This window comes from Monodon monoceros, unplaced genomic scaffold (assembly GCF_005190385.1).
Source record: "Monodon monoceros isolate NGI ecotype Baffin Bay Population unplaced genomic scaffold, NGI_Narwhal_1 Super_Scaffold_21, whole genome shotgun sequence".
Lineage (NCBI taxonomy): Eukaryota > Metazoa > Chordata > Mammalia > Artiodactyla > Monodontidae > Monodon > Monodon monoceros.
The window spans coordinates 173,300,815-173,362,504 of record NW_021703778.1 but is presented as its reverse complement, the minus strand read 5'-3'; the positions used below and the strand labels follow the sequence as shown (position 1 = coordinate 173,362,504).

At 61.3% G+C, this 61,690-nt stretch overlaps 2 protein-coding genes across 6 annotated transcripts; one reads left to right on the top strand and one right to left on the bottom strand.

Annotated features, from left to right (window-relative positions):
* Positions 1-5,109: 5,109 nt before the first annotated feature.
* Positions 5,110-16,421, top strand: TMEM179 (transmembrane protein 179). Its single transcript, XM_029239786.1, has 4 exons — positions 5,110-5,422; positions 12,899-13,036; positions 14,752-14,830; positions 16,242-16,421. Exons 1-4 carry the CDS (start codon positions 5,118-5,120, stop codon positions 16,419-16,421), a joined length of 702 nt encoding a protein of 233 aa, XP_029095619.1. The 5' UTR covers positions 5,110-5,117.
* A 2,768-nt stretch (positions 16,422-19,189) lies between these two features.
* CUNH14orf180 (chromosome unknown C14orf180 homolog) lies at positions 19,190-29,668 on the bottom strand. 5 transcript variants are annotated; one of them, XM_029239791.1, is made up of 5 exons: positions 29,520-29,668; positions 24,181-24,307; positions 22,491-22,620; positions 20,851-20,886; positions 19,190-20,400 (listed from the first exon to the last, which is right to left on the bottom strand). In XM_029239791.1, exons 2-5 carry the CDS (start codon positions 24,289-24,291, stop codon positions 20,195-20,197), a joined length of 483 nt encoding a protein of 160 aa, XP_029095624.1. In that variant the 5' UTR covers positions 24,292-24,307; positions 29,520-29,668; the 3' UTR covers positions 19,190-20,194. The 5 variants fall into 5 exon arrangements, with proteins under 5 accessions (XP_029095624.1, XP_029095620.1, XP_029095621.1 ...); XM_029239787.1 differs by lacking the exon at positions 29,520-29,668 and adding an exon at positions 27,964-28,367; XM_029239788.1 differs by lacking the exon at positions 29,520-29,668 and adding an exon at positions 28,007-28,367.
* Positions 29,669-61,690: the final 32,022 nt, after the last annotated feature.

Genomic DNA, 61,690 nt, shown 5'->3' with positions numbered 1-61,690 from the left:
GAGACTACTACAAACAACTATATGCCAATAAAATGGACCACCTCGAAGAAATGGACAAATTCTTGGAAAGCTACAATTTTCCAAGACTGAACGAGGAAGAATTAGAAAATATAAACAGACGTATCACAAGTGATGAAATTGAAACCGTAATTAAAAATCTTCCAACAAACAAAAGTCAAGGACCAGATGGCTTCAAAGGTGAATTCCATCAAACATTTGGAGAAGGGCTAACACTGATCTTTCTCAAACTCTTCCAAAAAATTGTAGAGGGAGAAACACTCCCGAATTCATTCTACGAAGCCACCATCACCCTGATACCAAAACCAGAAAAAGATATCACAAAAAAAGAAAACTATAGACCAATATCACTGATTAACATAGATGCAAAAATCTTGAACAAAATACTAGCAAACAGAATCCAATAGCACTTAAAAGGATCATACACCATGATCAAGTGGGATTTATCCCAGGGATGCAAGGATCCTTCAGTATACGCAAATCAATCAATGTGATACACCATATTAAGAAACTGAAGAATAAAAACCATATGATCATCTCAATCGATGCGGAAAAAGCTTTTGACAAAATTCAACACCCATTTATGATAAAAACTCTCCAGAAAGTGGGCATAGAGGGAACTTTCCTCAACATAATAAAGGCCATATATGACAAACCCACAGCAAACATCATTCTCAACGGTGAAAAACTGAAAGCATTTCCTCTAAGATCAGGAACAAGACAAGGATGTCCAGTCTCACCACTATTATTCAACATAGTTTTGGAAGTCCTAGCCACGGCAATCAGAGAAGAAAAAGAAATACAAATTGGAAAAGAAGAAGTAAAACTGTCACTATTTGCAGATGACATGATACTATACATAGAAAATGCCACCAGAAAACTACTAGAGCTAATCAATGAATTTGGTAAGGTTGCAGGATACAAAATTAATGCACAGAAATCTCTGGCATTCCTATACACCAACAATTAAAAATCAGAAAGAGAAATTAAGGAAATACTCCCATTTACCATCGCAACAAAAAGAATAAAATACCTAGGAATAAAGCTGCCTAAGGAGGCAAAAACCTGTACTCAGAAAACTATAAGCACTGATGAAAGAAATCAAAGATAACATAAACAGATGGAGAAATATACCATGATCTTGGATTGGAAGAATCAATATTGTGAAAATGATCATACTACCCAAAGCAATCTACAGATTCAATGCAATCCTTATCAAACTGCCAATGGCATTCTTCACAGAATTAGAACAAAAAAGCTTACAATTCGTATGGAAACATGGAAGACCCCAAATAGCCAAAGCAATCTTGAGAAAGAAAAACAGAGTTGGAGGAATCAGGTCCCCCAACTTCAAACTATACCACAAAGCTACAGTAATCAAGACAGTATGGTACTGGCACAGAAACAGAAATATAGGTAAATGGTACAGGATAGAAAGCCCAGAGATAAACCCATGCACATTTGGGCACCTAATTTACGACAAAGGAGACAAGAACATACAATGGAGAAAAGACAGCCTCTTCAATAAGTGGTGCTGGAAAAACTGGACAGCTACACGTAAAAGAATGAAATTAGAACACTGCCTAACACCATACAGAAAAATAAACTCCAAATGGATTAAAGATTTAAATGTAAGACCAGACAGTATAAAACTTTTAGAGGAAAACACAGGAAAAACACTCTTTGACATAAACCACAGCAAGATCTTTTTTGACCTACCTTCTAGAGTAACAGAAATAAAAACAAAAATAAACAAATGGGACTTAAATAAACTTAAAAGTTTTTGCACAGCAAAGGAGACCATAAACAAGACAAAAAGGCAACTCTAAGAATGGGAGAAAGTATTTGCAAATGAGACAACAGACAGATTAATCTCCAAAATATACAAACCATATATCTTACATGGAGCTCAATATCAGGAAAACAAACAATCCAATTAAAAAATGGGTGGAAGACCTAAATAGACATTTCACCAAGGAAGACATACAGATGGCCAAGAGGCACATGAAAAGATGCTCAACATCACTAATTATTAGAGAACTACAATGAGGTATCACCTCACGCCAGTCAGAATGGCCATTATCAAAAAAGCTAGAAACAATAAATGCTGGAAATGGTGTAGTGAAAAGGGAACCCTGCTGCACTGTTGGTGGGAATGTAAATTGGTACAACCACTATGGAAAATAGTATGGATGTTCCTTAAAAAACTAAAAATAGAATTACCATACGACCCAGCAATCCCACTACTGGGCATATACTCTGAGAAAATCATAATTCAAAAAGAGACGTGCACCACAATGTTCATTGCAGCACTATTTACAATAGCCAGGACATGGACCCAGCCTAAATGTCCATCGACAGATGAATGGATAAAGAAGATGTGGCTGCCACGGAGCGGCTGCGCCCGTGAGCCATGGCCGCTGAGCCTGCGCGTCCGGAGCCTGTGCTCCGCAACGGGAGAGGCCACGGCAGTGAGAGGCCCGCGTACCGCAAAGAAAAAAAAAAAAAGAAGATGTGGCACATGTATACAATGGAATATTAGTCATAATAAGAAACAAAATTGAGTTATTTGTAGTGAGGTGGATGGACATAGAGTCCGTCATACAGAGTGAAGTAAGTCAGAAAGAGAAAAACAAATACCATATGCTAACACATATATATGGAATCTAAAAAAAAAAAGGTACTGATGAACCTAGCTGCAGGGCAGGACTAAAGATGTAGACATAGAGAATGGACTTGAGGACATGGGGTGGGAGGGCGAAGCTGGGGCGAAGTGAGAATAGCATTGACATATATACGCTACCGAATGTAAAATAGTTGGCTGGTGGGAAGCAGCCGCAGAGCACAGGGAGATCGGCTCGGTGCTCTGCGATGACCTAGAGGGGTGGGATAGGGAGGGCGGGAGGGAGGCTCAAGAGGGAGGGGATATGGGGACGTGTGTACGCACATGGCTGATTCACTCTGGTGTACAACAGAAACTAACACAGTGTTGTGAAGCAGTTATAGTCCAATAAAGATCTCTTAAAAATGGTAGATATTAATAATCTTTCCAGTTTATTCCGTAGTTCTCCCTTTGGGCCACTTGCCTCTCAATTGTCATGGTCTCTTTTGTTTTGGCCTAACCCTTAAAGTGTAAGACCCCCAGATGTGTTCAAATTAGTCCACTGGATAATGATTGGATGGGATTTCAACTCTTGTCCAAGTTGTGGGGGGGGGCACTGAATTTCCTGAGCAGGCTCCCTTTGGTCGAATCGGGGAACTCAACGGTAGCAGAAACCCCATGTGTATTCTCCAAGGGAAGGGTTGCTGTCCCAGACCCACGACTGGTCTTCGATGTGTGCTTTAAAGTGACTGCAAAGTGAATGTGCAATGCACAGAAGACAAATTACACATAGTACCAGCATAGGAAAAGATGCTCAACCTCACGATGGTAAGGGAAACCCAAGGTTACACATCAATGAAGACTGATAGAATTTAAATGCAACTGATTTTCTCAGTTTTGGAGAGGGTGTCTGCAGCATGGATGAGAAGGTAAGTTGGTGCAACATTTTAAGAGACCAGTTTGGTAATTTCTGTCAACTCTTAAAGGTGCACACCCCATGACCCAGCAGTTCCTCTCCTAAGAACTTCTCTTTCAGGAAGTACCTGTACAAGTGCACAAGCATGTGTGTACAAGGAAGCTCACTCAACAGTATTTGAACTAGCAAAAATGGAAGACATTAACCAGCGACCCAAAGAGGGATAGTTACGCAAATTGTGGAATCTTCATGATTATGGACTTTTACACAGTTATTAAGAAGAACGAAGTAGATCTCTATGTGTGGGCAGGGAATAAGGTCCATGGCATACTGCCGAATGAAGGAATCAACCTGCAGAATGGTGTGTACAGTATGAAGCACTCGCGTAAATTGTGTGTGTTTATGTGCTTAGCAAAATGTCTAGAAAAGTAGAAGTCAGACTGTGAGGAGTGGTCACCCCAGTCATGTGGCCGGATCGGGGTGGGGAGGGCAAGAAGGAGACGTTGTCTTTTTATTTTATACATAACATCTATGTGGCTTGACTCTTAAAATGGGCATATGTTACTTTGGCAATAAAACAAAAAGGTTTTTTCAGCGCTTGCAACAAAAAAGTCGACGTAATTTTAAACCGGTTGGCAGTGTCTCTTGGAAGGAGGCTTCCTCACTCTGGGAGTTGGACTAAATGTGCCTTAGTCTCAGGGGAGCTAGAAAAGGCATTACTTCCATTAATTAATGCAGCAGCAGATTCCATCTCGGGAAAGGCTGTCTGAGTGAGGTGCCCGGGGCATCCATTATTTATCTACAAATACCAACTCAGGGCTCTGCTTGTGCCAGGCAGTGAGAGATATCTCTTCTGAGGGTGCTGTGCCGGAGAATCACAGACAGCTAACAGAGCCACTCTGTCCTCTCGGCACCCATCTCTCCGTGGACGACCCCTGTGCCACTTCCTCGACCCCAGATCCTCCCCTCTCCGGCCCATTTCCCGTGTACTTGGTGCACTCCAGGACCCCCGAAAAAGTCATTCCAGTCCGGACTGAAAAACTCACTCCCACCCCTCATTATGGGCATCTTGAATCAGTCCCTGTGAATCTCTCTCTCCTAGCCTCCTTTCCTTAACGCCAGTGGGGCAACTGGGGACCTGGGAACCATCGTATGTGAGGCCCGCACAGATATAGCTCCTGGTACCAGAGTCGGGTCTCGGTAAGCCGACATAGCAACCTTCCCATTCCCTCTCCTGGTTTCCATTCCGCTTCTGCATCGGTACACCCGTTCTCCAGCGTGGCCCACACCCACCCATTGTCCCCTTTGCCCCCTTTCCGCGCCGCGAGCCCGCCGGTAGCGGTCCGTGGTGCTGACCGCAGGCGCGGCCCGCGCTCGGCCGCTGCGCACGCGTCCAGGGCGGGGCGCGCAGGACCCCGCCGGCGCCGCCACTGCGCAGCCTCCCGCGCCGATCCGGCCTGGCCTGCGCGCGGCGCCGGGAGACTCCCGCGGCCTCGTCTCCCGGCCTGCGCCCCTCGTCCCGCGTCGCCAGCCAGCCCCGCGGCCTCCTCCGGCCGCTTCCTCGGCCCGCCTGGCCCCGCCATGGCGCTCAACAATTTCCTCTTCGCGCAGTGCGTCTGCTACTTCCTGGCCTTTCTGTTCAGCTTCGTGGTGGTGGTGCCGCTGTCCGAGAATGGCCACGACTTCCGCGGCCGCTGCCTGCTCTTCACCGAGGGCATGTGGCTGAGCGCCAACCTGACGGCGCAGGAGGGCGAGCGCTTCACCGTGCAGGAGTGGGGCCCGCCGGCCGCCTGCCGCTTCAGCCTGCTGGCCAGCCTCCTCTCGCTGTTGCTCGCCGCGGCGCACGCCTGGCGCACGCTCTTCTTCCTCTGCAAGGGACACGAGGGGTAAGTGGGGGCCTCGCAGCTGCCCTGCACCGACAGACGCAGCCCTTACCCCTGGCACGGCCCCCCTTCCGTGCCCACAGCGTCCCAGGCTCTCCCTGACAAGCAGGAGGGTGAGTCCCTGCGTCTCCCCATGGTCTCAGAGGCCCGAAAATATCAACCATCGGCCCTCACCACTTCCACGGAAACTGCCCTTTGTCTACACGCAGAACCGAGGGGCCATGGCGTTCTCCGTACCAGGACAGTGCTTCCCTCTCCAAGCGCGCATCACCACCCACACCCCGGGGTGCAAGTGTTGCCTCGTCATCTCGGAGCCGATTTGGGCCTCCCTCTCTGGCCCAGCGGGGCCCACGCCCGTCAGCACCGCGGACAGCTCCCAGCCGGGTTTGGCCTGCTCCCAGCTCCGGGTGGAGGGGGAGGGACCAGGCAGGCAGGGGGCCGACCCGGCTAACGGGGGATACTCCCCCGTTCCCAGCCTCCTGGGAAGGAAAGCCGGAGGGAAGCCCTCGAGGCCCACCGCTATGGCACACACCTTGGCTGGGGGATGGGGGAGAGGGAGCAGCAGGTGTGTGGGGCCCCGCTAGCCTCCGCCCCCCTCCCCCCCACCCCGCCTCCATTGTTCTCTTCACCTTGTCCTGTCCTGGCTCTGTTTTGTGAGAGAGTGGGATGTGGGTCCCTGGGCTGGGGTTCTCAGCCAGTAACACTCCCTGGGCCTCTACCCCTGTGGGACCCTGTGTGGCCCGCCCCACCCACGCCCAGGCTGTGGATCCCTGCGCCCTGGAGCGGCCAGGTCTCCCGCAGAGGTCCCGGGAGGCCGCTCCTGCCTGCTGCCTGCCCTCGCATCTACGTGGGGGAAGTCCACGCCTTCTCCCAAACTCTGCCCCCACCCTCACCCCCATGCACCATATGCTGGTAGCTTTTAGCGGTTTTTCACTTCTTCCGGGGGGCGGGGCTCTGAGGCTGTGAGTGGGCAGGGACTCCTGAGAGCTCTTAGCTTGGCTTTGGCATGGAGAGAGGGGCTGGAGAGAGGAAGGGGGGCTGCAGGTTGAGGAGGAAAGGGACAGCTGAGGCGGGGGGAGAGGGGTGAAATCCAAGCAACCCATGTGTATGAGTTTCCAGGGGCTGCTGTAACAGAGCACCACAAACTGGGGCTTAAGACAATTTATTCTCTTACAGTTCTGGAGGCCAGAAGCCCCAAATTAAGGTGTTGTCAGGGTTGGTTCCCTCTGGGGGGTTAATATTTTCCAGGCCTCTTCCTAGCTCCTGGCGGCCGCTGCAACCCGTGATGTCCCTTGGCTTAGGCCTTTGTCGCTCCAATCTCTGTCTCCCTCTCCACATGGCCTCTTCTCTCTTTCCTTCTTCTCATAAGGATGCTAGTCATTGGATTTGGGGCCCACCCTAAATCCAGGATGACCTCATCCTGAGATCTTTAGCTTGATGACACCCACAAAGACCCTATTTCCAAATAAGGTCACATTCACAGGTACTGGGGGTGCAGATGTGGGCATACGTTTTCAGGGGATGCAATTCAAGCCAGTGCACGAAAGTTCTGCATTCGGGGTCTGCAGAAGCCATGTGTCAGCCCGGGGCGTCCTCCGGGTGCTGTGTGTGGGGTGGGAGCTCTTCCCAAGGTGAGCCTGGGCCAGTCCCGGGGGGCGCCTGCCCTGCTTCTCCTTCCCTGCACCCGCACGATGGCTGGTGTCCCGAGGAGGCTTTGAGACACATCTGCACCTGCGGTGCCAAGCCCACGTGGTGCCCGGTCGGAGTCTCCAGTGCAGGTTGGGGCTGGAGAAGCATCTCTGATTACGAGACAGGGTCTGAGGCAGAGGAGGGGCGGTCAGCAGGCGGGGTAGGTTGAGGTCCCTTCAGGCTGGGAAGCTGAGGGCAGTGGGCACAGGCCGGGCGGGGGCCACGGCTTGGTCATCAGCTGACGTCCATGGTTGCAGCTTGTCCCTACAAGACAGGTGGCCTCAAGGCATTCAGGGTCTACCTGGTGAGGATGTGTAAGCAGCTCTCTAGGTGGGGCCCAGCCCCCCGTGGCTCCGAGTGGTGGGAGACTTCAGAGGCACCACCAGAGGCTGGGAGCTAAGAGCCCAGAACCTGCAAGGAAGGAATCCTGGTCACGCAGGACCGCCTGTTTCACACAAGTTGGGCAGCAAACCTAGGAACCTAGGGACAGCTTCTGTCCTTTGTCATCTCATAGAAGGTGTCCATCAGCTCTGTGAAACCATCCCCATCCCCATCTTAAAGACAGAAAACGGAGGCTTGGGAGTGTACATGCCTCCCTGTGCTCTTTCACTGTGCCCGTCCTCTGAGGACAGAGGGAACCTGTGCTCCCATGGAGGTGGCCTGGTTGGAGGAACACTTAGGGTCCTCTGTCCCTTTGCGTCAGTCCTAGGGACTCATCTGTCCTGCCACCAACGGCCTCGACCATGGCAGCCAAGGCTGGGCCACGCTTCTCTTCTCCAGGGACATCTGTTGCAGAATGTCCTTCTCAGCCATCAGGAATTCCGGCCCAAGGCCACAGGGTTGTCCCGCTGCCTGTTCCCACCCTGTCCACCACGCAAGCCAGTTGGCAGTTGGTCAGCTGTGATGACATCTGTCACAAGTGTCATCCTTTCTTCTTAGTTTGGGTTGTAGGAGCAGGTCAAAGCTCTTGTGGATGTCCAGTCCACGGCTATGCACCTGAGGGGACCCTGGGCTGGCTGAACCCAAAGTGCACACATACCTTGTTCACCTCTGTGTGCTCAGGGCTGAGCACGGGGCATGGTGCCCAGGAGTCACCAAATTAGTGATTGTTGAGTGAATGACAGCAAGATTCCTGCCCCTTGAGGTTTGCTGCTTCACAGCCACTCACGGGCCCTGATGCCTTTGCAGACAGTCTGACCAAGGGTTCAGCCCTCTGGGCTCGCTGTGTCAGCCAGGTCTGGACCTGTGGGAAGGCTGGGTCTGCCTCATCCAGCCACGGGCAGGACGGTCAGCTGAGGGCAGCCAATTCCGGCACAGTTGTTGGTCAAGCTGCATAGGCCAGGCGAGCAGGTGCTGGGCGGGTACAGGGACTCGGGAGGGCCAGGAGGCCGGGAAGGGCAGGTAGAGAGAGCAGTGTGATGGACGATGGCTCTCAGGGGTGTTGATGGCCACCGGACATCCGGCCCATGAGGGACACCACTGCCCTCCTTAGACTTGGGTTCTTTTGTTTGTTTGTTTTTTTGCGGTACGCGGGCCTCACTGCTGTGGCCTCTCCCGTTGCGGAGCACAAGCTCCGGACGCGCAGGCTCAGCGGCCATGGCTCACGGGCCCAGCCGCTCCGCGGCACGTGGGATCTTCCCGGACCGGGGCACGAACCCGCGTCCCCTGCATCGGCAGGCGGACTCCCAACCACTGCGCCACCAGGGAAGCCCTAGACTTGGGTTTTTAGAGGGCCCTCCCTGTTTAGGGTTTAGTGTGCACCCTAATTCTCCTAAGAGTCCAACCTCAGACCGAGACCCAGGGTGGAACCCTACACTTTGATCTGTGTGAGGGGCTCACGGCTGGGTCTCGAGCTCGTGGTCAGACGCAGTGTCCGTGGTGCCAGTTCCCTCCTCGTGCAGTGTGTCTCTGTGCAAATTGGGGACCCCTGATGGCTTGTGCCCGGGGGTGTGGAGGGTAAGGTGTCGGGGCAGCTTTTTGTACAGGGGGTGTCATCCCGGTTGCTGGCTGGGGGAAGGAGTGAGTGGATCAGTGGCACCTGTGGCTTCCGGGGTCATTGCTGTTTCGGGCCCCTGGCTGAGCTGAGGGTGAGTCTTGGGTCTGGGGGCCGGCAGCTTTGCCGGTCCAGGTTGCAGTGGTTTGTGACTGACGGCTGGGGAGTGCTGGGTTAAAACAGCCCATCTGCCTGCCCACACGTGTCCCTCAGCCTGCAGATCGCTCCCAGGGCTTCCCAGGATAGCTGTCGCCATGGAGACGGCACATCCAGGCGGGGCACCCTGAGAGGCAGCGGGAGAAAGATGAAGTTAACCCTGTGAGTGCTGGGCTCCCGTTCCTGACCGCTGCCCTGGCCTGTCGTTGGGAGGAGGGGGTGGGAGTCGTGTTGTGAACGCTGGGGGGCCGGGGCCAAGGGAGGCTCTCACACACCCGATTCTTCAGAAATCTGTAAAGCCAGAGCACATGCCAAGGAAATGACCAGAAGCCGACGGGAAGGGCAAGAGGAGGCTGCTGGCTGGCAGGACCCCAGCACGGGCCCTTCCCTGTCTCGTGGGATGGAGACCCCAAAACTGTGCCCATTTAATAGGGATGCGGCCGGAGTGTCGGTGGTTTCTGGCTCTCAGAGACTGTGCTGTAAATCGCCCTCAGAGGTGGGAAGGGGCAGCTCTCCGACGGGTCGGCTGTGTCTCAGGCCCGCTGTGCCAGGGGTCCCACGAGGGCACTGCTGTGCACGCGGGGTGAGGGGCCCTCCTGGGCCTCTAGAATTCGGTGCAGGATGGGCTTGGGGCCCCCCCAGCGAGAAGGAGCAGGGTTTGACGCCGGCTGGTCCCCCGCTGGCCTGCCCTCTGCACCCTGGCCGTCCCTCCTCCCACAAGCCCCTCTGCGGACAGGCTTCCTGGGGGGACGGCAGAGGGCTGTCAGCGGACGGAGGGCACCTAGGGAACCGGCCGTCCCAGGGGGCTGGACTTCTGTGCCGAGAGCGGCCTGCTCCTTTGCTCTGCCTGTGGAAGCTCGTCCCTGGCCTCCCTGGGACTGCCATGTTCTCCTTGGCTGGAGCCGAGTGTCCATCCAAGATGGAGATGCCAGGGGCGTAGGCTCTGCGTAACCTCTGCTTTCCTTGGAGCACCAGCTCCTGGGAAGGGGGGCTCCAGTGGGCTGGGCCTTCCCCAACCCCCCAGCCGCACCCAGCCCCACGCTGCCCCACGGGGGGCACAGCTGACCGTGAACCCGTCTCCAAATCTGGTTCCCAAGGGTCACTCAGCAGCTTCTCCATCCCTGCTTCCCGCACCCCATCTTCTGTGGCAACACAGGCCCCAGCCCGAGGGCTCCAGGTGTGCCCCTGGCTTGGGGGTCAGAGGGCAGTGAGCCCGACCCGGCCTGGATGATGGGCTGAGGTCTGTCCTGGGGGGATGAGAGCTCATGAGTCGCCCCGCAGCTACGTGCCCTTTACCCACATAAGCTCCCTCAGTTCCCACCGTAATCTGATGTTACAGAGCAGAAATTGAGGCCCCCAGAGTGCCTTGCAGAGTGAAGGTCGCACAGCTGGCAAAGGGCAGACCGGGCTTGACACTGCCTCTGCTCGGTGACAGCTTTGGTGGGGGATGGGCCATAACGTACCTCTCTTCATAACTATAGGCCCCTGGCCCCTAATTCGAGCTCTCAGGGCCAGATGGATTTTGCAGTTCAGAATTGTGTCCATCAGGGTCCCAGGTGGAGATTGATGACCGCCCAAGTGAGGAAAACCTGAGGACTAAGGTGTGGGCCAGGTGTGGGACCCTGTCACCATGCCCGGCCGAGGGGCTGGGCAGGGTTACGTGGATGAGGCCGCCCAGAGGGACAACCTTTGGTGGAGGGACACCGCCAGCCTGAGGCTGACCCCAGGAGGGACCTGGTGATGAACACCCCCCATCCCCACTGTCACGTCCCCCCGGGACCCCATTAGTGGATGCAACCAGGAGCCAGGGAGAGGGCGGCCCCCTCCGTTCGGCCCCCCAGGCGGAGAATGGACGGGACGTGATCTGAAGAGCAGCTGCCCACGATGGTCCAGTTCGGGCAGGAATTATGGTGCCACCCTCACAGGGTGAGACACAGCAGGGCGTGGGCAGCTTGAGACTCAAGCACAGTAAACACACAACCGTGACACTGAGCTGGGCAAGGACCACGGATGCCCGGTGGGTGCAGGGCCAGCCTTTGGAGAATTGCGGATGGGGGGCTGTGGCAGGCGTGGAGCTTCCTGCGCATGGCTCTCACCTTCGTCCCCTTGGCCTGGATCCTGGGTGTGGAGGCCCCACGTGTATGCGGGAGTGCGAGTGCAAACATGGGGCCAGACCCGCTGTCCCGGCCCTTTCAGGTGTGATTGTTGGGGTTTTAGGAACATGCTCGCCCCTCCTCTGACGCTCTTGTCGGGGTGGCTCAAGCCCTCCCAGCCTTGGTACTCAGCAGGGCGGCCCTGGATTGGGCCTGTCGATAGCAGCCCTGAGGGATCTTTCCCTGGGGATGCGGACGGTCCCGGCTGTGACAAAGCAGCCCGGTCATTTGTGCTGTGAGTCGGGCACTGGTGACCTCGGTTTACCATCTGCCCGTTTTTCTGAGGCAGCTCCTGGGCCGGGACTGCGGCATCCATGCTGCACTGTCCTTGGGGCCCAGCACAGGGTGGGTGGAGGCCCAGAAAGCGTCGGACGGGTGGATAAATGAAAGAAACAACAGACGCAGGAGTGGTGCGTCCATCGCTGCTCGGCCTCGGCTGAGTCACCGCGTCCGGTGACGACAGCTTTGATGTTTTCTTGGCTGAAACCCCAGCTGACACCTCGTTTAGTGAATGTTCCCCGTGAAGCCAGATTTGGTCAGTCATTTCCCTCAGATTCAATGTACTGCAAGCACTGATGTCCACATCAGACCTGCAGCAGGTTAGATGTAGGTCTAGGCTGCTGTCCCACGTGGGGGCGTTCCCTCTGCCCACCCCACCCCTGCCGTGGGGCAGCCCTGCGCCCCCTGCCCCCTGTGGCATCAGCTCGGCCGACTGCTCTCCTGCAGGACTCTGGATCTCCAGGGGGTGTTTTGGAGATGGTGGGACGGTGGATGCTTGTGGGCCGGCAGGAGAGTCTAGTGGGCGGGTGTTCCCACCACGTCCCTCCTCCCACCGGCCGTGCCATCGGAGGGCAAACGTCGGCGCCCTCTGAAAGCACCCCAGTGGGAGCCGTGCTCCCATGGACCCTGGACAGGCCCTGACCCCATGGGGCATTGCAGCCTGGCCCTGAGCGAGCTCTGCCCTCTCGGCCCTGCCTCCTGGGTCCCCCAGGTGCCCGCTCTGGTCACCCCTTGGCCTTTCAGGTTTCAGTGGAGAAATCAGAGCAGGGTCACAGACCCCCAGGCAGGTGCAGGCCAGCCGCATTGATGACTGTGTGGGTAAATGGCCTTGGTGGGTGCCCGCGAGGGTGATCCACCTTGAAATGCTGTCTGATCTTTTCAGCATGGGTGCTGGTTCTGATGCTTCGGAACCAGGCGGCCTTGGGTTTGAATGGTGGCCGTGACTCTGCTATAAGACGGTCCCCAGTCCCGGGCTTTGGGAGGATGGGCTGGGCAGTTCTGGCTGGCACGTGGGCCTGTGGGGTGAGGAACGCTGCCGGAGGGGAAGCGACCTCTGGTGGCCCCGCTTGGCCCTACCCCGTCATCTGGGGCCCAGACCCCAGCTGGGAACCCGCGGGTCGGGGGCTGCCTTCCTGCTGCCGCCTGGCCCGCAGGGGTGCTGTGGAGACGGGGGTGGCGCGGTGACCGCCCCTCCCACCCTCGCTGCAGCTCCTTCCTCCACGCCTTTCTGAACCTGCTGGTCAGCGCCTTCGTGGTCTGCCTGGTCTTCATCGCCAGCACCATCGTGAGCGTGGGCTTCAGCATGTGGTGTGATGCCGTCACTGAGAAGGGCACCGTGCCCCACAGGTGCGCCCTGGGCCCCGCCCGCCTTTCCTAGGATGATGGCTTCCTGCACGAACCCCACCCTGAGCCCGCAGCTTTGCTCATCCCGCCTGATCCCCGTCCTGTGCACACCTGGCCACCCCTGCCCTGGGGCCCATACCTCCTCCCCAGTTCAGGGAGCCCACAGCAGCTTCACACAATAGCAGGGCCCCACAAACCCTGGGGGTGGATCGGGGTATGGGGGGGTTGGAGGCCCAGGAAGTCGGAGGTTCCGGCTTCCCCGTCATTGCTGGCACGCGGTTGGGTGACGGGACCCCCTAGGGTGGGCTCCAAGTCCCGGAAGGCCCTGGAGAGCCGGCCCTGTGCTGCTGTTGGGGGCAGAGGCCTGGGCCCAGGTGTGGTAATGAGGAGGGTGTGGAATGTAAGCATGGAGGGGGTGGGGACGGTGAGGGGCGGGAGTGGAAGTTTCTGGTCGGAGGGTGTCGGGGACAGAGGCCTTCGGGGCTGGGACGGATGCTCTGGGCCCTGAGCCAGGGGCCATCTCTGGCTTGGGGGCGGCCCACGGTGGAGCATGGTGACTGCCTGACCCCCAGCAAAGGGCTGCCCACTGCCCAGCCCTAAGGGGCATCATCTGGTGCCCCAGGCCGTTCCCCTGGAAAGGCAGGGACCCTGGGGTTACCTCTTCCAGAGACTCCAGATTCTTTCTTTAAGAAAAATCAGATCTGGAACCTTAAAGTATAGAATGGACAGAAGATCCGAAGTGGGTGGGGGTGGGGCGCATCCACCTGCTTATCCTGCACCTTCACCTTGGGGGTCCCCGGGGTGCCTCTGTAGCAGCTTGGGGCACACAACAGAGGAAAGTTCAAGCACCCTGTGTGGGTGACTCTTTTGCGGTCCACACCAGGGCAGCCCCTCTGTGGGCTGGGGTCTTGCCCATGCTGAGCTGTGCCCTGCCTGATGGGCCCCCGGCCACCTGCGTTCTCACCCCACTCCCCCTCGACCCCCCAGAGCCCTCAGAGCATGGGCAGGCCCCTGGGTATGGCCTTGGGCTTCTCTAGAAAGAGTTTCTTTACCCTCACAAACTCCATTTCCAGCCCTTAAACCCCCTTCCAGGGCCTGCCTGGACCTCTGGGCCTCCCTCTTCCAGGCCTCACGCTCCCGTTAACGTGTCCTGCCATCTCGGGATGCTACGGGCCCCTGAGCCCAGGCCTCATTCACTCCAGGCTTCTGAGGCTGGCCTGGCCCAGCCTGTCTACAGACAAGGAGCTTGTACAGGTCACCAGCACATTGCAGTTTGCCCTGCTATTCCCCGCTGGTTACATTGGCCTGTGCCGCCAGCCCCAGGAGGTGAAGAGTGAGCGGGTCAGGTGGGTGGGGCTGCCCCCATGGATGCCCATGGCGCTTCAGCCGGGCTACTGTGTAGCTCAGTCCGGGGACCAAGGGGCTAGAAGCAGCAGCTCTGCGCCCCTGCTTCTGAGGCCCCTGGCTCTGCAGTGCTGTGGAGCTGTGGGGGCCAAGGCTGGAGTCTCCAGGAGAGTGACAGGCAGCGCTGGTGGCCCCCACTGTCCAGCGCCAGATGGGGGCCGGGCCTGCAGGTTCCCTGCCCCACAGGTGGGGCCCCACCCCACCTGTCTGCCCCACCTTGGGGGCAGCCCCTCGCCGTTCGGGGGTGATGCTCTGCTCCCCCCCATGCTTGGTCCCCCAGCAGTCCCCATCCACCCTGCGTCTTGCCATTTTAGCTGCGAAGAGCTCCAGGACATCGATTTGGAACTGAACGTGGACAACTCTGCCTTCTATGATCAGTTCGCGATGGCCCAGGTGGGTGGAGCTGCCCAGGCAGAAGGGAGGCGTGCATTGTCGGGCAGGGGGTCATTCACTGCTGAACATTCACGAGTACACAGCCCACCCCCTCACCCCAGCCGGGGCAGGAAACACACTCGTAGCTAAGGACGGTACCAGGCAGAGGAGATAGAGCTGGGTGAGCACTGGGCTGGGGGAGCAGTCGGGAAGGCTTCCTGGCGGACGGCTGGATCTTGGAGACTGAGAGGATGTTTGCAGGGGGTGGGGAGGGGTGGGCTGTGGGGCATCCTAGGAGGAGGGAACAGCTAGCTTCTGAGCTAACTGCAGAAGCAGGGAGGCCTGGGGAGTGAGGGGGTGGCCCTGTGCTGGGTGGTGCTGGGAAGGAAGCCGGGCGTCATCCTGGGTCTGCAGTGCCGGGCCCGGGAGTCTGGATTCTGGTCCTGGCACCAAGTGGGCCCTCAGATAGACGCTTGAGGGCTCACAGTGGGTCCCCAGAGAGGGATGCCGAGGCAGTGTCTGAGGAAGGGTGTCCCGGGAGGGGGTCCACCCCTGCATTTGGAGGAGCCCCCCAGCCACTGTCGGGGAGACCCTTCTCCTCCAGTCCTGCCCTTGTATCAGCTTCGTCCCCTACCCTCCAGGAGACCACAGGGCAACTCTGGGGACCCTGTCTGCTGGAACACAGGCATGTCGGGACATGTGGTCAGAGAGGGCCTGTCCCTCAAAATCTGCTTCTGACCCTGACGATGACCCTGATGGCAGGGATGACGGGGCCCCCCGGGCAGGGGGTGGGTCCTTTCAGCACGGGGCAGGGCTCACCAGCCTGCAGGTCCACCTCTGGACCCGCATTGGCCAGTGGCTGGTCTGAGGACTCTTTCTATGGTGAGGAGCCCTGTGGAGGGTGCTGGATGTCGTGTGGGCCCAGCTGAGATGAGCTGAGCCTGCCAGAGACACCTTCACACAAATTTAGTGGGAAATGTTCCAGACTGAATTTATGGAATTTATGCCGATCAGCTCAAGGAAGGTACAGGCTAAGTCTGAGGACAAACACCCTCAACTGTGTCAGTTTAGTTGCAGCTCGAGGCTGGTTCTGATTAAACTGTTTCCCCTTCAACTGTTTGGAAACAGCAGATAAAGGTCAATTTCTTCCGGCGACTGGAAGAGGCTCCATTACGGATGAAACGAGCTCCCTTGGAGCCGAGCGGCCCCAGCTCCTCGCGTGTCCTGTCGGGGTGCGAGCGTGGGCAGTTCCCAAAGCGTTTGCACAGCTTGGGGGCCGGGAGGGCCGCCAGATGCTGGGGCTGACGTCCCCGTCCTGTCCTGTCCCCGCAGCACCTCGTTCCTTCCCCACCGGGTCTGTCCTTTTCCCGGGGGGTGGGTGGTGGCCACTGGGTCTGGCTGGCCCCCTCACCCCACCCTCTGCCCCCCACAGTTCGGCCTCTGGGCCTCGTGGCTGGCCTGGTTGGCCATCACCATCCTGGCCTTCCTGAAAGTCTACCACAACTACCGCCAGGAGGACCTGCTGGACAAGCTGGTCCACGAGAAGGAGCTGCTGCTGGCCAGGCCGGCCCCCCACGCCTCCTTCCAGGGCGAGAAGAGCGCCATCATCTAGGCCTGGCCCCGGACACCCCGTCCAGGGCACATGGCCTGCCCTGGGGCCGCGGCCGGGGCTCTGCCCGGCCCCCCGCGACTTGCATGCCTCCCCTCGGCACTGCGTGTACTGAGTGACCCCCTCACCAGGCGCCCCGTTCCCAGCCTGAGCCGCGTGTGGACAAGAATCCCACCACCTGCGAGACAGAGGCGAGTGTGGGATGGAGCCGCCCTCTGGCCCCGGGTGGTCCCCACCCAGGGCTGAGTCCACTCTGCTGCGGCTCCTGAGCCCCGGGGTCCAGACTCGTCTCAGCTCAAGAAGCACAGGGACGGGGGGCTGGGCCTGGGGTCAGGTGGTGGCTTCGCGGGTGTCCTGGGGACTTGCCTGGGGAGGCCTGGGGGGCCCCCGTGTGGGCTGGGCCTGGGCTTGGGGTCGGAGACATGGATTCCAGATGTGGAGGTGCCATTTCGCAGGGGAGCGGGGGCCAGGTGCCACTGTGGTGTGTGTGTGCATGTGAGGCAGGTGAGGGTGTGCGTGTGTGTGTGTGCACATGGGCCTGCATGGCGAGGTCTGAGCGCGCAGGTGGGCGCCCATACACAGGTGTGTGGGAGTGTGCAGGTATGGGTGGAGACCAGAGTGGGCAGCTGTCTGCAACCCCGTCCCCGGGTGCCCCCAGGGCCCCTTGCACCCCAGAGGAGGGGGCTGCCTTCCCAACTCAGGAGGCCTCGAGGGCACGGTCCTGCCCCCTCGGCAGCAGGTGGAGGAGCTGGGAGGGGAACTGGGACCCTGGGGCTCGGTGACAAGCCACCAGGGGGCTGCTTGGCTGTGGCCCCCCCTCCTCTCGGGGCTCCCCGGCTTCCGCATCCTGTCGTCCGTGTCCTGTCCGGGATTGGGGTGCCCGAAGTGTAAGCACGCCCCGCCCCTCCCCTGAGCTTAGTAAATAGTTTCCTGGTGTGGCCCGCGTGCTAGTTTGCCCCCCACCCACCAGGGGAAGGTGAGCCCCCAGCTCCCCATGTCCATGGCTCTCACCACCAGTGGATGGTTCAGTCTCCCAAAAAGCGGGGCAACGGGGCGTCCAGAGGCCACGGATCTGGGCCTGGGTCAAGGTGCCAGGTGTGGCGGGCAGCCTGGGCCCGGGAGGTGAGGCTGCAGGTGACTTGTCATGACGCTGCTCGGCTGGCACCTTTTGGGAGTGGGGGCTTGGGACCAGGGCGACTGAGGTTCCTGGCATCTCAGATGCTCTGGCCCCGGGCCTGGCTGAGAGTTTTGGGAAGAGCAGCAGGGTCCTTGGGGAGGTGTTTTGACAGAACCTGAGGCCCCCGAGGGGATGCGCCCGCCCTAGTCCACTGGCCGTGGGGACCCTGTCTGGCCCTGGACAGTTTCTGGTCTCCAGCAGAAGGTGGGGTGGCTCTGCCTTGTCCCCCATCAGGTAGCAGCTGTCTGGGCCCTGGAGGGAGGAGCAGGGCCAGGATGTGGGCTTCTGGAGCCTGAGGGTCTGCTGCGGATTTGACACTTGTGGGTGGCCTGGAGCTGGCCTGAGCAGCACCTTGGTCAGGCTAGCAGACACCTGCGTGCACTTACAGAGCGGGCCTGTCGCTGACACACTGGTTGGCTGCACCGGCACCCCCAGACCTCCCCACCCTGGGGGCTTCTGGGAAAGGTACAGCTGGCCCCGGGGAGGGGGTACTGGGACAGGAGCCGCGCGCCCTTGCAGTGGGCAGGGGACGGACCCTCCGGGGCTGGACAGGAGGGGTGGCCGTGCCTCTGAGGCTCCTGAGGTGGGTCCACCCGATCGCTTCCATGATGCCTTGCTTCTCCCCGCTGCTGTTTGATAATGGACATCGTGTTTTACTTCCACTTCTGGCTTAATTGAAAGTAAAGATTCTTAAACTTAAATGTATCCATCCATTTCTCAAGTCAAAATAGAAACAAAAATACCTGAGCCTCTAAAGTGGACAAGCAGGAATCTCTTTGCCCGTCTTTTCTCCGCCTCCAGTTTGCCTTTTCTCCATTGTTCTATCTGCTTTCGATTTAAGACTTAAAGCACTGCACTCCGTGTTTGCTCCTGGAGTTCCCGAAACTTACTAGGAACTGGGAGTTGGTCCCCCTCCCCCACAGTGGCTGTACCCTCACATCCGCACATTTTCTCATGGGTTCCGTTCTCACTGCTTCCCGTCGAGACTTCACGGGTGTGAGGATGGATTTCAAATTTTGGAATTCTTGGGGTTGTCGGGTACGCCTTGAGCAATATTTTTCCGAAAACAATGGGGGTCATGGTCTCTGGGACCCTCCAGGGCTGAGCATGTCTTTGCAATGAACGAACAGCCCTTAGCTGAGTGCAGCGGCCATGAGGAGGGGAGTGCCGCAGCCCAGCCCCTTCTGGGCGGCTCCCCGCCCCACCCCGCCCCCCAGTACCTGCCCCAGGGCTGTGGCACTTGGCTTAACCTGCTTATCCTCTTCAGGGGGCAGGGTGAGATGAGGCTTGGGGTGGGGAGGGCTGGGGGGTGTGTGATGCTGGAGGGTCCCAGAGGGCCAGGGCCCGGAGCCCCGCCGTGGTCCCCCTAGGCCACCGCTCCTGGAGGTGGACCCCTCTCGGCTGGGCTCCCCACTTGGGGCTCCCCAAGTCCTGAAGCCCGAAGGGACCCCGGAGCTACCGCCCCGGTCCCTGAGGCCAGAGGGGACGGCTTGCCCACCTCTGCTTCAGCCACTGGAGTGACTCCCACCGCAAATCAGTCCCCATTTCCCTCCTTTGGGTAAAAGTCCCCAGACTGAAGGAGGTGGCAGTGTGTTTTAATGGAGAATCAGCATCTCCCCACGCAAGCCGTGGGAACAGATACTTAGAGAAGGCCCGCGGGAGGCGCAGCACGGCACCCACGGCTGCGTAGACGCTCGTCTGAAAGTTACGGGGGTGCAGCTTCTCCCCTAGCGGTGCCTCCTGGTGTCTGACCCTGAGCCTCCCTGCTTTGTTCAGGGCCCCGCTCCATGCAGCGTCTGAGGGGACCCTGGGGTCTGTCATCACGTGGCCTCCTTGGCCTGGCAACGGGGTTGAAGGCTCGGCGTCTACACAGTCATGGGACTCCCAGGCCGCGCGGCGCCGGCTGGGACACTGGCGCAGACGGCTGTGTCCTGAGGGTGGTGGGGTCCTCTCGGCCCCCCGATGTCCTCTCTGCGCCGGCCACACCCCCAGGCCGACGGCTAGGCAAGAGGGGATCCCCAGGCGTTGGGCCCGGTGCAGGTGTCAGACAAGCTGGGGGCTCCGGGGCCATGCCCTGCACGTGGCTGCAGGAGGGAGTACCCCCCACCCCGCAGCCAGCGCCTCTCCCACAGGGGTTTCGGGGTCTGGGCTGCAGGCCCCAAGCAGCAAAAGCCCGGTTTTACCTCCTCCCAGGACTCCCACAGACACAGGGAGGGTGTCCCCGTCCTCGAGGGGCTACACACGGCCACATCCGGGCCGGGCCCAAAGTCACCAAGAGTTCCCGCTGGGGCGAGGGAGGGGCCCGAGGGGTAGCCTGGGGGCTGGAACCTGTGGGTCCCTGAGTTTCAGTGGTGGAATTCTTGTTCTCCTAAAACCTCACAGGGCACCCTAACGTGAAATAGGAGGGGCTGCCTGCCGTATCCAAGGCCGCAGCACCCCACGTCTGATCTCAAGCCGTGGGGCCCGCTTTCCCAGTCACCCTGCCTGCAGCAGCCCCGCTGAGTCCAGGGCTCAGGGCTGTCTGCAAGCCCCCAGCCCCAACCTGGGGCTCTCCCTCTGCAGTGCTGCCCCTGGGCCCGGGGGAGGTGAGCGCCGGCCATCAGAGCTGCAGGAGGTGGCGCCAGCAGGCCAGGGCCACGAGCTGCAGACGCACGCGGAGGGCCAGGAGCCGGGCCCGGAGGTCCTCCAGGGCCAGTGCCACGGGCTCGGCCCGGCTGCAGCACAGCCCCAGCGCCAGCACCAGCAGGATGCACGCCGTCAGCCGCAGGATCAGGGCACCGTCGCGGGGCCTGCGCCGGCTGGGCGCTGGGGCCGAGGGGGACTGGTGAGCCCGGCCCGCGGGCCTGAGCCCCGGCCCCAGTGAGGACCCTTGGGCGCCCGCCTCCCTGCAGAGCTGGTGGGGAGGCTGCGGTGGGCGGGCACGGCTCACCCGGAGGCTGGCACCTCGGTGCTGCCCGTCGGGTGGGCCCCTGTGGCGAGGGTCTCCCCGTCCCTATCTGGGCCTGCGATCTCCTTGCAACAGGGCCTCCCGTAGGCTCTGCCCTCGCACCCTCCTTGGGGAAGGAGTGAGGGGGGCAGACGGTACCCCAGGGGTGCTGCCGCCGACCCGTGACTGTCAGGGACCCATGGCCCTGCCGGGGTGGGGAGCCCGGCTGGAGCAGTGGAGGATCTGGCCGTGGCCTGGAGCTGGGGCTATGCTGGGCAAGCGTGTGGGCTGGGGCTTTGAGGGATGAGGGCCGAGGGCTCAGAACTTACCCCTGGCCATGGCGGAGGGCTCCCTGCAGGCGATGTCTGGGGAGGAGAATGAGGGTGGGTTCGGGCGGAGCGGGGGGTCACCCCGCTCGGAAGGCTCGCTGCCTCCGCCAGCCAGAGCCCCCGGGGCCCCTCATCTCACCCGCCTACCCTAAGGACCCCAAGACGGGCTGGGTCAGCTAGAGCTTCCCCGCTTTACAGATGGAGACTCAGGTCGCCGTAGGTCCTGACCCGGCCGGCTGTCCATATCCCCCGGCCGGCCAGGCTGCCCGGCACCACCCAGGGTTCTGCCCCAGCCTCACTGATTCAGATTCTAGCTTCCAGGTGCTGGCGCTGCTCTCAGAGCCTTCCGGGGGCCCTGCGGGAGTGTGGGGTGTCCCCTGCAGCAGCCTGGGAGGAGGAGGCTGCAGGGGTCCTGGGGGGCAGCAGGGCCTGGCACTTTGGAGAGGCAGGCAGGATCCCCCACCTCCTGTCCATTCCACTTAGCTCACTGGGGGACCCCAGACCAGCCCCGGACTGTCTGGGCCCTGACTCCCCACCTGAGAGTCTGCTTCTGGGGCTGCTGGGAAGCTCTGGAGGCGGGTGCTGAGCTGTGCTCTGGGGGTTGGGGGCTGGACCGGGGAGGGCAGGGTGGGTGAGGACCCCTGCGGGAGGCCCGGACCCGACGTTTAATTACGATGGGCCTTCAAGGGAGACACTGACACACGTCGGGGGAGTGAGTTTTATCCGCAACTTGGTGGGACTCAGGGAGCACCTCCCTTGGGGGGCTGTGGAAGCAGAATCTAAGATGCTCCCACGATCCCCCCAGGTCCTCACCTTTGTGTGGTCCCCTCTGCTTAGTGTGGGGGGCTTGTGACTTGCTTCTACCAACAGAACATGGCAAAGGGGCAGGGGTTCTGCAGCTGTGATGGAAATCCCCACAGCGGACTGAGTCAATCAAAGGGAGATTGTCTTGGGTGGGCCTGACCTAATCAGGCGAGCTCTTTATAAAAGAGGGTCATATAAAACAGCTGCAAGGACGCGAATTCTGCAAATAACCCTGTGAGTTTGGAATAGGGTCCCGAGCCTCAGGCGAGGCCCAGCCTTGGCTGACACCCTGATGATGCCTGCCTTGTTCTTTGCTGCGCCCAGAACCCTGACCCACGGGACCACTGAGATAATCAGCGTGGGTTGCTTGAAGCTGCTATGTTTGTGCTGATTTGTTACGAGGCATAGCTAGCTGATACAAGGGCACTGTCCCACGGGAAGGGCTGGAGAAGGAGTGAGGTAGACTGGGGTGGAGAGGGGGCTCTGGGAGCAGCACCAGGACCCTAGGGACAGGGGGCGGGGAGAATTTGGGAGGTGGGCAGTGAAGGCTGAGGGGGTGGGAGGAGCTGAGGGAAGGAAGAGTGGGTGGGCTCTGGGAACGCCTACCCACTGGCCTTTCTTCAGGAAGACAGTAATGACTTGGGAAGCTCTGGTTCTATTTTTCCTGCCAGTTGCTGTTTCTTTGACCAGCACTCTGTTCAGACCGACCCCGTGGGCCTGGGTTTTATTGGGGTTACACCTGTGAGGGCAGGGCAGTGACTGTGGTCCCTGCGGACAGCCCTCGGTGAGATCCTGGGTGATGTCCCCCCACCCCGCCTGGCCCGCTCGCCTCTTACAGTGGACGGCCACCTCCAGGGGCTCGCGGAACCGCACGTGCCTCGTGGTCCTCCGTGGCTCGGCCCCATGGCTGTGGCGCTCCTGCGGGCTTCGTCTCAGGATAGAGGGGGGGCCCTTCCTGTCGTCCTCCTGGGGGGTGGGAAGCAGAGGGAGGCAGGCAGGAGTGAGCCCCTCCCGCCCAGCCCCCCCGAGGCTGGAAACAGGCAGCCCCTGCGGCGTCCCTGCCGTCTCCTCTGGCTTTATGCAGCAGGGACCAGACAGGGGCGTGGAGACCCTCTGCGGACCTGCCCCAGCCCCAGCCTGGCCGCCTGACCCCCTAGGGCTGCTGCCAAGTGGTCAGGGCTGGGATAAAGCCACCGGGACTGGTCACGACTGGATGGCCGTGTTAGCGGGGACGGGTGCGGTCCGTGATCACGCAGGCCTGTGTCTCCCGCCCTGGCTCTGCCCCCACCCATCCCGACAGGGTCCGGCATCACTTCTCCATGTCAGTAACAGTGACAGCGGTTGTGGCTGGCATCCCCCGAGGACTGACTGCCTTCACGTCTGAGCTGTACACACGGAACCTCCCTGCGCCCCGGGGGGCTCTGCCTGGTGGCCTCCTCTGTCCAGGGGAGGCCCTGCCCGAGCTCAGCGCCCTGTGACTGCCCAGCAGCACCACCCGGAGCCCGCCGTGGGACAGCTCTCGCCGCACACTGGGCCGCGGTCGCTCACCTGTGAACGAGGGGAGGTGTCTGAACAGGGGACCACTGGCCCAGGGCGGGGGGAAGAGCCTGGACACAGCCCGCCCAGGGGCCGCCCTCCCACCCACTGTGTGTTTGGAAGGTGGAGCCAGGCGTCAGCAGCCCGCTCCGACCTCAGTGTTCCCATCTATCAAATGGTGACAGCAGGCTGTTCTGCACGGACACCCTGTGAGTCGGGGCCGTCTGTGAGATGGCCTCCTGCTGGGGGGGCCACCGGCTGAGTGAGCCTGCTACTGGCCTTCGGGGCTGAGGCCGTCCTGCAGGGGCGGGAGACCCACCCGGGCCCGGGGTTTGGCCCAGCTCATGGCTGTCCTGTTCCCGCGGCTGGGACACCTATGTTTGTGGCCTGCCCTGGCCAGCAACGAGCTCAGAGGCTAGATCAGGACTCAGGGCGTGAAGTCGGGGCCCCACTTGCTCCTTGGGGAGACCCCCTTACACTCCCTCCCTCTCCTGCTGCTGCCAACTCTCCCTCGTCCTGGACCCGGTCCTGACAGGCTGCGTCCTGTCACCTCGCTGTCCTGCTGTCTCCACCCACCCCCACTCCAACACCCACCTCCCTGCGCCACCAGAAGAAGCACCAGACTTGCTGCTGCCCTGCTCCTGAGCCCTCCATGGCTCCCACCTCCTCTGCCTCTGCCGCCCTTCCCAGCCCCCGGGACTCTCTGCTCTGACCCATCCTCCAGGCCCCTTGTATGCTCTACCCCCACCTTCAGCCCTGGCCAGATGCTGTGCACTCCTGGTCATTCTGTGCCCCAGGCTGGGGGCCTCTAACCCTCTCTGCCAGCCCCCCTCCAGCCCCCCAACTCAGCCATTTCCCTCCCGGGGGTCCTGGGGCTGCAGACAGCTCGGGGAAAGGGCAGGGACCACATTTCCCTCTTCTGCTCTCCCTCCCTGCCTCCAGCTGAGGCCCCCTCCGCCAGCCCAGCGCCCACCCAGGGCCCTGCCGCACCCTCCCCGCCCCGAGCACGGGTGAGCCTGGAGCCGCCTCCTCATTCTTTCTGGTCCGATGCCGCGTCTCTGGCAGGGAGTCGGGGCTCAGGGCGTGTGCCGCCGTCTTCATTTACTGGAACATGGTCCTAAGATAAGCAAAGACATTATTTATTGCACACGGAACACTCCTCATAGGACTGAAATAAAAGGAGGAGAGGTTCTTCCCAGGAAGCTGGGCTGGCTTCCCTCTTCCCATCAGCCTGGCCCACAAGCAGACACTGCTTTGCTGGGAGGTGCTCCAGGGGCAGAGGAATCCTGCCTGCCCCAAACCGAGATGGTCAGCAGCTTTGCCTGCTGCCAGTCTTCCTAATTATCAGCTTTAATGGCTGCGTAATATTCCACAGGGCTGATCCCATAATTTACACCCACCCTCCTCTGGAGGTTTGCATTTTATTATTGTCACTTGCAGTTTCTTTAGGTCACTTGCAATTTTCTGAGGCCATAGATAAGATTGCAATAAACATCATTGCTGCCCTGCTTCTCGGGATGCTCCAGGCGTGAATGATGGGGTCCAGGGCTGGGCTGTGTCAGGGCTTCATGGGGGCTAGGAAAGCCTTCTCCAGGGGTTCGTGGGGGCTGCATCTGGTGGGCCCGCCCCTCAGTCCTGCCCAGACTCTCTCTGTCTCTCCCTCCCCCTCTCTCCCGGATTTCGGATTGCTCAGGTACTAGGTGTAAGGTGGTACCTGCCCTCTCTCATCAGCGAGCCTCTGATTGCAGCATTTCCCATCTCTCCTCACTAACTGAAGCCCTTCTGGTATGAATTTTCTTTCACATCCTTTGAAGGTCCTTGACTTTTGAGACGTCCCGCTGTCCTGCTCCCACCGGGCCTGAGCAGGGGAAGCCCGGCAGGCATTTGGCCTCAGTCCTTTGAGAGCCCTGTGGGGTGATGGCCCCCCACCACCGCCTCCTTGTACATGCGGGGCAACGTGGACACCAGGGCCTGGTGCCAGGTCCTCTCTGCCCCCCTCCCCCTGGACCATGAGACGGGGTGGGGTGGCACGGGAGCCATCTCCCCTCCTATCCCCAGCCCCAGGCTCTGCCAGGGGTCTCTGGTCTGGGTCCTTGGCGGCCATCACTGCTCCCTTCCTGTGCGGTCAGATGTTTGCACTTTATGAGGAGTGTTCTGGCTTCCATCCACCCTCCAAGGACCCTGCGCCCAGGGGCTGAGATGGAGCTGAGTACGGGGCACCTCAGATGAGCTCCTTCGGGGCCTCCCAAAGGGGAGCTGCCAGGTGGGGGAGGGCTGCAAGGGGGACCGGTTTGGGGGAGGGCTTTCTCCGCCTGGGAGATGACAGGCCGGCCATTCAGTTATTTAAAAAAGGAGCAATTTTCTCCTATCTGAGCATCAGGCTTTTTATTGCAAATAGGGTCGTGGGGGAGCCGGCCAGCCTGGGGAGGAGGGACGGGGAGGGAGGCCTTATCTGAAGGACCAGGTCTCACAAAGGGTGGCCTGGGGGCCCAGCTTCAGCCCCGGGGGCAGGGGGGCGGGGGGGGGGCGGGGAGGTGACAGCGTCACTGCCAGTGGGCCCAGCTGTCAGAGCCCCTACTGTGCCCCGGGCCCTACCCCCGGGCCGGGGGTGGTGGGACAGTGTGTGTGTGTGCACAGCTGTGTGAGCACTTGTGTGTTTGTGAGTGTGCGCGTGTACGAGTGTGTATGTGTGTGTGGATGTGCCTGTATGCATGTGTGTGTACATGCGTGTGTGCAAGTGCAGTGTGGTGTGTGTCCCTGGCAGCGGCTCCATCCTGTGCCTCCTGTGACCTTGTGTGACCTTGGCAAGCCGCTTAACCTCCCGGTGCCTGTCTGCTTGGCTGAAAATGGAAACAGCCGTAGCAGCTCCCCCGTGGCTCAGGTGGGGGTGAGTGAGGCAGCTCACGTCAGGGCTCAGAGGCGACCAGGGGACCTGCCTGTGCTCATGGCCATCAGCCGTGGTCATCACTCAGGGAGAGGGCGTGACCACCTGGCACGGAGCCTGCATACACGGTGAGAGCCTCCTGTGGGACGTCCCCTCTCCCGCGCCTCTCAGGAGCCCTGGGCCCTCTCTGGCCTGGGCCTTCGCCTGGGCCTTGCTCTGCTCCCAGGTGCTCCCCGAGCCCCCTGAGGCCCCCGTCCTCACCCCGCCCGGCAGCCCTGCTCAGGCTCCAGCTTCCCCCCTGCCTAGAGGAAGTGGGGCCTCTGCAGACCCCCAGGACTGGCCTGAGTCCTGGGTTCTGCCCTTTTGTCTCAGGAGCCTCGGTCAAGCGGAGGGCCTGCCCCAGGCCTCAGTTTCCCCACCAGGAAAACGGAGGAGGGGTGTGCAGCTCTGGTTGGCTCAGGAGGTAAAGGCTGCTCCGGGTACCACCTCTCACCTGCCTCCCAGGCCTCCTCCGGCGCCAGCAGGGCCCCCTCCACCCCGGCTGGATGGCGAGGACAGGGCCCCATGCGGGAGCGAGAGGCCTTGGGCTCTGGCGGGGACAGCGTGTCAGACGTGTAATACGAGCGCCCTGGCTCTCAGGCTGCCTCGTGACAGATGGGTGATAAAGGGTGGAAAATAGCTCTGGGCCTGGGCCTGCGGAGTGTCACCCCCCCCCCCCCCCCCCCCCCCCACCGCTCTGCCGCGCCTCTGCCTGGGGAGGGCACGCCCCCTGAGGGTGGGGCTTCTCAGAACAAGGCCTGGAGAGGGGGGGGGCCCTGCCCTCCCTGGGGTGGGGACCTGCCCTGGGCTCCCCCAGAGCTTCTGTGACAGTGCTGCAGGCCCTGCAGGGTGCCGAGCGGGGGTCCTCAGGCTTCCGCCCGCGTTCCAGGAGAAGGGGGTCTGGCCAGGACTACACGCCCACAAGACCCCCACCCCTGACGGTCCGCGCGGTTTGGGCGAGCACCCTCCCTCCCGCCCTACCTTGATGCTACGCCTTTGGGAGACAGCGATCACACCCACAGGGGTCCCTGCAGCCCAGCTCTCCACCCCTGTCCCCCCACCCCGCCCACTCCCCCGGCCTCCAGGGGGTTGCTGGCTGGGCCGGGCCCACTCCACCTGGTTCACCGCCTCAAGCAATGCTGAGTCCTGGGTCCCGGCCACCTGTCCTGCTGCCTGCACCTGCCCCACCACTTGTGACGCCGCTCACTGGCCCGCCTCCTGTGGGCCAGGCTGTCGGGGCCCCGGGTCCGTCCCCCGCTCCCTCCTCCGTCCCCCGCTCCCTCCCCCGCGGCCTGCTGGCACATCTCTGTCCTCACTGAGGGACCTCTGAGACCCCCGGCGCGGTGCCGGCCCTGCACAGGGAGGGCCCTTCCTTGGCTCTGACCCCACGCCTGGCACCCGGCTCAGCACCCACACCTGCTCCATCACCCCTCGAACCCTCCCTGTGCCTGTGCGCCCGTGGGGACCCCAGGGCTCAGGGGACAGACAAGCTTGCCGAGTCCTGCAGCCCCCAGGAGCCCCGGGCTTGGGTCAGCAGCGCCACGGCCGGGCCCCTCCCGCTGTCCTGTTGCCGCAGATACCTGCTCCGGGGCTGGCGGAGAGCCCACCAGGACCTTGCCGGGGAGGCTGAGCTCCTGCGCTGTAACTCACACACCACATACACATGCACACAACACATGCCACACGTGCACACATACACACCCCCACACAGCCACACACGCTCACACACACAGCCCACATGTACACATATCACATACAAACACACACACTCATACACATATGCACATCCCACATCCCACACACACGTTTCTCACACACCCACACACACACACGCACATGCACCGGCCCACCTGGGTTCCTGCAGCTGTCGCAACCCTGCGTGAGCTCGCGCACCTGATGGCCTATAATCCGCTGGTGATTAGAGCCTCCAGCACAGTGGGAACCGGAGCTGCGGCGGCTCGCAGGCCAGCCGCAGGCCAGCCGAGAAGTTTCCATTACAGCCACGGGGCAGTGGCCTCAGCGGTCCTCTGGGCTGTCCTGCCCTGAGGCGTTCTGGTGGCAGTTTGACCCCCTGCCCAGAGCAGCTTGGCTGAATTAAGGGGCCTGAGACCACGAGCTGCACGTTTCCTCAGCTGGGGAACGGGACGGAGGCTGTGGACACCCCCATGCTGGCCTTCCCTCTGGAGGGCGGGGAGCAGAGTGAGGGCGGCTGGCTCCCAGCTGCTCCCAGTCCAGAGCTCACGGCCTGGCAGCTTCCCAGATCACACCATGTCTGAATTAAGCCAGGGGAGGCCCCGGGGGGCTGGCCTTGCTCCCTAGGCCTGCCCGGCACGGGGATCCAGAGGGTGGGAACTGGCCTGGTGGCCCCGAGGCCCCTTCCACGCTGAGATGCGAGGCCCACACCTTTCTAGGGCACATTCAGGACGTGGGGTGGCAGCAGGACCGGGTGATGGCTGTGTGCCTGCTGGGTGCGTGGGGACAGCCAACCTCGGCCTCGGGAGCCCCAGGTGATAGGGCAGGTGGACCCCCACCCAGACACTGGCCACATCAGCCCAAGTTCCAGCCCCCAGGTTCTGCCCACTGTCCAGAGTGCCGTCGAGATGGAGAGCTAAGCCTCCCAGGGTACCTGCACACAGCAAGTCCCAAATAAACGCTGCGCCCTGAGCCCCACGTGCACGGTGGGCCAGGATACGGATCCCCCCTGATTGAGTCAGCTCGGAAAAGAGCCGTGTCTCTGGGGCTGCCCAAAAGCCATGGCCTGGGCTCAAGTGACCCCAGTAACGCATCTGTTCCCTCTGGGCTTGGCCCACAGCAGGGCCCCCGAGGACCTCTGGGAAGGCTTGCTGGTGTCAGTGCCCGACCCTGCAGCCTGTGCCGTGGCCCGTGCAAGGTACCCAGATCCCAAGAACCCTGGCTCCCGTGCCTCGGAAGGCTTGGGTCCTCGCGTGGTGGAGCGTGGAGGGACCCGCAGTCCAGCTTCGCCTGCACATGGCCTCAGGCAGGAACGTGGATGAAGGGCCGGTGGGGCCCTCATGCCAGGCCTGGCCGCGGGGGAGGGGCTCAGAGCACCAGTGGCCTGGGACATGGCTGAGTGCGCCGATCACCCACCCTGTACACACCAAACACGAGGTTCAGAGGGGCCGGGGCTTCCGACGTCACCCACTGCCTGGTTTGCCTGGGACTGTACTCGAATGAGCGCTGAAAGCGCACAGCCCGGGTGGGTGGGATGGGCGGCCCCCCAGCCCCCGTCCAGGGCCACAGTGCGCGCTGCCCGGCCTCAGTCCACTGCCCGCGCCCACCAGCAGTGGGGTCTCCGCCCGCGTCCATTTTGGGGAATCTCTCTGCTCCGGCAGCCTCATTCCCAGATGGGGAGTGAGCGTCACCTGTGCCCCTGAGTGGCTCTTACCTGGCTCCCTCCTGGGTCTGTGAGGGGTGGTGCCAGCTGGGCTCTGTGGCGCCCCCCAGTGGGCACCGTGCAGCATAGCCTGGCCTGGTTTCGCTGGCGGTGCCCTTCCTGTGCCCTGGAGGGGCGGGTGCTGGGCTGCTCAGGTGAACGGGGCCGCGACTGCCCAGCCTCCTGCTGCCCTGGTGGGAGCTGCTGCCTGCCTGCCTGTGGAGCCAATCTGTGGCCAGCCTGTGTCCCCGCCCCAGGCCCCTCTGCCAGGTTGCAGAGCCCGGCCAGCTGGCAGAGGCTGAGCTATAATTACCTCTCCTCTTTGGCAGAAATAGCAGTGACCCCAAGGACAAGCCACTGGCCCCAGAGCGGGAGAGGAGGTGGCCGTTTCCCAGGCCCTGAGAACACAGGCCAGGCCTGCAGAAAAGACGAGGGGGCAGTGCCCCCTCCCTGCCCTCCAGACCCACATGTGTCTTCCCAGGCCGGTTCTGGAGATGTGCAGCTCTTGGAAAACCCAAGGGCCGGCATCAGAGGCAGAGTGTTGGGTGGGGGAGAGGCAGAGGGTGGGGTGATGTGGGGGCCTGGCGGGGTGCAGGCTGTCGGAGGGTGGGGTGATAACAGAGTCCAGCCCCCGACTGACCCTGCCCCAGGGTGGAGCCCCGAAAAAGAGAGGGGCCGGCCCTGACCCCCACTCCTGCACCCTCATGCGTCCTGCCTTGGGGTCCCAGGAGGAAAAGGCAAAGCACAGATCCCAGGCTGCCGATTAAGGGCACAACGGCTGAGTCCCGACGTTGCCTCAGAGCTAGTAAATTACCCGAGCAAACTGCTACGCGGGCAGCGGGACAGGGCATCCTCAGCGCCAGCCGGCGCCAGCCGTTCCCTCCCCTCAGGTCAGCAAGAGGAGACGTAAACGTCTGCCCTGGAGCCCCAGCCTGAGCAGTGCAGCACCTCCTGCGGTGGGACAGGCCCCAGCCCCCTGTGGAAAGGAAGCCGACAGAGGTTGCCTTGTGGCAAGGGCTCAGTGGGAGGGGGTCTCGTGTGACTCTAGGACCCCCTCCGCCCAGCCCGCCTCCAGAAAACAGCTCAGAAACTCCATCCCTCGGCCGCCCTGCCCACCCCCAGTTTTTGTAAATAAAAGTGAGTAGGGCTTTGCTGGAACACAGCCATGCAACCTTGGTTTCTGTCCACGGCTGCCTTCGCCCTACGAGGGCAAAGTTGAGCACGGCCACGGAGCCTAGAGCATCTGCCATCTGGCCCGTTACTAGGAGAGTTTGCGGCCCGGCCCTAGCGTGGACACGGCAGCGGGGGGAGCGCCAGCCCCCGAGCCCCTCGCCAGCTTCTGCACAGAACATGCACAACCGGTGGGGTCCAGGCCACTGAGGCCACGTGCAGCCCTCAGGGGACCCTGGGACACTGAGAGGCAGCCACCCTCTGTCACACTGCCCCTCTCAGCCCCGGTCCACCCCAGGCACACGGCGGGGGGGTTCCTACGGCTGTACCTCCTCCACACCCAGCAGAGAGGCACAGGGGTCAGGGCTCTCTGCACGTCCCTCGGGCAGCCCCCTTGATTGGTGGAAACCGTACAAACCCATCAGGGATCTGCCCGCACCCCCCGGGCCCGCAGCCACCAGCAGCAGCCTCTCTCAGACCTGGTTCCATCAGGGCTGCCACATGTGTCAGGACATCAGGAGCTGGAGGACAAAGGGGGCACCGAGACTGGGCCAGGCCCACCTCTCACGGCTGTGTGACTTCGGGCAAGTTACCTCCCCTCTCTGAGCTGCACTTGCTCATCTACAAGTCTGGGCATCTCGGCACCTGCCAGGCGATAGGACTCAGCAGAGAGCTGAATGCCCCCAGCACCCAGTGCAGGACAGACCCTGGGAAATGCTGGCTCCTCGCCCCTGCTGCCCCCTCTGCCCCGCCTGCTGGGGCAATGTCGGGACTCAGCCATCGTGCCCTTAATCGGCAGCCTGGGATCTGTGCTTGCCTGAATGCAGAAAGCCCTGCAGGGTCAGGCGGGAACAGGGGTGGGAGAGCCCAGATGGCGTCCCTCCTGCACCTGCAACAGAACTTCAGGGACGGTGTGAGCTGCTGGGACCAGGTGCCCGGACCACGTCCTTGCCCATCAGGGCCAGCCCTGGGCCCCTGTGGCTGGATGGGGCCGCACCTTCCCGACAGCCCTTAGTGGCGGACGGTCAGCTGCTCCACGCCTTCTGGAAGACGTCGGGGGGTGCTTGGTGGAGGGTCCGCAGGCAGGTGAGGAGTAGCAGGCAGTCAGGCGGGGAGGCTTCTGCAGAGCCCTGTAGCCACCGCAGGGCCTGGGCACCCACGGGATGGGGCAGAGGGTGGGTGTGACCCGAGGGGTTTAACTGGGCCCTTGGTTGCCTTGCCCTGGGGAAGGACTGGGGGGAGGGGGGGGGGGGGGGGTGTGGGACTCACTGAGGGCTCAGGAGTGGGTGTATGAGGGTCAAGGGTGCTACAAGGCCGCTGGCCTGGGGAAGACGGTGTAGGTGTCGCCAGTGGCCGCTGTCACAAATGACTGCAAACAGTGACTTTACACAATCCAAACGTACTCTCGGCAGTGCTGGAGGCCAGAAGTGGGAAATGCGCTGAGCTCAGGGTGTGGGCAGGACTGGCCCCTCTGGAGGCTCCAGGGACCATCGTTTCCTTGGCTTTTCCTGCCTCTGGAGGCCCCACATTCCCCAGCCCGTGGTCCCTGCCTCGGGCTTCAGAGCCAGCGCTGTCTCGTCCAGTCACCTCACCTCACATCACTCCAACCTCCCCCCCCCCCGACCTTCAACCAATAAGGACCCTGTGACTACATTGTCCCGCCCCCTCAATCCAGGATCATCTCCCCATTTTAAAGTCATGCAACTTTAATTCTATCTTCAACCTAATTCCCCTTGGCCATGTGACCTAACATAGTCACAGATTCAGGGGGTATGTATGTGGACATCTGTTGGGGGCATTATTCTGCCCACCACAGATGGCGGGGTGCAGGTTTTGGGGGCACCATGGGGATTAAGTATGAGAGCCAGTTAATTTGAGATGCGTGGGGGGCTTCCGAGTTGGGGCGGGAGGAGTTGGATGTACGTGTCTGGTTCCAGGTGGCTCCAGATGGGAGATGTGAATTTGGGGTCACCCTCTTGCTAGCTTGAAAAATGGTTCCCCAAGACATGTCCACATCACATTTCTAGAACCTGTGGATGTTAACTTACTTGGTACCATCACACGTGTTCCCGTAAGGGGGAGATTTGACACAGAAGAGGAAGCAGTGATGTGACCACAGATGCAGAGCTTGGAAGGATGGGGCCACAAGGCACAGAGCACAGGCAGCCATCAGAGGCTGGAGGGAGGCTGGACGGACACTCCCCTTGAGCCCCTGGAGGCAGCGCCATCCTGCCAACGCCCTGATTTAGGATCCCTCAGAACGCCGAGAGAATAAGTTTCTGTTGTTTTCTGTTGCTTAAGTCACAGGGTTTATGGCTCTTTGTTATGGCAGCTGTGGGAAATGAACCAGCCATCTTAGAGATGACATAGAAAGCCTTGGGCCTGAAGGAGTGACCCAGGGGTGCCCAGGGACAGAGGCGCATCGTGAGGTCCGAGCACGAGCCCTGGACCCTGCAGTGTGATGAGGTCAGGCTGGCGTGGTGGGGAGAAGCCAGGCAGCGAGGTAGAGCAGGGGGCCTGTGGGGTCGTACAGCCCAGGGTGGCGGGGGGCAGGGAGGAAGGGGGTGCTCTCAGGGCCACCGCCAGGCAAGGAGGGACGAGGAGAGGAAATTCACCGCTGGGCCTGGCTGTGAGGAGGTACAGGTGGACTTGGTGGGCTTGAGGGTGGGGGACTCAGGAGAGAGGGAGGGAGGGGAAGGGGGGAAAGGAGAGTGCAGACTTTGGGTCGGAGGGGCTGATGTACCATCTGGGTGGATCCAGGACAGGACACGGGTGGGGTCCACAGATGCAGGCCGCCCTTCTTGGGGAAGGAAGAGCTGGGGAGAATTTCCACCAGTAGTCAGGTAGTGAGCCCTCCATCCCCGGAGGCAAGAAAAGATGATTCCTGCTGTCAGGGCCTCTCAAGGGCTCCACACAGCCCCAGGATCACGTATGCTGTGGGGACGTGCAGAGGGAAGGAGGGCTGTTGAGCGGGCTGGGGTCCGGCCCCGCGAGCGCCAGGAGAGGCGCCTCTCTTCTGCTCGGGATGCAGGTTGAGGGTCCCGCCTGAGGCCGCAGCCCCGGGCGCGCAGCATCAATGCCCTTAACTGGGGAGCCCACAGCTTGTCATTCTCAGCCTGAAGCACGGACCCTCTGGCAGTTAGGGCCGTGTCTGCTCACCCTGCCACCCAGCCAAGGCCCCAGTTCACAAGACGGGGACGCCTGGGCAGCGTCCCCGCAGAGCCTGGTGGGGCCCTGGGTCACCGTGTGGCTGGGCCGCTCCTGTCAGAAGCACCGGACGTGGGCCCCCTGGTCTTCAGCAGTCGCGGTAACGCAACCGCTGGGCCCCATTGTGCACTAACAGAAGTGGCCCCCTTTCCCTTCTCCTAAATTATTCATGACCTCCAGGAAGCCGTAAAAGTCGTCAGCTCTCTGCAGGAGCCATAATTACAATGATAAATTTTATTTGTAAAGTCGGTCCCTCCCGAGAGCCAGCTGCCTGGGGGGCCGTACATAAGCCATAACTGAGACAGGGGCCGCGGGAAGCTGCCCGTCACAGCTGTTTTTCCAGCAGGGCCTGGGTGGCTGGAGCAGCAGTGAGGGTTGCGGGAATGGGGGTAGCTCAGTCTGCTGGCGTGACCTGCTGAGGGGGTCTGCTTGGACTTTAATGGGGCGATCAGGTGACCCCGGCTTGGGCTCCTGGTTAGAGCCGTCCGTGGTGGCCAATCTCCCGTTTTGCGGGTGTCACTCCCATTCTTGGTCTCGGGGACCTGCCTCTGGCCGGCCCCAGAGCTGAGTGTTCATACCCATCACACACACCCCAGGTTCACACTCTGGGATTGTGCATCCATGTGCACGCGTGCGTGCGCGCACACACACACACACACACGTGTGGGCAAATGCTCTGTCCACAAAAGTGAGGTGTGTTTGTTGGGCCAAGATGTGTGCCAGACCCTTGCATGGCTCAGAGCCTCTCAGACCCCCCGCATGTATAGAGCCCCATGGATGGGCCCTCCTGTTGGCCCAACCAGAACACAGATTTTGGGGGGAAGTGCCCACACGAGGCCCCGAGGGGGCAGCTCCCAGAGTCGGCGTTTGAACCAGGGCCACTGGGGCTGTCCTGGCACCTGTGTCACGTGGCCACCTAGACCTGTAGGCACAGAACGTTAGAAAGAGCTTGGCACTGGAGGCAGAAGGCAGGGCCCCCCAGCTCCCCCATCCTTGACTACATGACTCTGGGCCAGTGCCTGCCCAGCTGAGGGCCGCTGACGCCTCTCCTGTAGGAATCCTCACCCTGGGGCTGCTGCAGGCTCTGGAGGGATCTGAGCGCCACACTCTGAGAATAGCAGGCAGGCACGTGCTGCTGGTCCACATTGGGGCAGGCCCAGCAGCGGCTCAGCAGCCCGGGACCTGGATGCCCACAGGTCTGAGTGGCCCAGGTGTGCTTGTCATGGGGTGTTGTCTGCCCTGGGCTGTGCCTGAAGCCTTCAGCCTCAGGGTGGGGAATGCTTATCCTCCTGACCCACTGCCTTATGCAGAGAGAAGCCTCCCCAAGTTGGCTGGCCCGAAGAGGCAGGAAGAGTCAGTCTCTAGGTCTCTAGAGAAGCCATGCGCTGGAAGGAGACATAGCCAGACCTTTAGAGGGCTGACGGATAAAGGGTCTGGGCTGGCATCGATATCAGGGGACCCAGGCACCATCAGGGTTCGAGTGAGAGCTTATGGAGGCCAGGAGACGAATGGACCAGCTCGAGCCCACCTGACAGTGGGTCCAGAGATCCGCAGGCCGGGCTTGCTGCCCGTGCCCCGGCCCTGCTCGCGCTTGGGCTGTGTACCCTCAGCAGCTACAGAGCCCTCGCGTGGCTCCCCGGACCTGCGGGGTAAGAGCCATGATGGTAACAAGATCCAAACCCAACCAACCAACCAGCCGACCAAGAGACAAACGGAAGCTTCTGAAACCGCCCACCCTGCCCAGGAGAGCCATTCCACACATCCTGAGTGCATGACGGAAATCGAAACCATCCCTGAGGCCTCCAAGGGTACACGGTTGCTGGTCCCACCATGTCCCCCTCAGCTCCCCCGTGTGGCCCCAGCAAAAGCCAAGTAGATGATGGTAGGAAATGGTGGGTCACGCCAAACCCGACCCTGCGTCAGCCCAAGCGGAAGCTGCTCTGCCTGAGGCGGTCCCTGGAGCAGCGCAGGTCACCCACCTCCGGAGGGGCTGCACCAGCTGGTCTGGATACCTTGTCCTCGTTCCCCATCCGTGAAGAGGAGCCAGGCTCGCTGGCCTTTCCCTGCACAGGACAGCAGTACGTGCAGCCTTGCGTCTGGGCTTCGTCCACCTCTGGCTTTCCTGTTTCGATCCAGTCTGCTGGGACTCCCTCCCCCTCCCCAGTCTGCAGAAAATCATGTGGCTCCACCATGCGCCAGGTGTCGTGCTGACCAGACCCAGTGGGCAAGACGGTCCACACCAACATCATGCTTTCAACTCACACCCGGGCCTTCGGAAGCGGGGCCTCCCTTCGATTCGCTAACGATGGAGGAAAACTCCAGCCCCGGCCCCAGGAGCTGACCGCGTTTGCCAGTGTGATGCAAAGGGACTTCCCTGGTGGCGCAGTGGTTGAGCATCTGCCTGCCAATGCAGAGGACACGGGTTCGAGCCCTGGTCCAGGAAGATCCCACATGCCGCGGAGCAGCTAAGCCCGTGCGCCACAACTACTGAGCCCACGTGCCACAACTACTGAAGCCCGCGTGCCACAACTACTGAGCCCGTGTGCCACAACTACTGAGCCCACATGCCACAACTACTGAAGCCCGCGTGCCACAACTACTGAGCCCACGTGCCACAACTACTGAAGCCCGCACGCCTAGAGCCAGTGCTCCACGACAAGAGAAGCCACCGCACTGAGAAGCCTGCGCACCCCAAAAAAGAGTAACCCCTGCTCGCTGCAACTAGAGAAAGCCCACGTGCAGCAACGAAGACCCAACACGGCCAAAAATAATAAATTAATTAATTAAAAAAGAAAAGAAAAATCACCGTTTTTAAAAAAAAATGTGTGGTGCGAAAACTAACGGCTGATGTGGTGAGGGAAGGGTGAATGACAGGGCTGGGGAGCCTTCCAGTGGCCGGGGCTGTGAGCACTGCCCCCGTGTCCCCTGTGTGGGGAGAGGTGGCCAGAGGCGCAGGAAATGACGGTCCTGACCCACAGAGCTGTGTGGGGCGTGGTCCAGCAGCCCAGGAGTGCCCCCCATACGGATAGCCTCCTCCCCGCGTCCCCACGAGCGAAGACTGCTGCCTGTCCTACCTGACGTCCGCTGTACCCACTGGGTGTCGCTCCAGGACCTTTGTCTCTGACGTGTAAGTTTCCCTGCCCAAAAAGTCACTGGGGTCTCTGTCCTGACTCTGAGCTCTTTCTTCGGTCTCGAGGCTGGTGTAGAGGGTTACAGGACTGCAGGGCGTGGCCCTACAGGCCACTGAGCATGGTGAGGTCCCCAGAGCGGAGGACATGGCCTCCCGGGGAGAGCGAGCATCCCGGCCCCTTTGGCGACACCCCCGCGGTGGCCCACTCGCTGGGTCTCCCGTCACCTGAGCTCCCCATGGCTGCGGAGTTTCCTGACTCCAAAGTGGGGCGCCAGAGGTTGAGTGCAGCCACGCGCCGGGCATCACGGTGTCGTCGGGTTACTGAGCGCCCCCTGGCTCGGCTGCGAGTGTCCACACGTGCTCGGGTAACACAAGCATCGCTTCAGGAAGGTCCAGGCCGTGGCGACTGAACCGGGGAGGGGTGCACGCTCACACTGCAGAATAGCTGTCCACCCTCTGCGTCCCCGGAACAAAAGCGGGGTGGCCTAGGGTGCCCGCCGCCGCCTCCCGGGAGCCTCCTCATGCCCAGAGCACAGGGAAGTTTCCAGTCCTGTGTGAGCACGCCACAGCCGTGCTCAACCCCGGCACATGCGTGTTCGTGCCCACAGCACCTAGGGTGTCCTCTGAGGTTGTTTCTCCCCCTCCTGCCCTTCGGCCCCTGTTCTTCTTTCGGCCTGACTCCTTCCCAGCTGCCTCCACCCCATGTGCAATGTCACCTCGCTGGGGAGGAGATGTGTGTGAGTGTGTGCCTGTGTCTGGCAGGAGTGTGGGTGGGCGTGTGTGCACGTGTGTGTGTACAGCCAGGTGGAGCAGAAAGGGTGTGTTTGAGCCGCAGGAGCCTTGCCTAGTCCCACACAGGGCAGACAGGCTTTGGTCTCCAATTTACAAACAAGTTTGTTTCTGGGATCCCTGGACAGCGGCCATGCACAGTTGTTCAGGTTGTGCGTGCAACAAGGAGCCAACTTATATTTACTGGAGGAAGGGCAGAGGTGCCACAGAGGCCAGTGCCGGCCCTGCCCATCCTCCTGGATATGGAGGACATGAGAGATTTGGGTAGTCAAAGGTCACACGGGCTCTCAGAGGGCCTGTGCTCTCCCTACTCGGCTCACACACGGCCCTCCCACCTCACCCCACCCTGTACCCTCTGTAGCCCTCCCTCGTATGGCCCACTGTTCCCCTCACACAGACCTGTCCCTGCTACTCCCGCTGTCCCTGACCTCAGCTGCTCTCCATCCACACGTGTCTGAGGAGACCCAGCACGTGCTTGGGGACCACGCAGGACGGAGCAGAGGTGGGCTCTGTGTCTGCCTCCGTGGGACAGACTCATGGTGGCCTCTGGGCCTGTTCTTTTAAGACTCGGCTTTATCTCCACGGCCCTGCGGCCTCCCCGTCCCCCAGATGCCACTCTCCCTCTGTTCTGGGCCCATTGTCAGCACATCTGCCCTCCTCCCGTGGCCCTGCGCTATGAGAGGCCCCCGTAGTCACTCCTCTGTGTTCCCGCACCTCCCCCGATGCCTAGAACAGGGCCAGCTGGCCGTTATGGCAGGAAGTGCCCCACTCAGCAGGGCTGTCCCCTGCTGTCCCTTGGCGCCCACTGGGTGGTTGGTCATTCCCGTGCTTGCTGGCTCACCCTTGGAGATCATGCTCACACACGTACACATGCAGAGCACATGCACACATGCGCGTGCACACGCACACACACACAGGCACACACGCACACCCACACGTGACACAGGCTCAGGTGTGGCTGGAACAATACCTCTGGGAGGGAGGGGCCCTCGGTCCCCGGGGGCAGGGGGCCAGGTAGCTGGTCTGGGGACATGGCCACTGACACTTGGCTGGCAGGAGACAGGGAGCCCAGCTGAGCCCTGAGCTCTGCCTCCCGGGCCCTGCGGGGTTCATGCTCTGTACTTGGGGGCGCGGGTGGCTCACCTGCACGCCATCTGAGCCGCAGACACGCGCCCGCCCTGCGGCAGACCGAGGAGCTGAGGGAGGTTAATTAAGTGCTAGACTTTCTATTACCCGGACGGTGGAATATTCCATAAAATCACGTTAAAGGGGACCCGAGTGCTCTGGCCGCGCAAGGCTGGCTATGAGCACTGGGGGCCCTGCCCACGCGGCGGACGAGCCAGGCTGCAAAGTCGGGGAGGGGGAGTTTATTGCACACCGTCTGATGGAATAATGGAGTCATCACGATAAAATAGCTTTCCAGAGCATTAGAATCAGAGGTGAATTGATTCCGCGGTAAAACAGCCTTCTTTTCTGGGGCTTATTTAGAGCTCGTGTGCCGCCTCCCCTGTAGAATAGTGTTCGCGAAGCCACACTGTTTCAGGTGCCGCCCTGCCCCATCCCCGGCAGGTAGGGGTGGCTGGCGTGGGCGCGGGACGCCCCTCAGGCCCGCAGGCACCTTCCTGCTGGACGTGTTGGAGGGGCCGAGGGCTGGAGGGTGCGCGGGGGCCGGCGGCGCGGCTGTCTGCTCGTCCACTCGGCACATTTGTGCCCGGGCTGACCCCGTGCCAGCCCCCGGGCCAGCAGCGAGTGGAGGCCAGGCAGGGTCCAGGTAGCTGAGGTGTGGGCTGGGAGACAATAGGGACCCCCCTGCCCAGGTGGGCCCAGGGGGTGGCAGGAGGGCGGGTCAGGGGTCCTGGGAGGCGACGGCGGGAGTTGGGACTGAGTTTCTGAAGTCAGAAGAGGCTGCAAGTGGGGAGGCCGGTGCTGGGGGGGCGGGAGCTCGGACAAGCCTTAGGAGAGAGGCAGCCTGTGGTGGGAGGGCCCACGGGCCGGAGCAGCTGGGCAGGAAGGGCTGGAGGGACTCCGGGCTGGGGCTGAGGACCCGGGAGAGGCAGCGGAAAGGCCCTCTCTCTCCTGTCGCAGGACCCCGGCCCTTGACCACCCGAGGGGCCCGTGGAGGCTGTGCCTCAGTGCCTCCCCCAGCAGGGGCCCAGCTCCCTGCTTCCAAGAAACAGTGTACCCCATTCCGTTAGCCGGGGACACCCACACTGAAGGCAGGGGAGGCCTCCTGCGGCCTCATGCAGCCCGGCCATCTGGCTGGGAACTTGGGAAAGCAGGGCTCTGATTCCGGAGGCCTGGGCAGCCCAGGGTCTGCACTGCCAGACGTACGTGGTGCTGCTGGTGGTGCCGGATCAGACAGTGGAATGGAACACTCTGGCCAAGGCAGCTGGCTGAGCCGCTGACCCCTAGGGCTGCCGGCGGGGGGACCTGGGTGGCTGCAGTGCCCCCTCCCCCAGAGCCACCTGCCATGGCCCTGGGGTGCAGGGTCACCAAGTCCCGTCCATACCTGGCGTGTGAAGCTTGAAGAGCCCTGACTCTGGCCGACCCCTCCTCCTGCAGACGAGGACATCATGCCCAGTTGGGTCAAGGCCCCGGGGACACAGTGAGGCAGGACCTCCCACCCACAGGACCCAAGTGCATGTTAGGGGTCAGGGTCCAAGCGGGGGCTGGGGTGGGTGGCCTAGGGTGTCAGCACGGGTGCTCCTCGGCGTTTACCTGGGGGAAACCTGCACTCTGCCCGCTGAGTTGTGCTTCCATTTTGGCTCCGAGGGAGACCAGCCGCAGGGCCCCGGCACCAGAGGATCATGCATTGCTTTTTTTTTTTTGCGGTACGCGGGTCTCTCCCTGTTGTGGCCTCTCCTGCTGCGGAGCACAGGCTCCGGAAGCACCGGCTCAGCGGCCATGGCTCATGGGCGCAGCGGCTCCACAGCACGTGGGATCTTCCCGGACCAGGGCACGAACCCGTGTCCCCTCCATCAGCAGGCGGACTCTCAACCACTGCGCCACCAGGGAAGCCCAGAGGATCATGCATTTTAATCTGGGCCGTGTCCCGGAAGGGCGCGAGGATTTAGGAGCCCGTGTGATGGATCTCTCGCATCGTATCAGCAAGCCCTCTCGCCTCTTCCAAGGGGGTGTTCCTCAGCCCCGCATCCTGCCTCCCCGTCATCCCGGGGGGCTTTTAAAAGTGGGAATATTTGGACTCCAGGCAACTTGGGGAGAAGGCAGGAAACAGAACCAGGGAGATGGAGTGAGCGCGTGTGCCCCTCCCTGGAGCTGGGGGCGCTGGGCTTCCCCTGACCAACCGCCCCCTGATCCCTCCTCAGGCCCAGAGGCCCCTCCTGCCCTGCAGCCTGCGGCAGGGGCGCCCCCCTGCGTACCCTAGGCCCAGGTGCCCTGGCTGCTCACCACCAATCCCACCTCGGGGCCTTTCGCGCCTCCTCCCGGCCCGGGCCCCTACCCCCCAGCTCTTGCCGAAAGTTGCCTTGGTGGGACCGCTGGGGGGGTCTGGCCCTGCCACGTCCCCTGCATCCCTGTGGGCCCCTCTCTGGAGCTTGCATCTTGACGAGTCTTGCTTGACAGGTGCTCCAGGGGGCAAGGCCCTCCGCCCATTGCTGTACACGCCGGCCCCGCAGCCCTGGCTCCGAGGAGGGTCTGCGGTGCGTGTGGGCTGCTGAAGGGCTGCGTGGATAAATGACTTTGTGTGGGAGCCCGTCTGCCTGCAATTGGAGCTAAAGAGAAGGCAACGGAGGAGGGGGAGACCCTCACAGCGCAATTAATTCACTGTTTCTCCCTGTGAACAATCCCTGGCCCCCATGCAGCCCGGCCGTAGGCTTTCCAACGGGCACAGAAGAAGCCAAGACGGGCCCCTCAATAAGAAAGGTGGGCATCCTCTGCCCCTCTGACTTGGAAGCCCGGTCCCTCCCCGAAACCCACCTCCAGCCTGTCCTGAATAGAGAGGCAGGTCGGCCCCTTTCGGATCCTAGGTGGACGAGCGGGTTCCGAGAGATGGACGTTTGGATGGATCGCCTTCTGCCGCGGTCAGGGGTTCACAGGCGACTCAGAGGGAGAGAATGTGGCTGTTCTCTCCACTGGGAATCCCTGGAGCCCGAGGCCTCCCAGGCAGTGCTCACCTGTGCACACCAGCTTTCACACCCCTCCCACACCTGCCATGATGCCTGGTCCAAGCCCCACTGTTCCTGTCACGCGGATCCCTGTGAGGGTGGGTGGCCCCAGGCCGGGGCCCAGGGAGGGAAGGCTGCAAATTCTGTGCTGTGGGCCAGCCAGTGGGGCCCGATGTGGGCTGGGGTGTGTGCCTGGGTGTCCCGCCTAACTGGCCTCCCCTCTCACCTGTAGGACGGGCAGCAAAGAGCATCTCTGCCTCCCCTGGGGAAGGAGAGGGTGGTGCTCCTGCCAGCTGTGGTGGACCCTGGGGGGCCCTGCTGGGCCTTCATGCTTGTCCCTGTCCCCAGGGCTGGTCCCCCACCCTCTGGAGAAGCTGGTGAAGGACGTCCGTGTGGGCACCGGGCAGAGCCTGCAGCCTGAGTAGGGAAGGGGCAGAAAGGCAAGTGTCCCCCTCGGAGATAGATGTGGCCAGCGTTTCCCAGGCCTCCGGCCAGGAGGGGCACACAGGGGCCAGGTCCCCTGCGCCCTGCATTGCGTGGTGACAGACCCTCCCATCTCTCCCCAGGCTGAGTGGCACCTCCCGGGGACAGGCTTCCACTGACCTGTGGGGCGAGAGGTGGCTCGGCGGCCTCCACCAGGGCACCCCACAGCCATGTGGAGCTGGACCCCCTTGGATGTGACTAGGAAGCTCCAGTGACTGTGGGCGCCTCACCCAAGCCCAGGCACTGCCCCCAGCCTGGCACCTGCAGCTTCAGCCGGTGGGCCTGGGGCTCCAGGGACAAGCACACACTCAGGTCACACTCAGGCGAGTTGTCGAGCTGGACTCCAACCCAGAGAGACTGACCACTCCAGGGCCCCAGACGGGGAACCCGGGGCCTGAGACGGGGTGACCCGTAGGTCCCACTGAGTGATGAGCTGGGTCCAGGTCTCGAGCTCTGCACACTCCCTGTGGCCCTGGCCTGAGGAATCACACAGTGTCCTGGGTGCACGGTGGTCGCACAGGCTCTCAGGGTGGGACCTTTAGCAGGACCTGGCAACCAGCTGCTGGGAGCCTCAGACGCCCGGTCCTGCTAAAGGGTCTGCCCGGCTTTGCCCTGTGCTGGCCGGGCAGGCGCAGCTGCGAGTTATCCAGGTAAAGCTGAAGGGGACGGTGGAGCGGGGGCCACTTGGGCCTGGACACCGTCATGCACGCCAACGACACGGCCCCCAACCTCCTAGGCGCTCGCCCTCGCTGCCCCAGGGACTGTGTGGAAAATACTGGGTGTTAATAAATAACTTTGGGGTCACAAAACACCGTCTTTATCACTATGATGGGCAACAAAAGCAATGAGGCGGAGGGGCCAGCCGCCGGGTGTGAAATGGCTCGTAAACGGCCCTCCCGTCGGTGCCGCGCTGGGCGCCAGACGCCGAGGTTTAAGATCCACGCTGATTAGAATTTTTTATAAGTTTTTTTACATGAGTAATAACAGCTCTTTCGAGACAATAACATGGCACAGGAAGGATTTTAAAGATCCTCAGGAATGAGAATTTGATTAGCAATCAGGACGGGCCCCTCTCCGCCTGGGGCAGCTCTAATTTCACGCATTTATGTTCTTTTTATTGTCTTTCCCTCGGGAGACAGAGCTCCTTCTGGTGAGCAAAACCCCTTTTCCAGACCAAGGGCATCCCTCCCCAGCCAGGACCGGGGCTGGAGCTGCCTGGACGCTGGGCTGTGCTCTGGGAGTCCGGGCCAGGACAGCTGGCCGGCCGCAGGTGGCCGCGGGGGTGGGCCGACCGGCCACCAGGTGGCGGTGGAGGACGGACCGGGAGGACGGACCGGGAGGCTGGGCGCGTCCCAGCTGGTCTTGGGGGTGAGGCGGGGCTTAGCAGGACTGGGCCCCACCCGGAGGGGCCCTTCCACGCCACCCTAAGGCCCAGCCGACTAGATACCTGGGGAACCAATGAGGGCAGTGCATTTCCCAAAGTCAGGGCCCGCCAGGGGTGCACTTTTCAGCTGGGTGAGGACACCCCACACTCACAGGCCCCGACAGTGTGCCTGGGGCCTGAGACGCCCTGGGGAGTCACAGCCTGGGTGGGGGGCACGCCCTTCTCAAGACCACCGTGCTCCTCGGCTGGCCCAGCTCGGTGGACCCCAGGAGCCCTCTGCTCACATCTGAGTAGCCTGACCCGGCCGTGCTGGAGGGAATGGGGTGCACGCAGGGGCCCCACCGGCCAGCGAAGGGGGCCCCCAGCCTGTGGGGGCCTGGCCATTGGCTCTCAGGGATCCCATCCACGCACATCTCTCTTTGCCGTGTGGGGAGCCAGACTGCATCCTGGGAGAGGGTCTGGGCTCCGTCCTCACCGTCACACCCTTGGCAGCACGGTGGGTGCTGGGTCATGGGGTCGCCGACCGCCCTGGGACCCCTGTCCGGCCCTCCCGAGAGCGTTGGCAATGGGTGGGAAGCGTTGGGTTCTCCTGTTTCCCCTGCCTGAACAGGAAGAAAAGGAAGGTGGTGAGTGGCCCGGGGGACCCCTCTGAGAATAGGCTCTGGGGCCGGGGGGTGGCAGCAGGGCTCTGGGAGTCTGCGCTGAGCGAGTGGGTGAGGGTGGCAGTGGTGGGACAGGCGTGGCGGGTCTCCTGTTTCCCCTGCTGGGGTGGGGGCAGTCTGGGAAAATGTCCTAAGGGGGTGTTTAATTCTCTCTTCGCTCCTCCAGGCCGTGGCACGAGGAGACGCCCCGGACGCAGCTCCTCTGTGGCCCCTTCTGTGCTCGGGGCCTGATCCCGCCGTCAGCACTTGATCCCCTTGGGGAAAGCCTCCTCGTGGTGGGCAAGCAGACCCGGAGGGAGGAAACCATCCGTCCAGACCCCATAGGAGGGGCCCCATGCTGGTAGGCTGCAAGCCAGTGATGTCTGGGCTGTGTGGCGGCCTCAGCCGAGCGGGGAGGTCCTGACCAGTCGGCCTGGCTCCGGCAGCTCGCCTCCCTCCACACGCTGCCCCGGGTGACGGGCCGCCGCGCCCCCCGGACCTACCTCAGTTCACTTTCTCGCACCCACCCAGGATCCTGCACGACCACGCTCGCTGCGCGTGAGTGAGGGGAAGTCTGAAAAATTACCTGCCACCGGCGCTTATTTGAATCCCGGGGTGATTTATGAGTGCGGACAGTTTTAAGGCCACCACCGAGCAGGTAGTTAGCCAGACTGCTGAACTGACAGTTTCCAAAGTGAGTGCAAAGGCGGGCCGGGCCGCCAGCTCCGAGGGGCGTGCTCTCCGCGCCCGCCCGGGGCCTCGCCCAGGGGACACTTACCGTGTCTTTGGCAGCCCTTGCAGAGAAAGCCCGGGGTGTCCTGTCTGACCTCAGGCTGCTCTGGGAGGGCATGGGGGGCTAGTGGGCCTCGGGCGCCCCAGGAAGGGTGAGGAGCTGAGGAATGACCCTAAGGTCCCTCTCAGGCTGGAGGGCTGGGGAGGGTGGGGGACGAAGGGGGCTGGGGTGAAGAGGGGCCCCAGGGAAGCCTTTGGGTGTGTCCCAGGACAGGGCTAGGGACAGGTGGCTGGGTGGGGCGGGGGGAGGGCTGCAGGTCCACAGTCAGGCCCCCGCACCCAGGACTAGGCACGTCCTGAGCCCCGGGAAGGAGGTGAGGTAGGGGCTGGAGGCCTCACGCTGCCGGAGGGAGCAGCGCCCCGCCCCTGGGACCAGCCCCGCCACCCTCCCTGTGCTCCTGCTTCCCCGCGAGGCCTGACATTGCAACACGGATATGTTGGGACATGGATATGGAATCTCCTGCCTTTTAACCCGTCGGTGCCCGGTTAAGACGTGGCAGACCTCACCGTGAGCCACAGTGCACCCAGCACACAAGCTCGGGGGCTGGCCATGGCACAGGGAGGGAAGAGAGGTGTGCAGGTTTGGGCCCTACTACGGTGAAGACAGGCCGTGGGCTGCTGGGAGGGGGATGCGGGGCTGGGGAGGGGCTGCCCTGCACCCCTGCGCCCCTGCACCCCTGCGCCCCTGCGCCCCTGCACCCCTGCGCCCCTGCACCCCTGCACCCCTGCGCCTCTGCACCCCTGCAGCCCTGCAGCCCTGCACCCCTGCACCCCTGTGCCTGCATGAACCAGCCTCGCTTGCCCAGCCCAGCTCGTCCTTGTCCCAGCCCTGAGGGCAGCCCTGTGCAGCCTGGCCGCCAGCTTGCGGGAACACCCTGATCGAGTCCCCCTTCCTCTCTTGACCACAGCTCCTCCATGAGGAGTGGACCCCGCGGCTCGGGTCCCTGCCCGGGAGCCACGAGGTGGTGCCGCGGCCGGGGCTTCCAGGGCTTCTGTGTGGCCGCGTGCACGAGTGCGTGTGCACACGTGTGTGTGCGCGCGCTTCTGTGTATACAGTGTGCCGGCATGTGTATGCGTGTGTCAGGGGTGTGTGCTCACATGTGCGTGGGCATGTATGCACACGTGTGCGTGTGCGCTGGCGAGCAGGGCCCGCTTTCAGAGCTCCCCAGGTCCAGGGGGAAGCGTGGGGTCCAGTGGTCGACGGCAGCTGTCCTGTCCCTTTTGGTCCCCTGCATGCGGGCTTCATTGGGTGGAACATTTGTGAGAGATGTTCAGAGCTGATGTCCAGCGCTGTCTAAACCACGGGAGCTCACGGGGCAGGGCAGGGGAGGCAGAGCAGGGGCCTGAGGGACTGGGCCGGGGGCGGCCTGGGTCCTGGAGCAGGTGGCCCAGGTGCCTCGGTGCCTGGCGGGTCCTTTCTGCCCCAGGTCTCTGCCTCGCCTCCCATCAAGGGCAGGCTGGGCTGGCGGCAGCTGAGGCGCCTCCAGCTCTGAGGTTCAGTGATTCTGAGATTTTCGAGTGAGGGCACTGGACTGGAGACCCCACCCCAGCAAAGGAGGGTGCTCCTTCCGAGACCTGTCCGGCTGCCTGAGCTCCGGCCTGGTTGTGTGTCCCTTACGCCCAGTCACTTGGTGTCATCTGTTCCGAGGCACCAGCGCACGCCGACCCGGCACCGCACAGGCCGAGTGTCCCCTCTGGGTTGGATGCCTGGGCTCAGGGGCTGAGGGATGAGAGCCTGTGCAGGGACTGGTGAGGCTGGAGCCCGGTCAGTGCGAGGGAAGGAAGGAATCAGTGGACGCTGGGCGGTCAGGAGGGAAAGGGGGCAGCCGGGGTGGCTGACGGTGGGCCCCAGGGGATGGCTGGTACTGGCTGTCACCGGCAATACCGAACCCCCCAGGCGGCCGAGCCTGGGACAGGAGGAGGGTGCAGGGTCTGCCCCCGCACAGGCACTGCCCCTGCCCAGTGTGACCCGGGGACATGCAGGGACCCTGGGAGAGAGACCGGATGTGACACGTCCGCGGTCAGTCAGGTGGGGGCACCTGCCGGGGGCTGAGGGGGAACTTGCACGGTGTTCCCAAGGCCTGAGGTGCCTGGGTGCCGGGACAGCAGGGGGCACAAATGCTGCCCCCCCCCACCCCACGCAGAGTGAGGCTGTGGTTCACCGTGCAAACCTGCAGCTGGTGAATATTTAACAAGGCCTAACAAAAGCGCATGCATAATTAACCAGGCAGGCTCGGAGGAGCCGAGTAATTTGTCTTCTTAAAGGGGGTTTGGTAATTTGTTAAGCTGTTTTGAAATCTGCAGTCTAGCTGCGGGAGCCGTTCTGATTTCTAAATTAATTTGCGTGATTTAGAAAGTGGGAGCATCACGCCCGCCTCCCGGTTCTAGAGGGGCCCTGGCGCGGGGTGGGGGGGGCTCCACTGGCGCTGGTTCCGAGGTTTGTTCTGCGTTTCTCAGTTGATCAATTGATCAACTTCTTCATTCACGGAGCCTCCGCTACCTCTGGGTTTTGATGTGCAGGACCCAGAGGCCCTCCCCCACCTCCCCTGCTCCCAGGTGAGGTGCGCGATGTGATCTAGTTGGCTTTGGAGGCTCCGTGTCCTCAGAGGCTGGCCCTACCACTGGCTCAGCACCCTCGGAGTATGGTGGCGGGTGAGCCTGTCTGGGAGGCCTGGAGGCACTGGGCCGCCCCTGGCACTGTCCTCGGCCAGACTCTGAGGTCAGCTGACCACCTGCAGTTTAAGGACCGGACTCCCAGGGTGACTTAGGGGTCCCCCGGGTAACCATGGTTCCTCCATGGTTTCCAGCCCTGGGTCCCTGGACCACTGTGAATGCTGGAGGACCCCCCCCGAACCCACAGGGTGTGACCACCCTGCTGGCGCTGAGCCCCGTCTTTGGAGGCCGTGTCACTGTCCCATCAGGTGGCTGCAGGATCGGGGGTGATCAGGCTCGGTCCGTGCATTCCTGCACCTCGTTGGCTGGACGGGAGGTCTTCGGTCAGCAGCAGAGCTGTGTGGACGGCCAGGTGGTGGGTAGAGATAGTGGTTTGCACAGAAGCCTGGGGGCCAGGGAAGACCAGTCGGTGTCTGTGTTGTCTCTTCCCGTTAGGGCTGCAGGTTGGACAGGGCGGGACAGGCACCTCAGGGCTCTGGGAGGAGAACCCTGGTCCTCTTCTCCCCCAAAGCCCTCAATGCCCCCAAAGCTCTGCCCTGCTTGCCGCCCCACCTACCCCCTAGGCCAGAGCCCACCCACCAGTGACGCCCCAGGGGTTCCCAGCTGCCGCAGCCTTTGGCTCTCTTTCCACCGATGGTGCATTTTTCAACCTCTGAGCTGGTCTGAAGCAGCCTGGTGGGTCCTGGAGGTGGAGGTGAGAGGAAGGCCTGAGCTTGGGCCGGACCCGCCTGGCTGAGGCAGGTCCACGACCGCGCCACCAGCCAGGTTTGGGTCGAATTTAAGGCAGAGCTGTGATTTCAGGGAAGACAGTAAGTGCTCAATAAATGTTGCTCCCCAGGAAAGGAGCAGAGGCTATGGCGGGTCACGCTTTGTGACGTCCCTCCCCTGGGCCTTGAGGGGCTTCCTGCCCTTGCTGTACAGGTGGGCAACTGAGGCTTAGGCCTGCAAGGCCGCATCCTGGTCCCCGTGTCAAGCAGGGCCTCATGCCCCTCTGATCTGGGGGGAAATCCCCACCTGGCGACCTCCCCCCACCAACCCTGGCAAGCCCCGGTGGTCTCTACCCCACCCTGAGGCGGGGGCGCTTCACCAAGGCCACCATACCTCTGGCTCGTCTTTGTCCCACCAGTGAGGCCCCAGCAGGTCTCTCCACAGCTGGGCGAGTCCTGAAATTCTCTTTCCATTAAAAATAAATGCCGCATTTTATCTTCCTGAAGTGGCTCTGCTCTCATTGCCTTTTCCGTGCCGCTGTGCAGGAGGACTATAAAATCATAACACAGCGATCAATCCCCTGTATCTGCTTGCACCTAACTTTCATTAAAAGTATCCTGTACCCCAGCTGCCTCGTACATTAGAGTGAGCTTGAGAAGACCCCAGCTGGGTTAGCTGGGACGGAGAGCGTCTTGAGACGGGGAGAGGCCGTCGCTGGCCGGCCGGGCGGGCACACGGGGCAGCCCGAGGGGAACCTGGTTCTGCTGCGTGGCCTCCTCCTGCCGGTGCGGGCTCCCTGGCCCGGGACGGACCCAGGCGGGCCTCAGGTGGGCCGGGGCCACTGGACGTCTCGGTGCCCGGCTCACCTGCCCACAGGTGCCTGCACTGGGGCGAGCTGCTCTGCAGAGACTTTTCCCCTTTTGAGGAAAGAGCCGGGCGGCGGGGAGCCCAGCCCTCACGGCAGGTGGGGCAGGCCTGTGGCTCCCGCCCTGGCAGACGCAGGCTGAGTCCAGCCCCGGCGGGTGTGCTCACCTGCACTGGGGGCAGGTGGGAGCAGACCCAGAGCTGCCAGGGGACCCCGCCCCCACCTCCCACCATCCAGATGCTCAGGGTCGCCCCCCTCCCCCCCGAGAGGCAGTGGCCACCACCCTGCGGGCCCCTGCGTGCGTGGCACCACCGACAGAGCCCACCTGAAGCTGCAGCAGGGACAGGCCCCCGAGGGCACTGCCTGTCCTCAAGCGTTGGCACCGTGGGGACAGAATTCCTGGGGAAGGTCCCGCCTGGACTGTCGTAGAGGGACAGGAGGCGCCCTGGTGGCTGGGGTGACAGGAGCTGCGTCACTGCGCTGCCACCCACAGTCACAGCCGCGCAGGAACGAGGTCCCAGGGGCTGAGGGCCTTGGCCTGCAGGGGGCGCTGGGGGCAGGGAGGCCTTCGGGGCTGGGCTCTGAGCTGGGGCTGCTGGTCCCCGCAGAGGCCTTTAGGAGGCGGGAAGGCGGGAGGCTGGCTGACAGAGGCTGCAGGCGGGGAGGCGTGGAAGCGGCGCGGGGCAGCCACGTGCAGGCGCTGGGGCTCCCGGAGGAGCAGGGCAGAGAAGGCCCCTCCTCTGGGGTCTCCCCTCACCGCAGAGGGCCAAGGCGCTGCGGTGGGAGGGCATCGGGGCTGCGGAAGCCACCCGCCTCCAGACTCGGGGACCCCAGGTTGCTCCAGCTCCCAGCAGGGTCCCCACCTGCCCCCTGTTCTGCCTTCACCTCCAGCTGGCTGACCGGGGACCTTGGGGGCTGCCATGACTTCCCCCGGCCCAGCCGTGGCCCGCCGTCCGCGAAGCTGGGGCTTCTCCTGCCCCGGGGAGTGTCCAGCCCACAGGAGTGAGACCCTGGGGTGAGGACAGGAGGGGCTGTGACGAGGGAGGGTGCCCTTGCAGGGCGGCGGGCCCGCTCCCAGCAGCGCCCAGGGCGACAGGGACTGTCTGCAGGCCCGTGCGTGAGCACGCCGAGCAAACGCACCCGAAGCAGGGCAGCCCGAGCCCCGGACACTCGCGCGCTCCCTGCCTCACGGGCCTCGCCCCTCCGGGCTTGTCTCTCACGACACCTGCAAACCCCAGGTGCCTCTGTAAGCCTCTCTCAACAATACGGACTCTTCAAAGAATAACCGCAGTGTCCGAGCCGTCCCCTGCTGCCCCCAAACCGCAGGGAGGTATTGGTTACGTACGGCTGCGTAACAGACTTCCCGGCGCTGAACAGCTGAAAGCAACGCTCAGCACCTCACAGCGTGTGCGAGGCAGGAACCCAGGTGTGGCTCAGCCAGGGGCCTCCGGCTCAGGTCTCACAGGTGCAGCCTGGGGCTGCCGTTGACTGAAGGCGCCACTGGGGAAGGACCCACCTGGGCTCCCTCACCGGCTGTTGGCAGGAGGCCTCCGCTCCGTGTCACCTGGGCCTCTCCACGGGGCTGCCTCGCGACACGGCAGCTGGCTCCCCCAGGGAGGTAGGGGTGGGGGACAGCAGGGGAGGCCACAGGACGGAAGCCAGTCTTTTCTTAACCTAATCTTAGAAGCGACACCCCATCTCTTCTGCAGTGTTTTAGTCCCTGAAAGCGTGAGAATCAGTCCAGCCCAGCCCAAGGGGGTGACCACATGGGGCCGTAATGACCCGGAGCCCCGCGCGGCTGGGTGAGCCTCTCTCGTCCGCCTAAGGCCTGTCCAGGTGCTCACGCGCACCACCCCGCCGCCATCGAGCGGTGGAGCCCGCCTCCCTCCCTGGCACAGGGCGGGTCTCGTTGGGTCTCCCCGCTGACCAGACGTGGGGGACTTGACCCTGTGTGACTTGCCAGGCTCGGCTGTAAAGGTGTAGCAGCTTCACCTGGCTCTCTGGGGCAGCCCCTGGGAACGTGGCCGCCGTGCCTTGACGAAGCCCGGGCCACACGGGAGGCCTCGTGTAGAGCCCTGGCCACGTGAGGGAGGCAGCCTTGACATCTCCAGCCTCAGGCACCGTCGACGCAGCTGCGCCAGTGACCCCTTACACCACGTGCCAGGACCGCCTCTCCCGTGCCTGGGGCTCCTCCCCACGCCTGGCACCATCAGATCCCCTCTCCGAGTCCAGACTCCTCGGGAAATTAGCCTCCAGACACAGGAACTGGCCCCAGACCCGCTTCTCCGCCCACTCGGCCACCTGTACTGGGACCAGTGGCTCCACTGAGGCCCCTGTAAAGTGGATGCTTGAGTTCGCCTCATTGCACAACTTGAGGTTACGTAGCCTGGGGTAAGTGGAGAAGCGTTTGGGGAAGAACCCCTCTGCCCCTCTTTACCACTTGCCTCCCGCCCCAGCCTGCTCTTTGGACCCTGTCCTGCTGGTGGACCCTCATGCTGGTGCCCACAGTGGCCGGTCCCCACGGCTCCCGTTCAGGGCTGAGGGCAGGGGAAGCAGAGGCGTTTGGGGTCCCTCTAAACTGCAGCTTCATGGGGCTGCCTGCCCCTGTGAACCCCCTGAGGCCCCACACCCCCTGCCGAGCCCAGCTGGATAGTGAGCGGAGAGGCCCCTGCTTCTCTAGGACAGGCAGTGACGTAAAAACTGACTCCCCGCGGAAACGCAGCCTTTAACCGACATTTCACTTTTATGAGCAGTTTTATTACAAAGTAGATTTCCCACCGCAGTTCCATCAGCTGACCTCTCGAAGGCTCCACGTGGCTCGTGTGCGGCCCTGCTTGTCAGCGTGGGGACTGCTAATTGGAGGGGATGTAGGGGGTCAGCCCCTTCCCCACTGCCCTGTCTAGTGTCTCAAGGGCTCCCTTCCCCCGCTCTGACTGGCTGGGCAGTGACAGGCCTAGTAACACCTGCCGGGACCTCGCAGAGGGGCTGCAGCGGGGCCTTCCTCTGGGCTGGGCTGGCCTGGACAACCTCAGAGGCTCTGCTGGCCTGAGCATCCTCGAGAGCCACTCAGGCTCATCCCCAGTGGAGCGTCCGCCGTGTGTGGCTTCAAAGACCCTGCTGGGCGCAGAGCCCCTGATGTGAGCGGGGAAGGGGCTGGGGCCTCGTATGTGTCAGAGGGAAGCAGGGGTGTCTGGCAGCCCTCCAGACTCTGAACCACCCACCTTCAGACTGGTCTGGGAGGTTTCGCCTGGCGCTGGGAGAAGTGTCTCCCATAAGGTGGATGGACCTTCCCAATCCCCAGAAGGGCACCCTGGGGACCCCTGCTGGACTCCCTAATGGACGGGGAGGGCAGGGGTATGACGATTTCTTCTGAGGACAGGAGGGGCTGTGGGATGGGCATTCATTCTCACCATGAAAGGATGGCTGTAATTTTGACCGTGACCCTGACTGGGGGAAACCAGCTGCAGTCTGGAGTGAAGCCCCCTGCTCTTCTGACACTGCCCCCCACACTCCACCATGGCCTCGGGAAGCAAGCTCCTGGAGTAACAGGCTGAGGACCCCAGGGCCTTGACATCTACAAGAGAGGATGTGTACCTGAGCCTTGACCAGTCCCCAAAGTAGACAGATTCCAAAGTCTGATTTAGGGTCTCCATGGTGATGCAAGGGCTCAACTCTTTCTGTTCGGCCATCCTTAATGTGGCTTTTGTCCTTTGGTGAATAGCCTCGTGGTCACAATATGGCTGCTCCACCTCCAGTATCACATCTGTGTTCCAGCAGGAAGCGGGGGCAGGACAGAAGAGGAAAGAGAGTGAAAAAGGAAGGCAAACCTGATGACTGAGTCTTTCCCCTTTTGTATTACTTTCTGGGAAACCCACCCAGTACTTCTACTAACATCACCTTGGTCCAAACCGTGCTGCCTGGCCCTCTCCAGCTATAAGGGAACCAGGGAACGTTCGTGTGGAGGGGGCTGCATTGCTACCTCGGATGGGAAAAGGGCTGTGGGTCCTGACTTCAGAAGGCCAGGTGGATAATGGGAAGGTGATCTTTCGTGTCTGTCCCTTGGGTCAGGAGGACATCCTGTACATCACCTTTATTTTTAAGGTGCGGAAAGTCCTACTCTTTCTTTTAATTCACTCCTTTTCACATAAAAGAACCCCCCACCCCACCCCGCGACAGTCAGCTCCCACCCAGCAGCCTCTGTGTAATTAACACTGGGCCTGAGATGCTGGGCAGTCTGGCTGAGTAGTTTTTTTTATTAAAATAATGACGCCTTCCAGGCAATCAGGGGGAATTGCATGAAACTCAGCAGTTTTCACTGCTTATTTATGGTAACATGGAGCAGCGGACAGTCTCATTACCGTCTGTAAATACCCAGGGTCGTGTCCTTGATGGTGAAATATGGCCTTCCTGGACGGTGGGGCGTGGCCATCCGACTCCTCCGGGACTATAAAAGCCTCTGGAAGTAATTACCATGGACTTTAAGAGGGCGTTTGACAATCTCGTTCAGTGCCTTGGATCCTCTTAGGGGCCAGCAGTCCTAGAGGACGCGCTGGGCATGGGCGGGGCCGACCAGAGACGGGGCAGAGCAGGGGGTCCGAGACAGGCGGTGGACCCCTCGGGGCTCCTGGGGGCAAGCAATGGGCGTGGGCCCCGACCGGGGGCAGGACCCGGGGAGCCACCCTGCTGCTGAGGGGGCCTGCACTGGGGTCCACGTTCCCCACGACCCAGAGCGTGGGCTGGAGACTCTGTGTGGCGGGGAGGGACGCTGGGGCCCCTTTGGTGTCTCCACAATTCTTGCCTCCCACTGGGGCTCGTGGCAGAGTTGGGAGAAGACACTGGCTTTCCTCCCGGAGTGAGCTCGGGGTCAGGAGTGGTGTGTGGGGTAGATGGTTAGTCAGGGTTCTCCAGAGACCAGTGGGGGGTGTCATTTTAGTAAGAGGGTTACTGTGAGGAGTGAGCTTAGGTGGTCCGGAGGCTGAGAGGCCCCAGGAACTGCCGTTCACAGCCTGGGGACCAGGAACCAGTGGTGTGGATGGAAGGCTGAGGTCTGAGAGCCGTACACAGGTCTCAGTCCAGGTCTGAAGGCCAGAGAATGGGAGGCCCGAGGGCAGAAGGCTGCGGCCCCAGCCCTGCAGTCAGACGGGGGGTGAGGGCTCCCCCTCGGCCTTGGGCCGCACTCTGGCCTCCAGGACCGGACGAGGCCGACCGCACTCAGGCCGCCCTCAGATTCAAACGCTGAGCTCACCCAGAAACACCTCACACACCCAGAAAAATGTCGTACCAGGTACCCCGACCTCCCAGGCCAGTCAAGGTGACATATGAAATTAGCCACCACGGAGACCCTGATGGGCAATCAGACAAAAGTCCATGATGGGGGAGGGGCTGGAGACAGAATGGCTGTCCATCCATGATGGGAAAGATCCTGTGACCAACCTGCCCCAGGCAGCTGGCAGTGTCCCATGGGTGGTCGTGGCTGCATGGGTGCCCGAGACCGTACAGAGCCCCCTGTAAACTGGGCTCTATCTGGTGGTGTCTCCCCCAGCTTGGGAGCCACAGAGGAAGCCATGAGTGTGGTGTTGGACACCTGAGGGAGACACACTGCACCTACCTGGTGATGGAGCAGTATGGACCCAGCCCAGCCTGTGGTCCAGACACATCCATTCACGCTGGGCAGTCTGGCCACCTGAGCATTCGGTGTTCCACTGTCCAGTGTCCTCAGCCCACCTGGCCCAAGCCAGGAGCTGTTTCTCAAAGTGAGGATGGTTACCTGTTGCATGGGGTCCTCTGTTGGGACCCTCCCACTGGGACTGCTGGAGGCAACACGCAGGGTATTCCTACCTGCCTCCTTCAGGCACCGGGATGCCGCTCGGTCATCAGGGACCTGCTGTAGTGTTTGCTCTTGCTTTGTCCCCACTCGGAGCTGGGGGCTTTTCACTGGGGAGTCCTTTACTCCACGCCCACAAAGTCACCTGAACTCGGTGCGTTTTTCTTAAAGTTCAGGGGCAAAGGGGTCTATCCTGCCAAGCCCCAGGTCACTGGCCCCTCACGTCCCGCCCTCTGCAGGCAAGGCGCCCATGTCCTGCTCCCCTTGTCTGGGTTACTGTGAAACCGTCAAGACTTCCGTGGGCCATACCGTGGCACAGAGGGGCTGCTATGCGCCTGTGAGGCGGTGGTGGGGACACGTTGACGTCCTGGTTCTCTGGAGACGGGCAATAGCTTCCCCAGATCTGCCTGCACGTGGGCACCAGGTGCTTGTAGGGACCTGGGTCTGGAGCAGCAGCTGCGGCTGGGGTCAGCCGGGTGACGTTTATGATGCCCACGCCCGTCTCTGGGCTGCACCAGCCGTGCTTGGGCATGAAGTGCTTCTCCAAGCCTTGTTATGACTCCGTCTCTCCAATTCCTCCAGGACCGTGGGGGCTTTGGGGTTGGCAGGAGGGAGAGCCCCGGATTCCCACTGAGCCCAGGGCGGCAGCTGGCGTGGATATCGATAGAGGCTGTTCCCTCAGGAAGCCAAGACAGATGCGGGAGGGCGGGGGGAGACCCTGGATGCACCCGGGGGGACACAGGTCAAAGCTCCACTTACCCCAGGCCCCCTGAAGCCCTCTCTGATTTGGGGACCACAGTGACACTCAAGGTTCCCTCCAAAGTCTCTTCCTGGAGGTCTGTCCTGACTTACATCAGAGGCCCTCCGAGGCTCCGTGTCCCAAAGCCGACATTGTGACCTGAAGGAACCCGAGTGTGGTTCCAGCCACCATTCCTGTGTCTTCTAAAGTTCAGATGGCTTCCCGTGCGGTACCAGCAAGTACTGGGGTTCAGGCTACACCTGAAACCAGGAATTTAGGGATCTAAGTGTGTGTGTTCTCTTTCTCTGAAGCCCCAGTTCTGACGGCGGCCACCCAGCAACTGGGATCATCCCTGCTCTGCGTCCCGCCTGGGCTCTTCCTACCAGCTCCCCTCCGGTCTTCCTTGGTAGCTCAGACCACTCAAAGCCAATACCACATGTGCTGGGCAGGAGCGTTCCCTCCTAAATGATGGTGAGGCTTTCATCGGGGCCAGGAAACCCAGTCCAGCCCACACCATTTCCACGGAGACTTGACCCTCACCCCACGCCTTGTGGGGAGCCATTCAAGTTTCTTGACGCAACGGCATCCAACTGCGGATCATTTAGGCAGAAAAGGAATCTATTGGCCGGACCTCAGGCAGCTCACACAGTTGCCAGGGAGTTTGCGGCACCAGGCTTGGAAAATGACAGGAACCGAAGAGTCTGGGTGACCAGAGGTGGGGTCAGGGGTGCCACCCGCACCGACGCTGTGACTGTCGCTATGTGGGAGATTGCGCTATGTCCCCACACCCTCCCTCTCCCTTGTTTCTCCCCAGCTCACTGAATGGGGGATGGTCTGGAGTTTAGCTCAGCTGCAGCCTCAGATCCATTGTGCTTGGCCAAGCGGCCTGGGAGACCTTGGACTGACCCTGGACCCCCCTCTAAGCACTCGCCCTGGGGAGCAGCCTCAGGGCTAGGAAGCATGAGCTCCGGGGGTGGCTCCCAATAGCCCCACATGACTTACAGCCCCTTGGATCCGACCCCCGTGGGACTCACCAAAATCTCACTCTTTTGGTTTGAACTGACCAGTCCAGCCCCAGCCTGGGAGCTCCAAGGCACTGCCCCCAGGAACCCTGATGAAGGCGTGTTCCCAGGTCCTACCTTTCCCTGTACCACCTGCCTTGCCCTCCCTGCATGGCCCCATGGGGTGGGCCTGTGTCTCCTCCAGGGCCCATGAGTAGAGAACCTCTCGATTCCATTTCTCTCGTGGTCTGTTGTTGAACTGTGGCTTGCCTTCCAGCACCTGTACTCCACTGCACAGGTGTTAATTTAACAATAGGCAGGATGGCATAGCTGGGGTCACAACAGGTGGAAGGGGGTGACCCCCCAGGGCTGCCTGATGAATCTGAAAGACCTTGTTGATCATTGCATGCTGTTGAACCTTCAATGGCTCCCTATTCCCCGCAGGGTTAAATCTGCTCCCCCAGTGTGGCACCCCAGGGCCCCACGGTCCAAGTCCCCTGCACTTCCAGAAGCCTCTCACGCAGCGGCCTTGCTGAGTGTCCCATGCCTGCCAGGCTGGCTTCTCTCCCGCAGTCCCTGCTTGTCCTTCACACGGGCCTTCTCTCCATCACGAGTGCTTCTTCCCTTGGCCCTGGGAACCGGGGAGGGTGCCTCAGGGCCCCTATACCTTCTCATGCAACCGGGACGCTGCGGCATGAGAGGGGTGCTCCTATGGTTATGCAGGGACCCCAGGTGCACCGGGTGTCCTGGGCAGGCTGGGATGGGCGGTCAGCCCCCTCTTGCTACCACGTGGCAGGTAGCATCAGCTTGCTGCCCGTTCCTGGGAGGAAGGACGCCATTGTCCCTGGGTGCTGTGGACAGGGAAGGTGGGGGCAGAGCCTCTGGCTCGTCCGTCCGTCTCGCTGCCTTGGAGCCAAGGGCAGGCCACTCTCACGGCCTGGATAGTCGGGCAGCCCCCAGCGGAGGACTGTGGCCATGACCCTGGACGTTAGTGCCCCATCCCCCCCCCGAAGGAATGTGGCCCGACAGCTACTTGCTTGTTGGACGCAGGAAGCCCAGGAGAGGACCTGGGCCTCAGGGGTCGGCCAAGCCCCCAGGACACCAGCGCGCTCTGACCTCTCCTTGTGTCCCCGTGGCATCAGGGGCCCTGGGGCCTCCCCGCACATCGTCATCCACCTCCATCGCAATCCCGGGGGTCGGGGCTCAGCCTTTGCTTCCTGCTGAGCCTGGCTCCACGAGACCAGTGCCCAGGGCAGCCCAGGGCCTGGCTCAGACTCTCCTCTGTGGATGCAGGCCCCACCCTCGTTGCCAGGAAACCGCAGACAGTGCCTGGAGAGCTCAGACGCTGCTCACCTGGCAACTTCGTTACACTGTTACTCTGTCTCTGCAGGGGACGGAGCTCCTTGCCTGCCGAGGGGGTCACGCTGGACGTTACCAGTCTGGGGCAGGAGCCCCAAGGTGGAGAAAGGGGGGTGAGCGGCAGTGGTTGGGGAGGGCCTGGCTGGGCCCCCGCTGCGAGGTGGTGGTGGTGGGGCTGTTTTAACTGGGAGCCTTGCCAAATTAGACACCTATTTCCCAGGCTCCCAGGGAAATGGGCAGGCCCGGGGTGGCCATTTAGGTAAGAGCTGCCTGATAGGATGGGACCAGAAGCTGCCTCCCCTCCCTCTCCCCTTGCAGGGGGTGTGCGTAGAAGCTGGCCCTGGGGCAGGTGGGGAGTGAGCCTCCATCTGGAGGTGATCCCAGCAGCCCGGGGGTGCCAGGGGCAGGGAGGACTTGTTCACGGTCGCTGGCTGCTAGGCCACTGGCCTCACTCCCGCCAGGGCCCCTAACCCGACCCGAGCTCTAACCCCAGCCCCACGCGGGGCTGGGTGTCGGCCCCTGCCTGTCGGGCACCACAGCGCCAGGGCAGCTCCTGAGAGCCACCCAGCACTTCTGCCTGCCCCTCGCAGAGGCCGAGCCTCCTCTGGTGGCCAGGAAGTGCCTCTGGGCAGGGCCGTGGCCTTGCGGTGGGAAGCGGTGGGGTCTGCCAGAGTGCACAGCGGGGTCGTGGTGAGCCGTGGTGGACCAGTGACCTTGGACCAGTGGACAAAGGTAACGGCCTGGTGCCTGGAGCCACCACGAGGCTGGGACCTGGGCTTGCAGCTGGGCGTGCCATGTGGCCTGGAGACGCTGACCTGGACCAAGAAATGTCACGTTCAAGTCCCCTTGTTTTGGGTCTTTTTTCAGATGCCTACTTATGTTTTAACTACATTTGATGCTCTGTCAGAAACTTTCTGGATCCGCTGCTCCCAGAGCCCCCATCTCTGGCTTTGCTCTGCATTCTGTCACAGACCGAGAGCTTGCCGTGAATGTCAGGGCCGCCAGAGGGGAAATTACAGCCTGCTCCGGCTGACACTGAAGTCACATCCCCACCTGTCTCCTCTATCCCCTGGCTGGGTGACAGCCCGGGGAGGGGTCCCGCTCCAGCTGGGAATCATGGGCCTCCGGGGCTGCTCTGGCACGGAGGTGTGCTCCAGCCCCGCTGTACAGCAGCCGCGGGATAAGTCAGAATAAATTAGCATACTAACGAGGGGGGAAACGCACAGGAACCATCTGGAACAAGGCAAGCTGTCATCATCGGAAGAGCCGAGCTGCTTCCAAAGCCATACTTAACGTTTCAGATGCATCTCTCTCCCCCTCCCACAAGCTGGGAGCTGGTTCGGCGCCATCCCAGCCCTGAGGCATTCCTCCGGTGCAAGGAAGGGGCCAACACAGAGGTCACCTCTGAGCTTACAGTCTCATTGTCAAGGGGAGGGTGGCTCTGTGGGGGTGGGCCTGAGGGGGCAGGGTGGCGGGGGGTGGGGGGACCCTTCCTCCACCCCGGCTGTCTCAACGGGGAGGGTGGTGGCCACAGGTGGGGGGGCAGGGACCTCAGCCCCCAGACCCGTGCACTCACAGACAGACATTCATGTACACACGCTCCCTCTCTGTCTGACACACACTCTGTCCTACACAACCCTGCGACTCACACCGGGCCTGTTGTTCTTAGGCCTGGAGTGGCTTCCAGGCAGATGGAGCACCAGCTGTGGGACCTGGGAGCACGGTAGAAACACTCAGCAATCTACCTTTTTAAACGTCTGGCCCTCACCTGGTGCCTGTGTGCAAGAGAAACCCGTTTTGGATCCTGGCTCCGCACTCCCTTTGTGCAGTCGGTCAAGTCCTTTGGCCTCTCCCAGCCTCAGTTTCCCTGTTGGATTAAGGGTAATGGCAGCAAACGTGTGCTCCAGAGCTGGGACTGGCCTCAGTGCCACGCTGCAGGATAGCTCACGGTGGCTAGTACCTGGAGGAGGCCAAACGTATTCTTGACGACTTTAATACAGGCATTCATGGTGGTGAAAAACATTTGAAGTTGCAGAACATGCTAATCCCCTCTTAGGTGCTGGCTGGGTCAAGTTGCTCCAGCCCCTGGAAAAATTAAACAGAACATGATTTATATACCTTGGGCTTTGGGGTTAACAGTTTCAAGACTTTTGCGTTTATATTTCAGTTGTTAATTTACTGTGGTATTTCCTACGGTTTTGCTTTATAGATTTCTATGGTAAGTTACTTACTGCCTAAAGGTTAGTCACTGTTATGCCTTTCCTGCGTTTTGAACTGTTTCTCAGACCAAATTACTCTTTATCTTTTTTAGAGCTTTTCAACTTTATCTGATATCGATTTTACTAACACTTTTTCGTAGTGTTTATGTTTGCCCAACATATTTTTGCTTTCCTTTTCTTTTTAACGTTCAAGTATTTTATTTTAGGTATACTCTGTGTAAAGAGTGCATAACTATTGTCTTTAAATAGAGTGTTTATTGTCAAAACAGACATGTTTGTTGATACATCTGTTATTTATGCTGTGTTTTCCTTGTCTCTGGCTTTGGGAGCTGTTTACTATTTTATTTTTCTCTAGCATTTTGGAATGCCTAGTTCTTATTTGTATTCTCTTGGTGGTAAATTCCAAGTTTAAAATGTATTTTTAAAACAGCTTTATTGAGGTAACTGACATATAATAAAGTGCACAAAGTGCACAGTTTGAAAGTTTTGACATAAATACATTTGTGAAACCGCCACCGCAATCTAGAAAATGAACGAATCCATTATACAAGTATCTTCATGTCCTTTCTCCTTCCTGCCTCTCTCCCGGCTCTTCCCCTCCCAGGAAACCACTAATGCCGCTTTCTGTCACTCCAGATTAATTTGCATGTTTAGAATTTAAATGGAGTAATAAAATATGTACAGGTTTTTTGTCTGGCTTCTTTCCCTCAGAACACAGTAAGTCCCCTATCTACGAACCTTCAAGTTGTGAACTTTCAAAGATGCAAACGTGCATACGCACATCCAATCACATAAGTTAATTCGCGTGTCTGGCGTACATCGTCACGTGCGTGCATCCTCTACAAGTGGTCGTGCTTTCGTGTACTTTACAGTAGTGTATAGACTACAGTAGCACAGTGTCTTTATTTCAAGCTCAGGATGTCTGGAAGCAAGCATAAAGGCAGTGGTGATATAGCTGATACTGCTAAGAAGTACCAGCTGTTGTATGGTAGTACTGTGTTTTACAAGGTACTGTACTATAAGATTAAAAATGTTTTCTTTATTTTTTTGTGTTTGTTTTTTAGGTATTATTTGT

Excerpts from the sequence above, each read along its gene's own strand:
- TMEM179 (XM_029239786.1), top strand. The coding sequence starts at position 5,118 with ATGGCGCTCAACAATTTCCTCTTCGCGCAGTGCGTCTGCTACTTCCTG. Across the intron at positions 5,423-12,898 it reads CTCTGCAAGGGACACGAGGG|CTCCTTCCTCCACGCCTTTC; the intron begins GTAAGTGGGGGC and ends CCCTCGCTGCAG. Across the intron at positions 13,037-14,751 it reads AAGGGCACCGTGCCCCACAG|CTGCGAAGAGCTCCAGGACA; the intron begins GTGCGCCCTGGG and ends TTGCCATTTTAG.
- CUNH14orf180 (XM_029239791.1), bottom strand. The coding sequence starts at position 24,291 with ATGAAGACGGCGGCACACGCCCTGAGCCCCGACTCCCTGCCAGAGACG. Across the intron at positions 22,621-24,180 it reads CCGTGCTCGGGGCGGGGAGG|GAGGACGACAGGAAGGGCCC; the intron begins GTGCGGCAGGGC and ends CCCACCCCCCAG. Across the intron at positions 20,887-22,490 it reads CCTGGAGGTGGCCGTCCACT|ACATCGCCTGCAGGGAGCCC; the intron begins GTAAGAGGCGAG and ends TCTCCTCCCCAG.